Source organism: Mesocricetus auratus, unplaced genomic scaffold (genome assembly GCF_017639785.1).
Source record: "Mesocricetus auratus isolate SY011 unplaced genomic scaffold, BCM_Maur_2.0 Super-Scaffold_100014, whole genome shotgun sequence".
NCBI classification, from domain to species: Eukaryota; Metazoa; Chordata; class Mammalia; order Rodentia; family Cricetidae; genus Mesocricetus; species Mesocricetus auratus.
The window spans coordinates 51,469,538-51,533,303 of record NW_024429197.1 but is presented as its reverse complement, the minus strand read 5'-3'; the positions used below and the strand labels follow the sequence as shown (position 1 = coordinate 51,533,303).

General features: G+C 46.6%; 1 protein-coding gene across 3 annotated transcripts; it reads left to right on the top strand.

Annotated features, from left to right (window-relative positions):
- Positions 1-8,585: 8,585 nt before the first annotated feature.
- Acer2 (alkaline ceramidase 2) lies at positions 8,586-48,285 on the top strand. 3 transcript variants are annotated; one of them, XM_040757189.1, is made up of 7 exons: positions 8,588-8,872; positions 22,604-22,718; positions 23,436-23,577; positions 28,212-28,349; positions 38,737-38,874; positions 44,157-45,351; positions 46,829-48,285. In XM_040757189.1, exons 1-6 carry the CDS (start codon positions 8,765-8,767, stop codon positions 44,341-44,343), a joined length of 828 nt encoding a protein of 275 aa, XP_040613123.1. In that variant the 5' UTR covers positions 8,588-8,764; the 3' UTR covers positions 44,344-45,351; positions 46,829-48,285. The 3 variants fall into 3 exon arrangements, with proteins under 3 accessions (XP_040613124.1, XP_040613125.1, XP_040613123.1); XM_040757190.1 differs by lacking the exons at positions 44,157-45,351; positions 46,829-48,285 and adding an exon at positions 39,669-39,810 and having other exon boundaries at positions 8,586-8,872; XM_040757191.1 differs by lacking the exon at positions 22,604-22,718 and having other exon boundaries at positions 8,587-8,872.
- The last annotated feature ends 15,481 nt before the right edge of the window (positions 48,286-63,766 follow it).

Here is a 63,766-nt window from a genome sequence, read left to right as displayed (position 1 = left end):
ACGTATCTTTTTTGTAGCCTGTCATGGCTGCTAAAGCAGGGGGCTGAGTGAGGGTCTGGTCCCTTTATTTCTAAATTATTAGAAGTGAAGCCTTTAAGTTTAGTTTACCCCTTTCAGGAACTCACTCAAACTGGCCTTGAACTCACAGAGATCTGCCTGCCTCTGCCTCCTGAGTGCTGGGATTAAAGGCTTGTGCCACTACTGCTGGCTAAACCCTTTGTTTCTGAAAACAATGTAAATGTGTATCAAGTAAAGATACTAGTCCAAAGTACCTGCTACCTAGTTTCAGCAGCTAACCATTTGGGTCAGTGCTGCTCTGTACCTCCCAACAGACCAGACTCTCCCCCACTTTCGAAATACTGATATCACTTTATCATAAGCGCTTCAGTCTAAATCTCTAAGCAAGTTTCCTTTCTGTTTATTTTTTAATTTGATCAGATTTGCCCTTAAATACAGTCCTGAGGTTTATGACCTCATAAAGTTCTGTCACCTTCTGTACCCATCTGCAGTGAGTTCCCTCTTCCCCCCACCCCCAGGCAGCCACAGATACACTTTCTACTATAGCTTTATCTTTGCAGGAATGCCATAGAAATGAAGTCATGGTAGCCTTTTACAAGCCCTCCTTTTAAGACATAACTGGCCAGGCAGTGGTGGTGCACACCTTTAATCCCAGCACTCTGGAGGCAGAGGTAGGCTGATCTCTGTGAGTTTGAAGTCACCCTGGTCTATAGGAGCTAGTTCCAGGACGGCCAAGCCTACACAGAGAAACCCTGTTTCAAAAAACAAAGCAAGCAAGCAAGGAAACAAACAAAAGGCAAAACTGTGGGATCTGGGGAGATGGCTCAGCAGTTAAGAGCACTGGCTGCTCTGCCAGAGATTTTAGTTTCAGTGCCCAACACCCACATGGCACCTCACAACCATCTGTAATTCCAGTTACAGGAGATCCAATGTTCTCTCACAGTCATACATGCAGGAAAAACACCAATGCACATAAAAAGAAAAAATATTTAAAATACAGCTGTGGATCTGTGCACAATAGCATAAATTTGTACTATCAGCACATTAGAGGTTGAAACAGGAGAATTACCATTAGTTCAAGGCCACTCTGGGCTCTAGGAAACTCTGCCTCAGCACCCCCCACCCACACCCCCCCAAAAAAGAAAAAGAAATGCAGAATCGTGTACCTCAACCCTGGCTCACTAAATCACAGTCTGTGTTAGTATCCTGAGCAAGGCCCATGGGGACACTTCTGTTGCTGTAGATTGGGAGTAAGAAGTAGGCAAGGATCTTTTTCCTCCTACTGGGACTCACAATATAGCCTAGGCTGGCCTGGAACTTCAGGCAACCCACCTGCATCATCCTGCCTCACGCTGGGATATACTCATGAACCGCCATGTCTACTGATTGAGAAGTAGTCCTGAAGGTTTGGCTGTCACCATGACCGCCCCCCCTTCTCTTCCTGAGCTCGTTTCTTGTATCTGTTGCTTCTCAGCCCTGCCCACTGCTCTCTCCAAACCCCTCCAACTGCTCAGTAGCCAGGTCCTGTGGCCTCCCGCTAGGGTAGCTGAGATGTCAGCATGCCCAAGGAGATGCTGCCCTATCTCCCATCCTCCTCCCCTGCTCCAGCTTTCCAGTGTCTCATCCCCATGATCTACAAATCTCTCTAATCCTAGTATGTTCTTAATCTCCTAGCTTGCTGCGTTTTCTCAGATAGTCAACCTGTACCTTGACTCAAGATGAATCTAAGCTTTCCCTTTTATCTGGCTTTTGGCCTAGTAACCTCCTTTTTGACCACTCAGGTTGTTCGAAGTTGTCTCTGTTTCTTCCCACTCTTTTTTTCATGGCTTAATTTCTTCCCAGGGAGTTAGCTTTGTTGACTCTCCTGTGTTTGCTGTCTTTTGTCAAGTCATGCTGGGGTGAGGACAAAGCCTCCTTCATGTTCAATAGTTTGCAACATAGTACACTTGCCCAAGTTAGGTATTGGCCCTGTGTTCACCTGGAGCTCCAATTTACTTTATGAATTTTCTTCATTCTAAGATCCAGGCCAAGAAACAGCCTCAGTTTGAGAGTGTGTCAGCTAGCCTTGAACTCTGCCTGCCTCTGCCTCTCAAGGGCTGGGATTAAGGGCATTCACCACCATACCAAGCCTTCAATTTTTACTAATTAGTCCTGCTACATTTTTTTTTAAAATGAGAGTCTCACCCAGAGGCTCTGCCTTGTCTGGAACTCATTATGAAGCTAATCCGGCTTCAAACTTGCCACAAGTCTCTCTTGCCTCTGCCTTCTTCATGCTGGGGTTACAGGGTTGAGTTATTACATACAGCTATTGGATTGGGTTCTTTGAAGCCAAGAGCAGTAATTTTATTGGTCTTATGTTATCCATCACTTAATATGGAGATTCTTAAGAGCTACCTGGTAAGTCTTTGCAAACCAGAGTCAGTCAACAGCCATCTATCCAGAAGCAATAGAAAAAAACACACCATAATTATCCTATGCTCTTCAAGCAGGCAAAGCTTTCTACTTTTTTCCTTGTTTTGTTGTTGTTGCTGTCTGTTTTGTTTTATTTTTGAGGCAATGTCCGATGAAGCCCAAGCCACCCTCAAACTGTCCATGTAGCCAGGGATGATCTTGAATTTTTGGTTCCTTCTGCCATCATCTCCCAAATGCTGAGATTGCAGGGGTGCAGTGCCACACAGTTTTATATGCTGCTGAGGATGGAGCTCTGGACCTCATGTGCATGGCAATGAGGCTTGCGAGGCAAGCATCCTACCAAATGAAGTAGTCTGCAACCTCCAACCCATTTATATTAGTTATCCGGTCCTAAGGTTGTCTGTAGTTTTTCAGCACAGATTGGAGCCAGAGAGAACCACTTCTAGCAGCCATCAAGGGGTCGTCAGCAAACCAGGAGCAGACACCTGACCCAGCAACCTCCCCTCCTCCTTCTTCCCTTCTTCCTCACCCTTCTCCTTTTCTTTTTTGATGCAGGGGATAGAACCCAGGCCTTGTACATCACACATACACACACACACACACACACACACACACACACACACACACACACTATGACAGCCAACCTTTTTCCTCATCCCTGACCCTAGAATCTCAAATTAAAAGCAAGAATAAGGTAAGGTGGTACATGCTTTAATCCTACCACTCCTAAGAGAGACAAGAGGATCTTGAGCACGTAACGGGTTTCATTATGACATTTTAAACATGTGTTTTATGTCTCTTGTTGCTGCAACCAAATGTCTGACAAAAGGTTCTGTCAAGGAGAATGGGCCTATTTTGGCTCACAGTTTGTAGAAGTATTGTCCATTCCTGAAGAATGGGCCTATTTTGGCTCACAGTTTGTAGAAGTATTGTCCATTACTGAAGAATGGGCCTATTTTGGCTCTCAGTTTGTAGAAGTATTGTCCATTCCTGAAGGAGAACATGGTGATGCTTGCAAGCATAACACAAACGGGTCACAGTGTGTTGCTGTCAGGTGAAAGCTGGTTTCAGTTTTCTTTCTCCCATCTGGACCACCATGGGATGGAACTGCCCACCTTCAGGGTCCCTCATTCCTTCTTCCGTGTCTCCTGGGTGATTTCAAACCCCGGCAAGGGGACAAAGTACCCTTTAGTCACTGCACATCTAGCCCCTCATCCACTGTTAGTTTGTGGTTTTAAAGAATCTAAGTCCAAGGCCGGGCATTGGTGGCGCACACCTTTAATCCCAGCACTCGGAGGCAGAGGCAGGCTGATCTCTGTGAGTTCGAGGCCAGCCTGGTCTACAGAGCAAGTTCCAGGACAGCTTCCAAAACAACACAGACAAATCCTGTCTTGAAAAACAAAAACAAAAAAAGAAAACAAAAGAATCTAAGTCCAAGGGGCTGGAGAGATGATGGCCCAGGGGTTAAGAGCACTGGCTAGTCTTCCAGAGGTCATGAGTTCGATTCCCAACAACCACATGGTGGCTCACAACCATCTATAATGAGATCTGGTGTGTATGCCAGAACACTGTATGTATAATAAATAAATCTTAAAAAAGAAAAAGATTCTAAGTCCAGAGTGAAATTGTAAGCCCCCTTTTACTTCATACTTCTTGAACTTGCCTGTGAGTGGAGGGGGAGAATTTCACCCTGTTCCATCCCGTGTGTCTGTGGTGGGTGCCAGGCAGTTTGCACATCTGCCAAGTTCCCAGCAGCTACTGTTGCTGCGGGCCTGACCTTGGAAATCACCAGGCTAAGTCATCTAAGCTGAGCCAACTGGGAAAATGCAGAGAATTTCATCCTTGATCAGGTCCTTCTTGCTTCACTTACTCAGGGGTCTACAGTTTTGTTTTGTTTTTCCCAGTAAAGATGCTGTGATTTGATAAATTTCACTTGTGGAACCAGCTGAGCCGGATACTTGCCATCAGATATTTGCTTAGGTAAATATTGTTGCATACTAAGTAAAAACCGAAGATATCACGGGCATGTTGGCTCACTCGCAAGGTGACTCTCCAGAATCTGGTCTCATGGCTCTCTATCAGTGACTCATATTTAAACTAAAGGTACTATAAGCAACCTCACCACAGAACTAAGTGGACTTTGTTCCTGTTGCTACCCGACCCCCACACACCTGAAAACTGCAAGATATCAGAACTGAGTATGAAACCATTGGATGGTTGTTCAAGCACCACGGTACTAATGGAACTCAACCTCAAAATGGATTACCTGACAATAGCTACTAATATTAAGTTAGTACCCGATAGTATATTGAAAAGTGCAATTATCAGAAGCATTTTACGAGTGGTCAGTGGGCCAGCAGTAGACGTCACTGCGGGATTCCCTGACTTTAGTGCTCTCTGCCGCTCATCCACAGCTCACACTGTGTGTTTGTAAGGAGAGGGCGCTAAGGAGGTGTAAGCGCTAAGGCAGAAAATGCTGGACTGGCAAACTGATTCTTTCAAATTGAAATCCCTTAAGGAGCTGTGCCTTCACAAAGGGCCATTTGGACTTTCCCCTATAAGCAACGAATCATAGGGGGTCTTTGGGGGATAGCTTGAAATATAGGAGGGAGTATGCCTACCATGCTCGGGGCCCTGTGGTACATCCCCAGCACCACAGAAACAATGATGGAAAGAGTTTTGGTAAGGGAAGGATGTTCTATCATATCAAGACTAGAAAATAGGTTAGAGTCCGGCGATGTGGACTCAGATAAAGGAGCTCGTTGTGTAAGCTGATTCTCCTCCTAGTGCCAGTAGCTTCTGCCCCATATTCCTCTAAGCAGGGGCCCCCAGAGCAAGGGTTCTCAACCCTTTAGTACAGTTCCTCGTGTTGTGGTGACCTCCAACTACACGATTATTTTTATTGCTACTTCATATCTATAACTTTACTACTGTTGTGAATCCTAATGTAAATATCTGATAAGTAGGATATCTGATACGTGACTCCGCCCCCAAAGGGTCGAGACCCACAGGTTGAGAACCCGTGCTCTGGATCCACTCACTTTACAAATGTCTTGCTTTTAGGCTGAGCATGGTGGCTCTTGCCTTTCACTCCAGCACTGCAGGCACATCTCTGTAAGCTCAAGGTCAACCAGACCCTGTCTCAAAAAGAGTTACTGCTCTAGTTTAAGAAATACAAAAATATTCTTTGGGAATTTCTTCAAACTTAACTCTCGTGTGAAGACTCCCAGGTGTATGTGAAATTAACAAAACTTTTATGCTTTTCTCTTGTCAACAAACCAACTTTTGTATTGATTGGGATCCTAAGTCTAGCCAAAGACCCTACATAAGAACTGAGGGGGCAATAAAAGAGCTTCCTTTCTCTCACAGTAGACGACTTTGATTTTTAAACCCGAATTGCTTCTGACAATATGTGCTCCGTGTTTAAAAGCACAGGTTGCTCTTTCAGAGTACCTGGATTCAATTACTAGCACCTATATGGTGGCTCCTAACCATCTATAACTCCAGTTCCAGGAGGCCCAATGCCTCTTCTGGTCTCTATGGAAATGTACACGTGTAGTGAACAGATGAACATGTAGGCAGACAAAACACCCATAAACACAAAATAAATAAAAATAAAATGGAGGGCACTAGGGGCAATTATGAGGAGCAGAGTTCAGATGCCAGAACTCATGTAAGAAACTGGGCGTCTGATGCGTAACTGAACCCCAGCTCCAAGGAGAACAGAAGCAGAATAGTGCTGGGGTTTGCAGGCTACCAGTCTAGTCAAGAAAATGCAAACCCAATTTCAGGGAGTGACCCCCGTCTTAAAGGCAAAGGCAGAGAGTGCTGGAGGCGTGCACCTGAGGCCTTCCAGCCTCTACAGGCATGAACACGTTTGTACAGCACTCCCCTGTGGGCACAAACTCACACAGACACCCTGTCCACATTAATCATTCCTTAAAAAAAGTATTGAAGATCCTGTTTATGAGGGTCTATCATCTTTACCTACCTACCTATCAAACTGAGGTATTTAATGCCTATAAATACATAAACATTCTTTTAGGTGTCCATATATCACATTACAGACTCTGAAAAATTACAATACATATTAGTTCTTTTTTTTCTTTTTTTGGGGGGGGAGGTTTCTAGACAGGGTTTCTCTGTATTGTTTTGGAGGCTGTCGTGGAACTTGCTCTGTAGACCAGGCTAGCCTTGAACTCACAGAGATCTGCCTGCCTCTGCCTCCCGAGTGCTGGGATTAAAGGTGTGCACCATCAATGACCAGCACATATTAGTTCTTTAAAAAAAATGAGAAGGGAGTTGATGTGGTGGTACATGCCTGTAAATCCTAGCACTTTGGAGGCCAGCTGGAGCTACATGAGACCCTGTCTCAAAATATTAAAAACAGGGCTGGAGAGATGGCTCAGAGGTTAAGAGTACTGACTACTTTTCCAGGGGTCCTGGGTTCAATTCTCGGCAACCACATGGTGGCTCACAACCAACTATAATTCAATCTGGTGCGCTTTTTTGGCATGTAGGCAGAATACTGTAGATGTAAAAATAAATAAATCTTTAAAAATTAAAAACAAAAATATTGCAAATGGTAGATAATGTTACAGCATCTATAGGAAACATTTTGACTTTGAGAACTATAATTTGAGAAAACCTGGCACATATACTAACAGTGTTTTACGTTATTAGAATGGATGAATGTGGACTGTCGTTCTTTGGGGGATTACAAGCATGGGCTACCACACCCAGCTTATTTTCACCTAAGCTGTTGGGAGGAGTAAAATATGATTACACGAGAAAACAGCTCTGTTGCTGGACAGTTGGCGTCTGGTTTTGACAGGGAGACATCAACAGAGCCTTTCTGTTTTGTGGATCTGGCCTGCTCACGATTGCTAGCCCATAAGTGACCCTAGAAGAAGGCTGTAGTGCGTGTCCTCCTCCTCGGGTTCCAGATGACAGAGGGACTGGCTCTAGAAAAGAAAGAAGAGTCAGAAGGTGGGACAATGAAGACACAAGGGATGGTTTGGTCCCTAGGAAATAAAGCTGGGTTTCCTGGTGGAGACCAGCAGCTCCTGCCTGCCATGGAGATGGGAGTGGCTGTGTGGGTATCTGTGGAGGACAGACCCAAGGCACCGCTTACAGGTGCTCCAGTTGAGAGAAGGCAGTCTGGTCTGAGCAAGGAAATGACAAGCAGTGTAGTCTGCCGCCCGGGTGTTCTCTGCCACTGTCCTTACCTGGAACTTCCCACGAAGAAGGCCTTGAGTTGCCACCAAAAGAATAAAATGGACTTCTCCGAGATCTTAGGAACCAGTGGGCTTGTATTTAGAAACTACAGAGTAATCACAGACACATGAGCAGATGGAAAGTCATCCTGCCTGAACTTGATTAGCTCTAGTACACTGGCAGAAAAAGGGGTTATTAACAGAACCCAAGGCATATGGACACTCTCACAACAGTGGCTGGCAAATATTACTAAGTGTATATGGTTATGTATGTATTATGCCCTGTACTGTGTTGGGTTTTTTGTTTGTTTTGTTGGTTTTGTTTTGTTTTTCAACACAGGGTTTCTCTGTAGCTTTGCAGGCTGTCCCGGAACTCACTCTGTAGCGCAGGCTGGTTTCGAACTCCTAAATACTGGGATTAAAGGCATGCGCCACCAACGCATGCCTTTAATCCCACCTGCATCCTCTGTGGGTTGGGATGGCAGAAGGCTCTCCCTAAGCGTACGTTCCCCATAAACGACTAAAGAAGGGCAGGGACACACTCAGTACTGCAGAAACGCTTCCCTGGGGAGTGGGTGGCCCAGGCTTCTTGGAAGGCTCAAGAGAACCTGTTGCTACAGCCTGGAGGATCTTTCTGCCCCAGCCACAGCAGCGAGTCGCCACCTGGTAGAGCTGTTCCGCCTTCAAGAGGATCAAGAGCCTTCCTTAGGCGTGAGAACCGGCATCCCAAGCGTAGCGAAGCGAATTGCGGCGGACTCTCAAGGAGTCCAAACGGATCCTTGCGCTTCTCCATGTTTTACATTTTTACCGGGGAGAGGGGTTCTTGATACAACCTGGTCCCCCTTTTCCACGCCCCTCCCTTTCGTGGCTCTCTGCCCGTCAGGTCCCGCCCCTAGTGGGCGTGGCAGTCTGCTCCGGGACTCCCGGGGGCGGGGCCGGGGCGGGTCTGTAGCGGCGGCGGCGGCGGGAGGGAGCAGCTCGGCTGAAGAGGCCCGCGGGGAGGCGCCGCATCCGGAGGCTGCCCCGCACCGCATAAAGCGGCAGACGCACAGTGTGCCCCGCAGCCGCTCGGGCCGGTCGCCGCTGCCGAGAAGCTGCTCCGATGCTCCAGAGCGGCCATGGGCGACCCGCACTGGTGGGACCAGCTGCGGGCTGGCAGCTCGGAGGTGGATTGGTGCGAGGACAACTACACGATCGTGCCTGCCATCGCCGAGTTCTACAACACGGTGCGGGACGCGGGAGCGGGAGGGCAGGCGGGCGGAGGGAGAGCGCTGTCTCCGTGGCCGCGGCGCCTGGAAGCAGGCAGTGGGTGACCGTGGATGTCCGAGGCAGGAGTCGCTCCACGCCCCCTTCTCCGGGCGCTGCTTCCAGCTCTATTTCTGCACCCCTCTCTGGTCCCTATCCAGGACATCTGGATTCCTACAGCGCTTCCTGTCATTTTCTTCTGATGGCTCTATTGTCTGTTTGGCTCCCGTGGTCCGGGAACCAGGGGTCTGCGTCAACCCTTTCTTTCAGTTTAGGTCATTTGGGGAGGTGAACCCACAGGGACAGCTCCCTTCCGCCCTGCCTAGGATCTTTGTGGCGTAACGCACCTGAATCTCATTGTGCGTTTTATGCGCTGAGTACCTACCTGCTTTGGCGCATTGGGAGAGTGGAGCCCTGGGCACGTCCAGGGCTGGGCCCACTCCCACAAGTCGGCGTGCCCTTTCCACTAAACTATGACAATGTTGATCGAGTTATTTCTGCCCGGAATCAAGTTAATTACTTTGAGTTCTTTTTCTTGTTGCCTTCGGAGTCCAATTTTGAGCCAGTTCCTGGTGGCAGCAGTGAAGTTTGGGAGTGATACCGGCCGGGTTTTCTGGATTTGCCTAGGTCCCTGGATATGGACAAGCGGAAATTTACAGAATACTAGGGTTCTGGTCTTTGTGGGAGGGTAGGGTTGTCCCTAGGAGAGGAAATATCCCTGCTTTTTCCCTGTGCCAGTCGCTCGGGACTTTGGTACCCAATGCGACTTTGCACGGTCATTTTTCTGGCTTATCTTCTTTTGCTGTTCAGGCACAGAAAACAGGAACTCCTGGTTTGAGTCATTGTGAGTTTGAGATTGTTATTTAGGATTTTTTTTTCCCATTCTTGGATTTCTGGACAGAATGTCCTCATCAAGAGTCAGGCATTATTGCCTGGATAGATCTCTGGTCTCTTTTATTCTCTCCTTTACTTTTGATCCCCTCCCCCACGCCGTTTTTGTTTGTATTGCTCTTTTATTCCCATGGCGAAGAGACTAGACTATCGAGGAGGGAGCTGTCATGCCCACATGCCGGTACGTATGGGGCCACAACCCAGAATTTCCTACTGTGCCTCACGGTTGTCCTCCACATACCTTCATCTTTTTTATATGGTCAGGTTACTTGCTCAAGAAAACCAGATTTTTGGCGTTCAGAGACATCGGGAAAGATCTAGTTAGTGGAAATGGCCACACGTTTCCTATTATACAACCTGGTGGGCGCACACTGCTCTTAGGTACCACAGGCACCAACAGAAGGACTGGATCGGGCAAGGTACTCTGAACGAGGAGAAACACTAGCGGCAACAAGTGGAAAATTGCTGAGAAACGGTAAAGATTTGACCAGAGTTGAAGGAATGACAGATTGGTGTCAGGTTCTTACACACCCACCCTGGCAGTTTCCTGTGGAGTGTGAGGCCTGTGGAGAGAGTCAGCCCTGCCATTAGGGCCCCCAAAGCTCTTGCATAGCTGCTTTGTGCCTACCTTGAAAAAAACTCCCAGTGCTGGAGGAGGGGGCTACGACTTACCTTCCCTCTGCTTTACTTCCCTCCCCTCCTGCCCTCTCTTTTAGCCTTTCGCTTCCTGGCAAAGGTAGTCCTCTGTAGCGGGGAGGTTCTCCCATCTCAGCTTCTCAAGTAGCACCTGGCTGCTTTTCTTTTGAGTCTTACCTCCCGGAGCTGTGTACGGTGAATACCAAACTCTGTTTTAGAAAAGTGCTGTAGAGTTTGTGGATACTTAATCTAGCCCGTCTATCCATAAACTTCTCCTTTGAGATTAATAAATCGCCACATTGTCTCTGTAATGTGGAGGGTCTTAGGGAAATAGCTGGGTAGCTGGTTGTCATGTATAAGCTCCAAAGCCTTTTCTTCTAGTGACTCTGCTAGTGTGCTGATGCTACCACAGGACTTTCCCAAACTTTTCTCATGCAATGAGAGAATAGCAATGGATTGTTGATGACAAACATCTCCTAAGGTCCTCATAAGGCAGTGGGCTTCATTATTCATTTGCTCATTTGTGCTTTTTTACTTTTATTTTGTGTGCTTTTGCCTGCATGTATGTATGGGTGAGGGTTTCAGGTCTCCAGGAACTGGAGTTACAGACAGCTGTGAGCCACCATGTAGGTGCTGGAAATTGAACCCAGGTCCTCTGGAAGGTCAGTCTTAACCCCATGAGCCATCTGTCCATCCTGTTTGTTTTGAGACAGGGTCTCGCCATGTAGCTCTGGCTGGCCTGGATCTTACTGTGTAGACCAGACTGGCTTCAAATTCACAGAGATCTGTCTGCCTCTGCCTCCAGAGTGCTAAGCTGAAAGGCATGTACCACCTTGCTCATCTCATTTGTTTTAAGACTGGGTCTCCCTATGTAACCCGGGCTGGACTTAAACTCACTGTGTAGCCCCTACTATGTAGCCTATACTGTCCTCATATGCACCAAGATTCTCTTACTTCTGGCTGCAAAATGCTTGGATTTCAGGTATGTGCCACCGTGCCTAGCTTAATTATTTTGTACAAAATTGGTAATTAGTATTAATTTTGAGAAAAATTAAAAGAATTGGCAATTAAAGCAGAAGAAGAGTGGGAGAGGGTTCTAGAACCTTCTTTATGAGTCTTAGAAGGTAATGGGTAACTAATAGGACTTCAGTTACTTCTGGCTACACTTAACTGTTTGCTCCGTGTTGTGGTTCCATTGGGCATTCTGCCATCACCGCAGGCATCACGCCCAATGTATTCATTAGATAAAGGAGGAAAACCAGGACCCGTTTAGTTTATATCACTTGCTGAAGTCAAGGAAATGGTAGAGATGCAGTCAGAGTCTAGCCTCTTTGACTCTGCCAAGAGTTCTCTTGTAAATGTAAGTGCTTCTGTAAGTAGTTAGTTTATTATGTTTATTTATATTATGTGTATATGTGTGTATTGCTTTATCAGTGCTTAATTTTAAATACCTATGTTGTGCTGTGGAATGTTCCTTTATACTGTGTGAAGATGTGTCACTGTGATTGGCTTAATAAAGAGCTGGATGGCCAATAGCTAGACAGGAAGAGGCTTGCTGTGACTTCTGGGGACAGAGAAGTCTCAGGGAAGAAGAAAGGGGGAGTCACCAGCTGGACATAGAGGAAGGAGGAGACGGAAAAGCCATGAGCCATGTGGTAGCATGTAGATGAATAGAGATGGGTTAATTTAAGTCATAAGAGCTAGCTAGAAACAAGCTTAAGCTAAGGCCGAGCTTTCATAATTAATAAATCTCTGTGTCATCATTTGGGAACTGGCTGGTGGGACAGAGAAAGACTTGACACGGTGCAATTTGGAAAGAGTTTCCTGGTGTAACCCAATCCTGTGTGCACAAGGAGACGTAATTACATAAAAACTCTTTTCAAAGTACATGTCACTTCTTCCATGAGGTGAATTCTATAGATAGGCCGTATGTGTTATCTTAAGGGTCTAGGGGAGGATCTGGAGTGGCCTTGGTCATATAGATAGCACAGAGGTCACCTGGACTATTAGTCACCTCTGGTCTTGGTTGTGGGAGCTTTCAGGGAGTCCCTGGCTATACAGATAGAACAGAGATCACCCATGCTGTTAGCCACATCCATTCCTAGCCTTCTGGGTGGAAAACAGGTTTATACATCTCTTCCACAGAAGACACAATCCTGTGTGTTTACCATTCCTAGTGCTTATCTGCGAGTGCAAGGACCTTTCTGCTCCCAGCAGTCACACTAGCTGCACAAAACTGCCTCCCTCTCCCCATGGCCCCTGTAATAGATTGGCCAAGGCTCAATTAGCCGATTAACTCCTTGATGAACATTGAGGGGTGTTTCTGCATACTTCATTGTTTTCATTTTGGCTTTTGAAGAGGGAAACAGAGAAAGTCCACGTAAACACATTTGGATATACTTTTTTTTTCCTTTTTCCTTTCATCACTGGGAATCAAACCTATGGCCTTGTGCATGGTAGACGAGCATTCCAGCTCTGAGCTATATACCTGGCTCACACAGATATGCTGTACAAGTATTAATTCTCATCAGAGAATTGCTCTGCCGAGAGTGTTCATTAGCTTTTGCTTTTGTCTTTATTTCAAGGCATAGTTTTACCAGTCAGTAGTCCTGACTGGCCTGGAACATGCTAATGTAAAACACACTGACCTAAAACTTTCAGTGATCCTCTTCCTAAGCCTCTGTAATACTGGGATTGCAGGCATACTGACACCTGCCCAGATAAATGTGTTCACTTTATTATTTATTTACTTAATTTTGATTTGTTTTTTCCAGACAGGTTTTCCATGTGTAGCCCTGGCTGTCCTGGAACTAGTTCTATAGACCAGGCTGACCTCGAACTCACAGAGATCCTCCTGCCTCTGTCTCCCAAGTGCTGGGATTAAAGGCGTGTGCCACTGTCACCTGGCTTATTTTTTAAACAAGATTTTAAGTAGCTCAGGTTGAGTTAAAACTCCCTGTGTAGTCAAGGATGGCATTATATTCCTGGTTCCTCTGCCTCTACTCCCAAGTGCTGGAATTACAGGCATAATTAGTCATGCCTGACTTGAAAAGGTTCACTGTAATTGCTAACCATTATTGCCAAATGGCCCACCACAGAGCCCTCCCACTTTTAACCTGCTGTCTTCTTATCATCCATCCCGAGCTCCTGATACACACCAGTGTCTCTTCCAAGGATTCATCACCTAACCTAGTGTGGTGGCACACACCTTCAGTCCTAGCATTCAGAAAGCAGATCTCTTGAGAGATCCAGGCTAGCCTGGTCTAAATAGCAAGTTGCAGACTAGCCAGGGCTACACTGTTTCAGAAAACAAAAAGAACCCACTCCTTCCCTTCCATTGTTCACCTAGGATACCATTTTTTTCCCTCTACATACAACCCTTACTTGGCTGAATGATGTGGGTTTGTTTTGTCTGATTTTTTAAGACAGAGACTCATGTTATAGCCCAATGTAGCCTAGAACTCGCTCTCTAACCCAGACTGGCCTTGAACTCACAGAAATCCTGCTCCAGCATGCTGAGTGCTGGGCTTCCAGGTATGAACCTTTGGGGGCTTCTGCCACACAGGTTGCTTTGAGAAAAGTTGGGTTGACTTTGTGATCATTGGGTCTGGCCTTTGAAGGCTCTCTTGCTGACCAGTGACTTGGGAGACAGAAATAAACAGGTATTGAAAAAAGGTGAAATATATGCACAAAATCAGCACACTGCCTCTTACCTCCTCTGCACCCAACTATCACAACAAGGAAAGCTAAGCTCTCTGTATGTGTTCATGTCAGGGTCCCCTTCTCTGCTGAACAGAATCTGCCTGGCTGGTGGCCTGCCCAAGCGTGCGCCTGTCACAGAAATCGGCTCTGGAATAGTAACTGGGCATTGGGGTTCATAATAGTGGCACATACAAGCTGCTGTGGTGTTGTTAGTACACTGAATCAGGTTGTATATTGTGGGACTGGGAGGAAGGTTGCAAGCAGGCATCTGAGTAGGGTTACCAAACTTATCCTAAGTATTTTGCTTGAAAATTTCAATTAATTTAAAAACATTTCTGTTTACTTATTTTAATTTCTTTACATTTTATTTTATGTATATGCATATTTACTTCTATGTATGTATGTGTATTATGTATGTGCAGTAACCATGGAGGCCAGAAGAGGGCATCAGATGCCCCTGGAACTGGAGTTTCAATGGGTTGTGAGTGGCTATGTGGTACTGGGAGCCTACCCTGAGTTCTCTGCAAGAGCAGCCAGCACTCTTAACTGCTGGGCTGTATCTCCACCCCTACTGATTTGTGTGTGTGTGTGTGTGTGTGTGTGTGTGTGTGTGTGTGTGTGTGTGTGTGTGTGTGTTTGTGTACATATAGAAGTCACAGGACAACCTGTGGGGGGTCAGCTCTCTCCTACCACTTGGGTTTAGGGGTAGAACTTAGGCCCTTGGGCGTGGCAGCAAGCATCTCTCCTGCCCAATTTTCTTGATTTTTTATACCTGGAAGTCCTATGCTCTGGAAGATCCCCTTAGTTCTCGGCAAACCAGGACATTTGGCCACCCCACGCAGGAGTGGGACAGTGCAGTGGAGGACTAGGAATCTGGACACAGTTGAGAGACACAGACCATATGCTTAGTCCTAGGCTGCTGGAACCCATGCACAGCAAGCTTCCTGCCCATGCCTGTGGACTCCCCGCTCCTATGGGAAAACCGTATCCAAATGCATCAGAACGAGAGCACAACGTGTTCATGAGATGGTTTTGGAATCCACAGAATAAGGAACTCTTAAAGGAAACAATTAATACATCTTGAAGTTGTAGTTTTCCTTAGTTCAAAACAAAACAACAAAAAGCCTTCTGTAGACAGGGAACAAACCAATTCTTCAAGGGATAATTGAGCAATGAACTTGAAACACAATCTCCCTTTAGCTGACCTGTCATACAGCTTCAGAGACCCTCATCGTTTTGAATGAGAGCTTGTTTCTCAGCAGAGATGGAGCCACAGAGTCTGTCCGTAGCCATAACTCATTTGTCTTTCCGTATTTATTTTGGTGTTCCTTCCTCTTTTTGTTTTGAGAACGGTCGCCCTCTAATTTAGGCTTTTCCTTTCCATATATTGATGTCTTTAAAAGGAGCAGTGGTGGCCGGCAAGCCCAAGTGGATAGGCTGCTCAGAAGTTTTAAAAAAATGTGATTTAGTAGGGAGCATATATCAGAACAGTGCTCATATGTGAACTTAAAGATAATGTGGAGTGGTGGAAAATGCCTGTAGTCCCAGCATTTGGAAGGCTGACGCAGCGGATTGTGACGGTTTGAGATCGGCCTAGCCTACACTGTGAGATCCTTCTCAAGAGCTTAAAAAATGAAATAAATAGTAACAATGTTGAAGTATCATAATTTTGCTGCAGGTGCAGTAAATGAACTCATGCCTTCATGAATAGACATGAACACATTTATGCGTGATAAGACTGTCGCTCTCTTGTGATAATATAAAGCTATAGAACCATGTAATTAATGGACAGCTTGCCAGTCACAGTTGCACTTGGCTGAAGCATGAGAGGCATTGAAGACACGCTGGAGTAAATGTCAGGATGCATGATAGAGCGGGGCATGTTGTGCACACTGGTAATTGCAGTACTTTGTAGGTAGAGGCAGGAAATCAGGAGTCTAAGGTCATTCTTGACTATCTAGTGTGTTCAAGGCCAGCCTGAGCTCCCTGAGATCCTATCACAAACAAACAAACACATCCCCAAGTGCATTATAATTCCCAGCATTGTTAAGGAGACTCTAAATTGGTGCCCTTTCCCCTGAAAAAAAAAATGACTAAATAAACAAACAAAAACCCTCCTGCTCTCTGCAGCAGTGAACAGCAGTGAGCTAAACCCAAGTTTGTTAGGATGAAGAGGTTCACTGAATGATAGCGTTGCAGTATGGTACAGGTCTGCATTCCTTCACAAAATGCAAGGAAATGGACTGAGGGTTTGCATCCAGAACAGGGTTTACTTCTGGGGAGAAGGGGAGAAAGGAGTTTCTTAGAGGGAATGCTTGCCTGTGAGCACGAGGGAAAATGATGAACTGCACTTATTTTTTTATTCCTTCTCTCTCTCTCTGCTCCTCTTTAACCTTCTCCCATTTCATCTACTGTCCCCCCACCATATGAGACTCAAGTCTAAATCACATGATGGGGCATGTGAGCACAGTGTGGTGGCCTTCACACTTAGTGAAGGAAAAGGTGGAAGTTCTAGGTGAATGGCCCAGTTGGAGGTGAAACCTGGCAGGGGCAGTGGGAGGAGCCTTCTGGGTCTTCATATCCCCTTAAAGCAAGGGATGGCTTTGGAAGGGCCCCTGAGTCTTTTTAAAAAATGTAATATATATTTGCATGCGCACCTTTATGTCGGAAGAGGGCATCAGATCCCACTAGAGATGGTTGAGAGCCACTATGTAGTTGCTGCGAAGTGAACTCAAGATCTCTGTAAGAGCAGCCAGTGATCTTAACCACTGAGCCATCTTCCCAGCCTGTCCCAGCTCTTTAAATGTTTTCACTAGAAGTGAGAAGCTGTGCTCATAGCATGAACAGAAACCCATATGTATGCAGTAGGTAAGGTAAGCTAAGCCCCTTAGTCTTTTTTGCCTGGTATTGGGGATTGAACCCAGGGCCTCATGCATGCTAGGCTAGTGTTGTACCCCTGAACTATAGCCCTAGTCCTGGCTTCTTTTCCTTTTTAAACATCATTTTTTAAAAAAAAAGTTGTTCTTTATACAATTAAAAAATTACGTGTATGGGTATTTTGCCTGCACTTATATCTATGTGTCACATGCCGTGTGCTCCTGGAAGTCAGAGGAGTGTTAGAGTCCTTGGAGCTGGATTTCAGATTGCTGTGAGCAGTCAGTTGGGAATTGAACTCCGGGTCTTCTGGAAGAGTCCAGCAGTCCAGTGCTCTTAACCACTGAGCACTGAGCCATCCCTCCCTCCCTCCCTCCCTCCCTCCCTCCCTCCCTCCCTCCCTCCCTCCCTCCCTCCCTCCCTCCCTCCCTCCTTCCCTCCCTCCCTCCCTCCTTCCCTCCCTCCCTCCCTCCCTCCCTCCTTCCCTCCTTCCCTCCTTCCCTCCCTCCCTCCCTCTCTCCCTCTCTCTCTTCCTCTCTTCTTCTTTTTCTTCTCCTTCTCCTTCTCCTCCTCCTCCTCCTCGTCCTCCTCCTTCTCCTCCTTCTCCTCCTCCTTCTCCTTCTCCTCCTCCTCCTCCTTCTTTTGAGACAGGGTTTCTCTGTATCCCTGACTGCCCCCTGGAACTTCCTCTGCAGACCAGGCTTGGAACTCAACAAAGATCTGCCTTCTTTGCCTCCTGAGTGTTGGGATCAAAGGTGCGGGCCACCACCGCCGGGCTCACTTACTTCTTATAGATGAGAATTGATTCTGTCTCCAAGCCCGGAACATCTGAGAACATATGTATTCAGTTTCATTCAGTGTCATCAACCACACATAAAGATTCTGTTCTCTCTCTCTCTCTTTTAAATTCTCTTATTTCTTTCACATTCTTTCTTTCCAAAAACTGTATCACCTCTAAGATCTGGTCTTTGCTAAGACTTTTTTTTCTGTATGTGTGTGTGACATATATGTATGTACAAGTGGGAATACTTGTGTGGGGAGGCCAGAGTTTGAAGTTAGTTGCTGTCCTTAATCTCTTGCTACTTTATTGTTTGTGATGTGGTCTCTTGTGGAATCTGGAGCTCACGGATATGGCTGAAAAATCCCCGTGTCTTCCTCCCAGCACTTGCACAACAGCATCAAATCCAGCTTTTTCTATGGGTGCTGGAGTGCTGGGTATCCAGACTTCAGTCCTCATGCATGTATGTCAAGCACTTCATTGACTGAGTTGTCTCCCCAGCTCCTGCTGTGACACATTTTATTGGGACATTGCCAGTGTGGCTTCTGAGATCTAGGGAAAAGCCCTGCTATCCTTCCGTCTTCGTCCGACTTCAGGTGCCCACACGGTTCCTTTGAGTCATCCCTCGTCCAAGTCGTCTTTCTGGATTAGCCAGCAGGGCTGGTCACTCCTTTCTTTTGGAAACCCTCCTGCCCCTGTTTATGAGTTTTCATCTTTACTTACTGTGCTGTCTAGTTTTTTTTTTTTGTGAACTTGAAAAAACTCTAGAGTCATTTGGGAAGTGGGACTCACAATTGGGAAAATGTCTCCATGAGATCCGCTTGTAGTATAGGCAAATCTGTAGTGCATTGTCTTAATTAGTGATTGATGGAGAGGGCCCAGCCCATTGTGGGTGGGGCCGCCCCTCCGACTGGTGGTCCTGGGTGGTAAAAGAAAGCAAGTAATGGGTGAGTGAGGCAGTAAGCAGAATCTTCCATGGCCTCCGGATCAGCTCCTGCCCTGCTTGAGTTCCTTCCCTGACGTCCTTCAGTGAAGGACAGTTACCTGGAAGTCTGAGATGAAATAAACCCTTTCCTTCCCCAGTTGCTTTGTCATGGTCTTTATCAGAGCAAAAGAAGCTCTAGACCTTATCCCGTCCCGCAGGACTAAGGATTGAACCCAGGGCCCCACACATGCTGGGGAGTGTTTTATAATTGAGCTATATCCTCAGGCCTCTTTTCATTTATTTAATTTATTTAACAAGTGCGCCTGTGTGTGGATGTTTGCCTACTATAGCATGTATGCAGAGGTCAGAGGACAACTTAAAGGAGTTGGTTCTTCCCCTTGCATCTGGTGGGTCCCAGGAATTGAACTCTGATCATCAGGTTTAGTGGCAAGTGCCTTTACTCATTGAGTCATCTTGCCAGCTTTGCTCTTTGGATTTTTAAATTTTGAGGCAGGGTCTCAGTCTCACTAAGTTGCCCAGGCTGGCTGTTAATTCAAGCTGTAGGCTAGGAAGGCCTTGAACTTGGGATCCTCCTGCCTCACTTCCAGAGTAGCTGGGATTCCAGGCATGAGCAACCAGGTCTGGTTCTTCTTTTTAAAGACTTATTTTTGACAGGCAGTGGTGGCTGTCTTAGTTAAGGTTTTTACTGCTGTGAAGAGACACCATGGCCATGGCAACTCTTATAAGGAAAACATTGAATTGGGCAGTTTGCTTACAGTTTCCAAGGTTCAGTCCGTTATCATCATGATGGGGGGCATGTCAGCATGTCGGCAGATGTGGTGTTGGAGTATCTGAGAGTCCTATATCTTGCAGGCAACGGGAAGTCAACTGTCTCACTGGGCAGTATCCTGAGCATAGGAAACCTCAAAGCTACTCACCTCCTAAACCCAGCGATATACTTCCTCCAACAAGGGCAAACTCCCTCCAGCAAAGCCACACTTCCTAATAGTGCCATCTCCTATGAGATTATGGGGGCCAATTACATTCAAACTACCCCAGTGGCCCATGCCTTTAATCCCAGTACTTGGGAGGCAGAGGCAGGTGAATCTTTTGTGAGTTCAAGGCCAGCCTTGTCTACAAAGAAAGTTCTAGGAAACCCTGTCTCAAAAAAACAAGGAAACAAAGAAGATATTTATTCTTCTTATTGTTTTTGAAGATATATTTGTTCTATATCATATGTGTGACTGTTTTGTTTCCGTGGTGTATTTGTGCACCATATACTTGTCTAGTGCTTGAGGAGGCCAGAAGAGAGTATTAGGTCCCCTGGAACTGGAGCAATGGATGGTTGTGAACTGTCACATGGCTGCTGGGAACTGAACCTGGATCCTCTGTAGAAGCAGCAAGTATTCTTGACCACTGAGCTGTCGTCCATCTCTCTAGCCTTCTTTATATTATTTTTAAGTGTGTGTGTGTGTGTGTGTTTGTGTGTGTGTGTTTGTGTGTGTGTGTCTCGTCAGTGCGGTACCTTTGGAGATTGGAGACGTGGTATTCCCCGGAGCTGGAGTTACAGGCAGCTGTAAGAACCATCTGGTGTGGGTGCTGTGAACCCTGGTCTCCGAAGGAGCAATGTGTGCTCTTAACGTCTGCGTCACCTGTTTTGTTTTTCCAAGTTTCTTTTGCCGAGTGTGCGTTCCTCCTGCCTCACCTCCAGTGCAAAAGCCCGTTTAGATTTAGATGTTATCTTTACGTTCTGCGTGCACAGGCCTGGACCAAGAGCTCCTCAGGAAGCTGAGTGTCATGCTGGAGAGAAGGCTCAGTGATTGAGAGCACTGGCTGCTCTTCCAGAGGACCTGGTTCAATTCCTGGCACCCACGTGACAGCTGACAACTGTAACTCCAGTTCCAGGGAATCCAACATCCTCGCACAGACGTGTGCAGGCAAAACAAACAAACAAAAATAATAATAAATAAATAGATAGATAAATAAATAAATAAAGAAGAAAGCTGAGTGTCCCTACCAGGGCATACCTGCTAGAATGGCTTTACTTTAAAAACAAACAATAGAGTATAATGTGTTTCAACGAGGATAAGAACCCTTGTATACTGTTGGTAGGAGTGTAGAACAAAAAATGGAAAAGCCTCAAAAGCTTGCTGTAGAATGTAGGATTACCAAGTCACCAACACCAAACCTAGTACTGCCCCCATAAGAAACACTCTAAACCCCATTGTTTTTAGTATCAGCAGGTTCTCACAGTTCTGCAGGCTAGAGGCACAAGACAGCGATTGTTTTTTGTGAGGGCATTGTCTCTCAGCTGCTGCCTCCTGCCCTTTTCCTCGTCTTCCCCTCCTCCAACTCCCCCTCTTCCTCCTTTTTTGTTTTTTTGGAGGGGGAGCAGGAGTGGGGGATGGTGACGATGGTGGTTCTGTTGACTGAAGCCAGGACCTCATAAATGCCAGACAAGCATCTTACTAACTGAGATATATTCCCAGCTCTTAAAACTTAGAGTGAGGTTGTAGAACTGTGTTTTACACTATGTCTTCTGAACACAGGAGATATGACTGTCCCAAACTGAGACTTGCTGTATGTGTGAAATTTACACTGGGTTTAAAAGCCTGGGTATGAACCAAAGAATGTACAATATTTCACCATTGTTTTTTATTGTTTTTTTTGGCGATTTATTAATTTTTTTTTTGAGACAGGGTTTCTCTATATTGTTTTGGAGGCTGTCCTGGAACTCACAGAGATCCGCCTGCCTCTGCCTCCTGAGTGCTGGGATTGAAGGCGTGCACCACCAACACCGGCTTTAATTTTTATTTAATATGTATGGGTATTTTCGCCTGCATGTCTGTGCACCCCATGCATGCGTTGCTTGTGGAGGCCAGCAGAGGGCATCAGACCCCCTAGAACTGGAGTGAGGGCTGTGAACTGACACATGGGTTCTGGGAATCAAACCCAGGTCTGGAAAAGCATCCTCTGCTCTTAATTGCTAAGGCATCTCTCCATCCCCTGTCTGTCTCCATCTGTCTGTCTGTCTGTCTATTGTTTGCACAAATTCAACTAATCAAATTCACAGTCCTCCAGCCTCAGCTTCCCTACCTTGCAAGGCTAATGATATTTTAAGTGATTACTATATTACATTAGCTAAAATATTAATTTTTTTAAACAGTCGAGTGCTTCCTGGAGACATAATAGGTTAAAGTACAACCAGAATTTGCAAGTTAAAATACAATTTTCTTTCTTTTTTGGGGGGAGGCACAAGTAGGGAGCAGAGTAGAAGGTGGTGTGGTGGGGTGCAGAGTTTCATGTCACCCAGACTCATTATGTGGCTGAATCTATCCTTGAACTCCTGATCCTCCTGCCTCAGACTGAGCGCTGGTATCACTATGCCCAGCCAAACAATCTTATTTTAAAGCAGGGAGAAGCATACAAACTTGATTTTTCTTCTAAAAGTAGGTTTTGATTAGGAGGAGAAAACGACAGTTTAACTGAGAGGCACCGTAGGAAGAGCTGTCCTCGTGCGGAAAGCAAGAGTTACTGGCTCTTTGAATTAGGCGAGAAGTTTTGGAACTTTTCCTTGAGCAAAGCATTCCAAGTTCTTCTCCCACCAGATACTGTGAATTGACCCCTGATGCCAGGTCAGGGCTCTACAACTGAGCTACACCTCGAGCCTAGATGCTGCTGTTTACATTTGCTCCTGTGATCAAAAGAGACAGCAGGAGCCCCCCTACAGGGAGGGACCTTAAGATGGTCTGTGTTTTACCCCCACTGTGATAATTTAAAAAGTGAAGAGCTTGCCCAAGGTGCATGGCCACACTCACCCGGTTTGCAAAGGACACACTTAGAACATGCATTCTTTTTTAATGCTTTTACTTAATACTCATCTTTTCATGTTGCTCTCCGTTCCAGATCAGCAACGTCTTGTTTTTCATTTTACCGCCCATCTGCATGTGCTTGTTCCGCCAGTATGCGACGTGTTTCAACAGCGGCATCTACTTAATATGGACTCTCCTAGTTGTAGTGGGTAAGTGAAGTCACGTGGGAACGGGGGCCGAAAGGGAGGAAGTAGGACCCCGAATGTTTCTTGTCCCCTTTGAACACAATGTTTTATAAACCAAAGTCGCTCTGACGTCTTAGCCATTGCTCCCCTGATGCCAAAAGGACTCTTGAGTGCCGGCTTGATAACAAGGCTGCCTGTGACTATCCCAGACCAGCACTCAGGGTCTGTGGGCAGCCTCTGGTGGTGTGCCAGCGTGGTTTTCTGAGAACTTCTGAAGAACCTCTGAAACAATTGAAGTCTGATGAGATTTGGTTCCAAAGGACTTAAAGAAAGAAAAATATTTAGATGTTTGGTGCCTCATTGTTCTGCGAAATACTGTGTGATTTCCATTTCCTCTCTGGCAGTTTGGGAACTCTTAACAGGGAGATAGTGTTGACTCTTATTTACTGACTGTTATCGTGAATGTTCAGAGGATGGAGACAGAGTGTGCTTGGCCATGGAATTCTTTGACGTTTGAGCCTGACATCTGAGCCCAACTTGAAACCTCTCTCTCTCTCTCTCTCTCTCTCTCTCTCTCTCTCTCTCTCTCTCTCTCTCTCTCTCTCTCTCTCTCTCTCTCTCTCTCGTGATCTGGTACATCTGATAGTATCCAGAGAAGGGCTACCCAGGGTTAGCTGAAGCAGTGGGCCTATGTGAGTCTGTTCTGCATTAACTTTTTTTGTTTGTTGTGATTGTTTCTAGGAATTGGATCTGTCTACTTCCATGCAACTCTCAGTTTCCTGGGTCAGATGCTTGATGAACTTGCCATCCTTTGGGTTCTCATGTGTGCTTTGGCCATGTGGTTTCCCAGGAGGTATTTACCAAAGATCTTTCGGAATGACAGGTAAGCTTGTGCTAAAGACTTTTGCTAGATGTGGTTGCCAATGTTATACAGTCATCAAGTTGGTGACATAACACATTCATCAAGTTAACAATGTAATGCACTCATTAAGTTAGCAATGTAACACACTCATTGAGTTAGCAATGTAACACCCTCACCAAGCAAATTACTGCATGAGTGAGCTCAGCTAGCAAAGAGCTCATTGTACACTTGATTATTGTTCACCGAGTTTCATGATCTGACAACATAGCTGAGCTGTCTGTACTTCCCAAATAACCCCTTACTTGTGCACTTTCTTCTTAAATTGCATTGGTGTGAAGGTGTTAGACCCCCTGGAACTGGAGTTACAGACAGTTGTGAGCTGCCATGTGGGTTGTGGGAACTGAGCTCAGTAACCACTGAGCCCCCTCTCGAGCCGTACCTGTGAGCTTATGAGTCCCTTCTACCTGTGAGCTTATGAGTCCCTTCTACCTGTGAGCTTTTGAGTCCCTTCTACCTGTGAGCTTATGAGTCCCTTCTACCTGTGAGCTTATGAGTCCCTTCTACCTGTGAGCTTATGAGTCCCTTCTACAAATCCTGCAGCCAGCCTTCATTTCGCAGTCCACTTCATTTTCAGAATCTTGAATGGCTAGGGAACAGTCTGAGTCCTGCCTGTTTTTTTTTTTTAAAGATTTATTTATTATGTTAACAGTGTTCTCCCTGCATGTATGTCTACATGCTTGGAGAGGCCACCAAATCTCACCATAGATGGCTGTGAGGCACCATGTGGTTGCTGGGAATTGAACTCAGGGCCTCTGGAAGAGCAGCCAGTGCCCTTAAGCTCTGAGCTATCTCTCCAGCCCCAGCCCTGCCTGTCTTAGCAAACATAAGGCTTAGAAGGGTTAAGTGATGGGAGAGCTCTCTTAAGGCCTTCCTGGAGCCATGACATGACAAGGGCGCTGTTTTAAGTAGGTGATGTTTCTTCTGTGACCGCTGAAACTGCTGAGTCCTAACGTCTTAGGGGACATCTCAGAAGTTTGTGGGCATAGTTTTGTCCTCCATAACGTCCGTCCCACTTTGTAGGAGTAAAGGTGACATTACAAAGTACTAAATATAAAACACCAGGATCAGCTAAGGTGGAAATCCTCCTTTTTAGAAGGTAGTTAATGATAACAGTAATAACTTTATTGTGAGATAATGGTCAGGAAGTTGGATTGCTAGATTTGGGTTTGGGGAATACAGAAGAAGGGGGTGCTGAGAGTCTCTTCACTGTGGGGTCTAGCATGAGACTGTATGTGCTGACAGCTAAACACAGGACTGATGTAGGGCTACCTGCCATCACAGTCTAGGACACACACTGTCAGGCCCCTCGCTCCTGGAAATTTCTAGCTCTCTAACACCTGGGGCCTCTGGTGACTATTGCTTGGGTATGCCGGGCTGGCTGGCTTTCTCCTGGCCATGTGACCTCTGTTTACTTAGTCTAGTTGCTAAATTGTGTGTTCGGACAGGATGTCCTCATTGTCCAGTACATTCCTCCACTCCCTCTGGACCCAGTGTGGGGAGGTGTCTGCGAGTGTCTCCTAAAGCATGTGCCTTTAAACTATTTGGCAGTATTATTCAGAACCTTTGGGAATTACAATGGCTGCCCATCCTGCTCTCCTTCAGAAGATATTATCAGCAATAATATTTTTTTCTGTTTTGTTTGCTTTGTTCTGTTTCATTTTGAGACATGATCATGCTCTTAGCCTAGCTGACCTCAACTCATAGCAATCCTCCTGCCTTAGCTTCCCAAGTGCTGGGATTACAGCTATGAACTCCAATGGCCAGCTCAACAATAGTGACATTACTAAATAGTATTTCTTCTAAGATGGTGATAATGAGTCTTATTGGCGCATCACCTATCCTGGACCCTGTATTAAGTGCTGCAGTGCTTGCTCACAAGAATGCCATGGATGTTAGTGGTTCAGTTTCAAGTCCGGAAGGCTCGAGGAGTTAAGCTTCTTGTAGAGGTCCCATAGTCATTGAACAGTGTAACTGGGTTTGTGAGTACATCTGTCCCATGGGAAACATCAGTGCTTTTAATCATTGTTTTCCTCTTTCCAACTTGTGCCTGAATCCTAAACCTCTGGGTATGGGGGAGGGGCGTCGATACACCTTGCAAATTTATTTTCTTTTCTCACATCTTCTCTCCTCGCCCCTCTCCTTCTCTTTCTTTGATTTTTTTTTCAAACAATGTCTCGTGTGTCCCACACTCCTCCAGGCTTGCAAGCTGAGGATGACTTTGACCTCCTAGTCATCTTACTTCCTCCTTTTATGTACGAGGATCACAAATATGCATGACCACACTTAGTTTTTGAGATGCAAGAGTGGACCCCAGGGCTTCATGCGTACTAGGGAAGAACTATGCTCGCCTAGCTTTATCTCTAGCTTCTTAACCTCTGGCTGTATATTTCCAATAGCAGGGGAGAGGGTGTGAAATCATTCATAGTAAAGAAAAACTGACAATGAAGACTAAAGGGTAAAACAATGTACAGATGTGGGGTACAATGACAAGTAAGGAAGCACAGGGCCTTGTCCTGTGACAAAGAAAGGAGAGAGAAAGAACAGAGAGAGACCAGCAGGAGGCCTTGGTGTGTCAGAAGCAGGGAGGGTAGCCCAGTGCCCCAGAGGCCATCCGTGTGCTCGGTGCTGGTGGGGCTGTCCTCAAGCTGGACAGGCAGCCTTGCTTCCGGTAGCTGGGGCGTTGTGGACTGTCAGGAAGAAAACACGAGTCTCCTGAGTGAGCGTTTGCTGCCTGCTTCCTGTCACATATGTCTGCTCCCCTCTGGCTCAGGGTTACAAAGCCCGTTCATTCCACTCAGAAGGTTGGCAGCTTGATCAATGATTTCCTGTGCCTTGATGATAAATGCCTTTCCTCTTTAGAAGATAAATCTGTGTTTTGAGGGGTCGATGCTCTTTGATTTCTTTATAATAGAACTCCATTCCAATCAGTTTCCTAACTGTGACCTGCTCCGGGGCTCTTGGCCAAGACAAATTCTGCTAATGACAAATAACAAAAACTGCAGGAAAATCATGTGCTCCTTAGTTGAAGTCATGGATAAGGCCTCTGAGAGTGGCTAGGCCAGGGCCTTTTTGCTCTATAGATCAGGAAACAGGGTCCCCAGAGAGAGGAAGAAGTGTGTCTAGGATCACGTCGCCACTTTTGGCTGCCTCCACTTCTCGGCAGGCTGTGAGAGTCGGTGATCTGTCATGTTAAAGACTTGTCAAGACAGACTTCCAGTTCACGCTAGACCTATAGGCTGCCAGGAAATATTCACTTGGTTTTTTCCCCCAAAACTTAGTTTTGTAGGCTGAGCACACAGGGATTTTTTTCTTTTAAAGTAGTAATGCTTATGCTTTATTAATGGTCTTTGATTGTCTTATAAAAGTCATGCATGGCCGGACAGTGATGGTGTATGCCTTTGATCTCAGTGCTCAGGAGACAGACAGGAGGATCTCTGTGTGTTCAAGGACAGCCTTGTCTACAGAATGGGTTGCAGGACAGACTCCAAAGCTACAGAGAAACCCTGTCTTGAAAAACAAAAACAAACAAGTAAAAAACAAAACAAGAAACAAAAGTCATTCATGAGGACCTGGGTGGAATAGAAACTGGCAAACTTTCGGGGCTAAATGGGTTCTGTGAAGTTTTATCAGCACACAATGCATGCTCCTGAACTTACCTTTATAAAGTCAGAGTTGAGTAGCTCCAGCTTGGGATTTGCAAAACCTAAAATGCTCTGTCCCTTTACAGATTTTTGGTTTAAATTTGAGACAGGGTCATTTTTAAAATTTATTTTATGTGCATTGGTGTGAAGGTGTCAGATCCCTTGGAACTAGAGTTATGGACAATTGTGAGCTGCCATATGGGAATAACAGATAGTGCTCTTAACCCCTGAACCCTCTCTCCAGCCCTAAGACAGGGTCTTAAAACATATTATGTAGCTGAGGCTGGTCTTGAACTCCTGATCCTCCTGCTTCTACCTTCCAAATGCTGGGATTACAGTCCTGTGCCCTTGTGTCTGGTTTATAGAAGAGAGGTTTGTCAAGTCCTGTAGAGGAATATCTGAAGAAACACAAATAAGATCAGGGAATCCATTGTCAGGGGCTCTCCCCAGAGCCTTGGGTTGATTGTGGTTTAACTGTGTTCACAGCACAGTTTTCAAAGTCTTTGATGTCCCACCAATCAGCTCCTGGAAGTAGAGTGGGCAGCTTTTAGATCTGGTCCACTTGTGACCTAATGATACTTTAGGGTCTCAACCCATGGCCAAGACCCCTTGGGGTCACAGCTCAGATATTTACATTGTGATTCATAACAGCAGCAAAATTACAGTTATGAAGTAGCAATGAAATAATTTTATGGTTTGGGGGTCACCGCAACATGAGGAACTATGTTAAAGGGTCACAGGGTTAGGAAGGTTGAGAACCACTGGTGTAGAAGTTCTCAACTTGTGCAAACAGTGCTGGCTGCACCTTGCCAATAGTAACAAGTAATGAGAGAACACTTGCCCAGCATACACAAGGCCCTGGGTTCAATGCTCAGATTGGGGTTGGGATAGCATGTTATTAAACAAGCAGGATCTCCTTCGCTAATGGATTTGGTTTTGATTCCACTGATTCAGGGGCAGGTTCAAGGCGGTGGTGTGTGTCCTGTCTGCAGTTACAACATGCCTGGCGTTTGTCAAGCCGGCCATCAACAATATCTCTCTGATGACTCTAGGGGTCCCATGCACTGCCTTACTCATTGCAGAACTGAAGAGGTGGGTGCCATTTTCCCTGGTTTTCGTTGTTGTTGCTGCCTAGGTAACAATTTTCTTCTGGGATGTTGTAGATGAAGATTTCAGGTTCATATACTGAAACATTTTTAAAAATATTTGTTTTTTATATTATTTTTATTTTTTGTTTTTTGAGACAGGGTTTCTCTGTGCTAACAGCCATGGCTGTCCTGGAACTAGCTCTATAAACCAGGCTGGCCTCGAACTCACAGATGTCTGCCTGCCTCTGCCTCCTGAGTGTGGGGATTAAAGGAGTGTGTTACCACCGCCCAGCTTTGTTTTTTTTTATTTTAAAAATATTTTTAGCCGGGCGTTGGTGGCGCACGCCTTTAATCCCAGCACTTGGGAGGCAGAGGCAGGCGGATCTCTGTGAGTTCGAGGCCAGCCTGGTCTACAAAGTGAGTTCCAGGACAGCCTCCAAAGCCACAGAGAAATCCTATCTCGAAAAAAACCAAAAAAAATTTTTTAAAGTGCTCAGGAGACAGGAGGATCTCTGTGTGTTTGAGGACAGCCTGATCTACAGAATGGGTTGCAGGACAGACTCCAAAGCTACAGAGAAACCCTGTCTTGAAAAACAAAAACAAACAAGTAAAAAACAAAACAAAATAAGAAACAAAAGTCATTCATGAGGACCTGGGTGGAATAGAACCTGACAAACTTTCGGGGCTAAATGGGTTCTGTGAAGTTTTATCAGCACACAATGTATGCTCCTGAACTTACCTTTATAAAGTCAGAGTTGAGTGTGTGTGTGTGTGTGTGTGTGTGTGTGTGTGTGTGTGTGTGTGTGTGTGTGTATGTATGTATGTATGTCTGCATGTGCATGCACCAAGGGCCCTCAGAGGACAGAAGAGTTGTCCAGGCCCCAGAACTTGGGTCACATATGTTATGAGCTGCCTGACCCATGTGCTGAGACCAGATCTGGGTCCTCTAGAAGAACAGGGTGCTCTTAACCTCTAGGCCATCTCTCTGGCCCTTCCAGGAACATTTTATGTGGGCTGGAGAGATGGCTCAGCGGTTAAGAGTACTTGCTGCTCTTCCAGGGGTCCTTGGTTTCATTCCAGCATCTACCAAGCATCCAACACATTTTTCTCACCTGTAGACGCTAGGCATGCATATGGGGCACATGCATCCAGGTGAGACATTCGTACGCACAAAATAAAAAGAATAAAAAATAAATACTTTATTTTAGGTCTTGTGTGTGGGTCTTGTAGCCACAAAATACATATGGCCACTGATCTAATTTTAAGTTTAATGAAAACATTGTTTTCGTTGTAGTTACTTTAAAATATATTTTAGTCCATATTTTATCTTATCATGAACACCGAATGTCTTGGCTTTTTGAAACCAGCTCTTTGCTATGTAGCCACGGCTGGCCAGGCTGGGCACTAACTCATACTGATTTCCCATCCATAACTTCCTTAGTGCTGGGATTATAAGTGTGATACACCATGCCCATGAGTGAGGTTTGAAAAATAACAAAAAAAATTATGTGTGTGGATGCTTTGTCTGTATGTATGTCTAGGTACCACTCACGTGCCTCGTACTTGGGGAAGCCAGAAGAAGGTACCAGATTCCCTGGAACTGAAGTTAAAGATGGTTGTGAGCCATCACGTGGGTGATGGGAGATGAACCTGGGTCCTCTGGAAGAGCAGCCAGTGCTCTTAACCCTTGAACCATCTCTCCAGCCCCCAAATATTTAAAAAAAATTTTTAAATTAAATTTGGTCTTTGATAATTTCATACATGTACATAATATATTCTGGTTTCTCTCATCCCTGCTCTTTCTTATTTCCATCCCATCCTTGTCAATACCTCTCATCCTTCCCTACACATTCATTTCTTGTATTTTGTCTCGCTTTTTTTTTTTTTTTTTGGTAACCCACTGAGTTTAACCAGGGCTGTCTGTATGAATATGGGGTTTGGAACTGTCTATGGGAGCCCGAAGGGCTCACTTATGAGTACACAACCGGAGCCAATGACTGCTCTCCCCCCAGAACCCACCAGTTGCCAGTAGTTCATCAGGCAGGGGTAGGGTTCCATGAAGCCCTCTCTGACCAGACTGACAACTGACAGGCCCAGTGTGTGCGGACCCAGCGGAGGCAGCAACCACCGTTGCTGTGTGATCAGATTTGTAATGGTCGTGCCTGCTCAGAAGAGGGCATTTGCAGCCCGTGTTCGTTCTTAGCTTGCAGTTCTTCGAGTCGTTCCAACTCCTCTTCTCCATGTTCCCCGGTGGTATAGATATCCTGTTTCGCGCCGAGCGCTTAGTCATCTTACTCTCGGCACTTGAGCAACCACAGGTCTCTGCATTCGCTGCTCTTCGTTGCAATGAGGCTCTTCTTTGAGGAAGGCTGAGATCAGCATTTGTCTATGAATAGAAATACAAATTCTTAGAAGGCTATTTGGGTCCACGTCAGTTTAGTTTCCCCCTTCGGGGCTAAGACTCCCTCAGACATGGGTTTGACTAGGTTCACAGTACCACAGGTCTGAGTGTCTTAATTGAAGTTTGGTCTTTCTCCCTCAGATAACAGTACTGTGTTGTGTGTTGGCTCAGCTTGGGAGATGATTATTTCTTTCTGGTTGCTTTGCTTCCCAGAGCTGCCCTGATCACCAGCAATAGAATCTAGGGGCAGAATTGGTGGAAGAGGCATTTGAACATGTTGCCTGGCAGCAAAAGGATACTGTCAGGTTTCCTTTGATTGACTACTCTGTGAGGCCTGCAAGGATAGCTTTGTAAGAGACCCATTTTAGAAATCAATTGACTTGGTCCTAGAAGAACAACTATAGAAGTGTAAAAACATATAATTGAATAAACCAGAGAGGTCCCTACTCTCCAATAAGCTTAATGAAAGACCCCCATTTATTTATTTGTTGTGTGTACATGTGTATGGGCATGCCTGCGTTAAATCACAGGTATGATTTTTTATTTTTTTTGAGACAGGTTCTCACGTGACCCATGGTAGCCTTGAACTCACTATATAGCTGGGCTGCCCTTAAACTGACCCTCCTCTATCCATCTCCTGGGTATTAGAATTCCAAGTGTGTCCACTGCACCTGGCTGCAATAAGCTTAATTATGGGCATCTGGGAGTTTAAATAGCTAAAGCCCCATTGTTCGGGGGTTGAGAATAGAGTCAGGGGGCAACGGCAGGGGAGGGGTGGACAAGAAAGGGACGACAGCGAATGAGGAAGGGATTCTTGGTCCATTACAGGAAAAATTGTAAAATTAGATGCAGGTGATGGCTGAACACCTCTCAATGTCCTACAGTCCATTGTGTGCTCTACATGGGTGGATTTTTACAGTGCATGAATTATATCCCAGTAAAGCTATTAACAAAACGGCAAGCTCCAGGGACACAGCAGGTGTTTTCGTCTCTGGAACCATGCATCTGTCCAGACTGCACGTTTCCCACGTGTGATGGTCAGCTTTTGTCTTCGTCTCTGTAGCAGTTTGTTCTCAGTGATGGCGAGGAGATGCAGAGAGGGAGAACATGTCGCCTATGAGACATTCCTAGTGATCTTGTCACCGGTGATACTGTGTAAGCCTGGAGCCGTGTTCTGCCACGGACCCACGCTGCTGCTCAGGGACAGAGCTTTGAATAAAGCTCGCGTTGATGCGTCGCCCTCCCTGGCAATGTTCACTCTTTCACTGTGCATGGAAGACTCAGCCATCACTGAAGTGTGCCTTTGGGTTTCTTTTTGCCACAGTGACCACAGGCTGCTCAGAGATAGTGCATGCTTGTCCGGTGACCAGGGTGACTGGCTAACGTCTGTGTCTGCAGCTGCGGGGCACAGCGACTTGCTTTTCTGTCCTATGTGGCCAGGCTTCTGAGTGTTGTCTCTATCTGTTGGCCTTCCTTCCGGGCCACACCTCCGTTTCCTGGAAGTGTGACTTCCCTCCACATCTTTAGTGTGGAGTTACTGATGATCATGCTCAAAAGATGGTTCCTATCAAGAAACTACTTTGCTGGAGAAAAATTGGAAAATATAGACAAGCACAAATATTTATTAAAATATTTGGTGGTGCGGGGGCTGGAGAGATGGCTCAGAGGTTAAGAGCACTGGCTGCTCTTCCAGAGGTCCTGAGTTCAATTCCCAGCAACCACATGGTGGCTCACAACCATCTGTAATGAGATCTGCTGCCCTCTTCTGATATACAGGCAGAACACTGAATATGTAATAAATAAAATAAATATTAAAAAAAATATTTGGTGGTTCTTAGAGCGAAACTTTGCTCATATCACTGAACAAAAAATAATTAAACCTGCCTCATGGTCTTGAAATGGTAACTAGTAATTTTTCTAGTTTTTTTTTTGTTTGTTTGTTTTGTTTTAGACTGTGTGTGTGTGATTGTGTGTGTGTGTAACAATCCTGGCTGTCCCAGAGTGCCGGGATTAAAGGCGTGTGCTACCAACGCCCGGTTCTCGTCTTTATTCTTTACCATCTTACATATTTGCTTAAAATATTAGCTCACTAGTATGTATGCAACTTTATAAAAAGGGGTTACTTCTTTTCAAGTTACTCTGAAATTTGGTTTTCTCACTTGGGGAAGTGTCATAGACATCTTTCTCGGGTAAATAAGTGTAACTTTCCAGGTCATCTTTAACACCTTCATAAAATTTGAACTTAGGGTGTGGTGTACACCTGTAATTCCAGCACTTGGGGTACAGGCAGCAGCCAGCCTTAACATTTTTAGTTCAAGGCCAGTGTCAAAACAAACAAACCCTGTCTCAAAGACAAACGAACAAACAAACAGGGAGGGTGGTTGGGGAAGAGGGAGAACCATGAGAATCTGAATTATGGCTATATTAAATTTAATTAATTTTTGAACATTTAGAGTCTAGTTTTTCCACTGTTATAAATACCTAGGTAATGAACATCTTTGTGCATTTCGATCTGTAATAACAACTTTTTAACTTCCTAATTGGAACAAAGAACCTTTGTTTAGTTGAGTAAAGTTTCTTTTCAGGAATGAGGACTCGGAAAGCCACCCTCCTCACTTTCTTCCCTTGGCATCTGTGACCTCAACAATCCAGGCTGTTCCACTTGGCTGTTCTTACTGTCCTCCTTGACTTTCTGAGGGCAACCAGTCTCCAGGTTCGAGCCTTTTGGTTTATTTCTTGAAGGTCTCATTCACCCGAGTCCAGTATCATGTCCCTCTATGACTCTGCCGCTGGTTCTTATCCCCCTCCTTTTTTATTTGTTTTTTTGTTTGTTTGTTTGTTTATTTTGTTTTTCAGAGACAGGGTTTCTCATGTGGCCCTGGCTGTCCTGGAACTCGCTCTGCAGACCAGGCTGGCCTTGAACTCAGAGATTTGACTGCCTCTGTCTCCCAAGAGCTGGGATTAAAGATGTGCACCACCACCTGGCTCAGTCTCATATTTTCAATTTTTGCCAGATCTCCTCCACTAGACCGTCTCCCAGGACTCAAGGCTGCTGGTTTGTCTCCATCTCTTCCCTGTGTTTCTTTACTGTTTCTCTCACCATTCCCCACAAATCCCATTTTAAAATTCCCAAATGAAAACAAATAAAACAAGCTGGGCGGTGGTGGCGCATGCCTTTAATCCCAGCACTCGGGAGGCAGAGGCAGGCAGATCTCTGTGAGTTCAAGGACAGCCAGGACCACGCAGAGAAACCCTGTCTCGAAAAACCAACCAAACAACAAAATTTTCCAAATACTTTTAAAGGCACCACTGTTTCTAATGCCATTCGATGAGGTCTCGTGGCCATCATTGCCTTCTCCCCAGAATCTCCTGCCTCTTCCCAGGGCCTCTGACTTCCACCACAGGACCTCTGCCTACAGTGCTTCCCCTGTCGCCTCCTCCCCTTCCCACGGCCCACCCTCACTCTGCTCCAGTAGGCCACTGCGTTCTGCCTCCTCTCTTCTTCCCCTAGCCTCCTTCCTTAAAGGACATTTTTCATATGACTCCTTTGTCCTTGTACACCGCCTTTCAGGGGCTCCTGACTGTTCAGCCTTCTCCGTCCTTGCTTTCTTCCTTGTGCCTGGTGACCTGGACAGGCTCCTTCCTTTTTTTCTTTTCAGCTCATGCTTCCTCAAACTTTGTCCTCCTAGTCGGTGGCCCTCCCCCATCACTGCTTTGCCAAGACCGCTCCCCCCTCCCCGACAGCTTCTTGGATGTCAGCTCCTTCTTGAGGGCTTTCCTCACCCCTCCTCTTCCTCAGCTAAGGCATGTGTCTTTCTTCCTAGACTCTGTGCCTTTTTATTGGGCTTGTGTGTGCTCTTGTGACTATGGACAATGTCCTTCTTTCTTTCTGGAGAATTATTCAAAGACAGAAATTATACATATCTGCAAATTTTCCAAGGCATCCATTACCTCTGAAAATTCTCTCTGTATCCCCAGCTGGCTGCTAGGTTGCTCTATTTTCGTTCTAGATTCACATGATTACTTGAGAATGCATGCAGTCAGTGGAAAATGCTAGAAGAATGGGTTCAGGGGCTAGACACCGTTAAGTTTGGGGCTTGGTTTTGTCTTCCAGTAGTTAGAAATTTAGGGCATTTTCTTCACTTCCTTGAATCTTCCATAGTAAGGTTTAGGTCTATTTAAACAATAAATAGGGGGCTAGAGAGATGGCTCAGCTGTTGAGAGCATTGACTGCTCTTCTAGAAAACCTGGGTTCAATTCCCAGCACCCACTTGGCAACTCACACTGTCTGTAACTCCAGTTCCAGAGGGTTTGGCACCCTCATACAGACATACATGCAGGCAGAATATTAGTGAACATAAAAATAAATAAATCTTTAAAGAAATGAGTAAATAGAGCTGGGGCACTGCCAACACTTAGGAAACTGAGGCAGGAGAATTGCAACTTCAGAGAGAACTCGTCTCACAAACAAAGCTTATTTCTTTTGATCTTCTAGGGAGTATAAATAAATGGTATAGAATCTGCCAGATGGATAGCCAAGAAATACTAGTTGTGGCTTGTATATAGTAATGCTTGCCTTTAATCCTAGTACTTGGAGGTGGCCTCAGGGTAGAGGCAAGTAGATCTATCTGAGTTCTGGGCCAGTCAGGGTTACATAGGGAGACTGTCTCAAAACAAAAATAAACACAAATGAAATACTAGTTGTGTTATTTAGTTTTCTGTTGCTTTGATAAAACACCATTACCACAGAAACGTCTAGAAGAACGAGCTTATTTGGGCTTACAGTTCATGATGCTTAGCAAGTGTGAGGCATGTCAGCAGGGGCCAGGAAGCAGGGAGGCCACCACACCTTGTTTTGTCTTGTTTTGTTTTGATTTTTGGTTTTTCAAGACAGGGTCTCTCTGTTGTTTTGGAGGCTGTCCTGGAACTTGCTCGGTAGACCAGGCGGGTCTCAAACTCAGAGATCTGCCTGACTCTGCTTCCTGGGATAAAGGCATGTGCCACCATTTTGGGTTTATGCTGTCTTTCTTTTTTTTCCTCTTTCTTTCTTTCTTCCTTTCTTTCTTCCTTCCTTCCTTCCTTCCTTTCTTTCTTTCTTTCTTCCTCCCTTCCTCTCTTTCTCTCTCTCTCTTTCTTTCTTTCTTCCTTTTTTTTTTTTTATAAAGGAAGACATTTAATGGGGTGGTTTACAGTTCAGAGGTTTAGTCCATTATCATCATGGTGGATCATGTCACATGCAGGCAGACATGGTGCTGAAGAGGTAGCTGAGAGTTTTACATCTTGTGCCGGCCGACAGGAAATGGTCTGTCTTGCTGACATGACTTGAGCATATATGAGACCTCAAAGTCCACCTCCACAATCATACACTTCCTCCAATAAGACCACACCTACCCCACCAAGGCCACATCTCCTAACAGTGTCATTCCCTATGGAGGACATTTCCTTTCAAACCACCACATTCCACTCCCCAGTCCCCCAAAGACTTGTAGCCATATCATAATGCAAAAATGCATTCAGTCCAACTTCAAAAGTCCCCATAGCCTATAACAGTCTCAAACTTATTTAAAAGTCTGAAGTTCAATGTCTCTTCTGAGAGTCTTGTAATCTCTTAAATGTAATCCCCTGTAGAATCAAAATTAAAAAACAGATCACATACTTACAACATATAATGGGACAGGATATGCATTACCATTCCAAAACACAGGGAAGGGACATAGTGAGGAAATACTGGACTAAAGCAAGACCAAAACCCATCTGGGCAAACTCCAAACTCTGCATCTCCATGTCTGATGTCAAAATGCTCTTCAGATCACCGAGTCCTTTCAGCTTTGTAGACTGCAACTCGCTTCACTCCCTGTTAGCAGCTCTCCTTGGCTGGTATCCCACAGCTCTGGCTTCTTCAACATCTTGGCGTCTCCAAGGCTATCCAGGCTTTACCTTCACAGCTTCATGCAATGACCTCTCTAGTCTTCCATTCAGGGATACTCCTGACACATGCCTCAGGAGGCAAAGGTTCCATAATGCCCTTTTTTTAAATCCTTGACTCTAAAGTCAGAATCACGTGGCTGAAGCTGTCATGTTCTGCTGCTTTCTGGGGCTGGAACATAGCCTCCTCATTCAACTACATCTTCAACAGCTTTGTGTTTCCTATAGTTCTCTTCACTGTCTAAGCTTGGCTGTCTTGGGACTTGTTCTGTGGCCTCAAACTCAGAGGTCGCTAGCTTCTGCCTCTGGAGTGCTGACATTAAAAACTATGCTGTCGTTCTTATTTTTAAGTTTTGTTTGTTTGTTTTGTTTTTTTATACCTGACTCTTGTAATTGCATGGAAATTGTATGGAAAGTTCAAGTTGACAAAGCTGGTCTGTACCTGTCTTTCCCATCCCTAGTCTTCTCTGAAGTGTCTCCAGTTGTGCTAAATAGGAGTACTATATGTCCAGATGTCCAAGTCAGAAGATGTCTTCCCCTGAACATCTCCTCTGGTCCAGGTCATTGTTCTACTCTTTGGCATGGCAATACTGACAAAATTCAAAGTCTTTCACACACATCTCTGCTGCCCCCATAAGTTGAGCAATCCCTAACACACACACACACACACACACACACACACACACACACACACACCACACGAGGAAGCTTCCCCTTCTCTCCATTCTCTACCATTCTGACTTCTTTCTATGTCTTCATTTGAGCCCAGGTCCCTCTAGCTCCAGGCCCTTGGTCACACTTCCCTTTCTGACCCTCAGTGACCCTCAGTGTGGCTAACTGCTGCTGGCCCTATAGTTTAGGGCTCAGCCGTTAATGTGTCCTTGTATGGTCCTCTTTTATGGCATTCGCTGTAACCATGATTAGAAGGTAGCTTGAGTTACTGTTTTGTTCAACTTCTGCTTGATAGAGAGGGACAAAGGGATACTGCATGGGCAGGGCTCAGGTGTCTTTGTTCCCTGCGGTGACTCAGTTGCCACTCGGAGCCCCAGTTAGGAAAAGTAAAGTTTCCCTGCTTTGATAAGATTCCCGGAAAAAAAAGTGCTCTTGGCGCTCTTTGAGTTTCTTTCCTCCCAGCATCTTCCCTGTTTGTTCTCACATGACATGTCATGTCTGCCCCAGTTTGTCCATGGCCATCATGGCGGGAAACATGGTGGCAAGCGGAGAGTTCACATCTTAAGCTGCAAACAGGAAGCAGTGAGAGCAAACTCAAAATGGCATGAGTCTTTAAACTCTCAAAGCCCGCTTCCAGTGACATACTTCCTCTGATAAGGCCACACTCCCCAATGGCACTGCCAACTGGGGACCGAGTATTCATTCAGTGAGGCGGTCTCAAACCACACAGGCTGCCTGAGTGATGTCATGCAGACACGTGAAGACGCATGAACCCCTTGGCTCTGTGAGGGAAGAGCACCCCTGGCAGAGGCAAAGCAAGTAGGGAGGTTGTAGCTCTCTCTCTCTCTCTCTCTCTCTCTCTCTCTCTCTCTCTCTCTCTCTCTCTCTCTCTCTCGTCTCCCTCTCCTCTCCTCTCTCTCCTCTCCTCTTCTCTCTCTCTCTCTGTCTCCCTCTCCTCTCCTCTCCTCTCCTCCCCTCCCCTCCCCTCCCCTCCTCTCCTCTCTCTGTCTCTCTCTCAAGGACAAAGGTTAGAGAGGAGGAGATGCACTAGCCTGCACCCACGTGGACAGAGGGCAGGTTTGGGGTGGGTTCTGAAGGAAGAACTAGGAAACCAGATGTGGACTCTGTGGGCAGGAGGAAAGACTCGTTGAGCTTGCATCTGTTTTCTGTCTGTATTAGACATCAGGGTATCCTTACTAGGTGGTACTAGCTCTGTGTATCTGGCATCAGGGGCCGGGACTGTGTGAGGCCCTGTGAGTCTCGTGTGTACACGGGGTATTTACAGCTATAGGGCACCAGTGCTGGGGCAGAGAAGAAGTTTTGGAAATACAGGAGAGGTAGCCAGCGAGCCCTAAGGGAGCCAGAACCGACACTCTGTCCCTCTGCCTTGTAGGTGTGACAATGTCCGCGTGTTTAAGCTGGGCCTCTTCTCCGGCCTCTGGTGGACCCTGGCCCTTTTCTGCTGGATCAGCGACCGCGCCTTCTGCGAGCTGCTCTCCTCCGTTCACTTTCCGTACCTGCACTGCGTGTGGTAAGCGCCTGCCCTGGGCTGCTGGCATCGAACCGGTGTCCCCACTTGCTGCCGCTGGCCTGGGTGCTCCCTGCCCTGACAGGTGCACAGGTGGGTTCAGGGGAGGAGCACAGAGCCAAGCATTCTTTTTTCCTCTCTCCCGTCAGACATTTTAGAAACAATGGAAAGTAAGGTAGAGTGTTAAAACGGCTCCGGGGAGCAGGCTTAGCCAGACAACCCCACCCCCACCCCCCACTCCCCGCCCGAAGATCTAATTGTTACAGCGCACAGTGGGCTGGCAGCCTCTCTTGCAGCTCCTTAATTAGCACTCGGGAACCTGAAAAGTGAGTCTGTAACTTGAGCTCCGAGGGCTGGGTGGATGGTGGGGGAGGGGGCTGGGGACCTGTGTGATGTGAGGACAGGAAGGTTCTCAATAGGAACCACGCCTTCGGGGGCCCATGTGGCCAATGAAAGCGTGGACCTCGCAGGCCATCTAGGGACAGTCTCACCCATTCGTCTCACAGCTACAGACAAAGCCCAGGGGATTAAAGCCCATTGTTGAACATCACTCTTTGATGATAAGGAAATAGAGCATCTATATTTTGGGAAGCCAGGGAATGACTCTGAGGTTCAAAGAAAAGAAAATGGAGGTTACAAAAATCACATCAGATCCACACTCAGGAAGAGGGGGTGCAGTGGAGGAGTGGGGAGGTGTAGCTCAGTGGTAGAGTGCCTGCCTGGCTCGCACAAGGCCCTGGGTTCAAACTCCAGCAAAACAAGGAGCAAGTGGGGACAGGGAGTGGCTTTCTTCCTAGGAAATGCTTCAGCTCCAAACCGGGGACACGGCAGTGTTTCTGTCTCTGTCCTCATGGCTGCTCGATACAAAAGGTGGCAGGAGCAATGTCCTCCTGGCAGATTAGAAGCATCCAGGGAAGTTCTATCATGCTTTAACTCCATATCCAGAGCCATCTTCGGAGGGACGAACAGATCCAGTGTGGCCTGGGAATGGAGGCTCACACCTGTCTCCCAGTACCTGCAAGGCTGGGACAGGAAGTTTGCCACAAGATCCAGGTTAGTATGTTAGTATGAACTACATAGTGAGGTTCACACACACACACACACACACACACACACACACACTTCCTCAAAAAAAATTCTTTTTCCTCCTACATGCTAATGAAACACGAGGAAGAAAAGAAATCAACAGCCAGGTATGGAGGTGCACACCTTTAATACCAGCATTCAGGAGGTAAAGGAAGGCAGGCATCTGTGAATTCAAAACCAACCGGGTCTGCACAGTGAGTTTTAGGCCAGACAGTGCTACATAGTTAGACCAGGTCTCAAAACAAAACAAAAACCCAACAACAATAAAAAAAACTTTCCCTCTTCTATCTAGCTACAATTCTGTACCCATGAGCCATTCTGTCTCTAGAAAACTACAGTGGCACCTTTCTATATGTGATGTAAACTGGTTCTCTTTTAAGCCAAACTCCTGCTAGGCATGTCTAGCTAGTGAGTGGCCCCGGGCCCACATACCACCTAGGATAACTAGGAATGTGACCCAAAGCATTTGTAGATGACAATGTCCTATTGCAGTGTTAAAATGTTAGGTAAGCCTGTATATAGATCGTGCACACCCATCCCCTTTAAGACAGCAGTGTCTCATGGAGCACAGGCTAGCTCTGAACTTATTACACACATGAGGTTGACCTTGAACTTCTGACCCACCTTCCTCCATCTCTTAGGTACTGAGATTCTAGGTATGTACTACTACTCTGGGTTTATGCCCCCTGGGGGGATCGAACCTAGGACTTTGTGCACGCTAGGCAAGTATTCTACCAGCTCAGCTCCATTCCCCACTCTCTCACCCCCATGGGCATCACTTTTTATACACACACACACACACACACACACACACACACACACACACACACACACGCGCGCGCGCGCGCGCTTTGTTGCTTTCTATTTAGTACTTCATGACATGATGCTTAATAATTTACTTAGCCAACCTATTAACAGCTATCAGATTTTTTGTGTGTACAAATAGTGTGTATGTGTGTTACATACATGTGAATGCGTTTGCACAAGCATGTTCATGCATGTGAAAGCCACAGAAGGCAGGGAGTCAGTTACTTTTGAAAGACCCCTACCCAGGGCCCCCCCCCAGGAAAAAGAAAAACAAAGCCAAGCCATTGCCTAGTGGAAAAACCCAGACAGGTGTCTCACCCTCAAAACAGGATGTCTCTAATCACTATAGCAATCATAGGACCCGGATAATAATTGCTGAAGTGTGCTGGGAACTTTCATATGACAATACTAGAAAACCTAGTCCTTGGCAACTACCCTGGCCCCCAATTGTGTCTGATCACTGTAGCAATCATGAGACCCGGATACTAATTGCTGAAGCGTGCCGGGGTCTTTCATGTAGGAAACCTAGTCCTTGGCAACTACCCCTGCCCCCCCCAGATGATCTCAGCTCATGCTTAAGTAGCCAATGAAATACCTGTTGCTATGCTGATACTTATGTAACCATTAAAACTCCATAAATAGTGTACTCCCTACAAGCCCGGTATGCTCTGCACCCGAGTTGCAGTAGCATCCGCAGGCGCCTGTGTACCCAATAAATCGCCTCTTGCATTTGCATCCAGTGGTCTGGCCCCGTCCTTGGGCAGAGGACTCGGTCCGGTGCCCGGCGCTTTGATGCCGAGGTCTTACACTTTGCTCCATTGCTTTCTGCTTTCTTGCCTTGAGACAGGGTCTCTCACTGAACCAGAGACTTGCCTTTCCAGCTAGGCTAACTATCCAGCAAGCTCTTAGGATATATCTGTCTTGTTGTCCTTCAATGCTGGGATTACAGGCACACACACAGCCACACTCAACTTTCTATGTGGATGCTAGGGATTTGAACTCAGGTCCTCCTCATGTTTGCAGAACAAGAGCTCCTCCCCACGCTGCTAAATCATCTCCTGAGCTCCATATTATGTCATTTCTATTTTTTCACTTCTGTAAATAATCTGTAAAAAACATCTCTATCGATTCTAATCTGTATTGGTAAATCATAATATAATGCAGTCCCAAGTGCTGGAATTGAGACCACCATATCAGACTTTGTTTTGTTTCTGTTGGCAGTGCTGGAGAATCATTGACACTGGGCAAGTCTTCTGCCACTTCTGTTCTGAGCAGTTACACCCCAGTCACTTAACTGCCGTCTCTTAGGGCGCCTCAACCCAAATGCTCACACATGCAGGAGGTTATTAACTCTTTTAAATCGTTGTTAACCTGATAGGAAAAAAAAATTGAGCTGGGTGGTGGTGGCACACGCCCTTGATCCCAGCACTCAGGAGGCAGAGGCTGGTGGATCTCTGTGAGTTCAAGGCCACCCTGGTCTACGGAGTGAGTTCCAGAATAGCCAGGACTGTTTCAACAGATAAACTGTGTTTTGAAAAACCAAAAGAAGAAACAATTTGTTTTAATTTTATTTTTATGTCTTTAAAGATAGTGTCACTAGATTCTCTTAAATCGTAATGTGAATGGTAGCTTTAGATTGTAATCTAATTGCAGTCTTCCCTTCTAATGTTTTTTTCTCTTCAGCCATTACTGCCTATAATGGCTATCTATTTGCTGATTTTAATTAATTACTCGTTAGTTAATAATTGTTGTTTGGAGAGAGGGTACTGACTTGTAGACAAGGTTGGCTTCGAACTCACAGAGACCTGCCTGCCTCTGCCTCCCGAGTGCTGGGAATAAGGCGTGCAGCACTGTACCCAGCAAGAAGAGGTTTTTAAAGAATAAGGACAATACTCAGCCAACTCCAGCTTCTGTATCACTGGGCGCTGCATCTTGTTTCTGCTACCGTCCCCACTCTTCATCCAAACCCACTTCAAGGCACAGCTCACATAACATTTACGGTCTGTAACATTTTTGGTATGAGTTTTAGCTCTTTATCACACTGGGCAAATGTTTCCCCCAGTTTCCTATTTTTTTTCTTAAAGCACGTTAATAGTTTTGTGCCGTATTCATTTTGAATTCTGTTCTCACACATGTCTGATTTTTTCTTTATGGTCTCTGGACTTTGTGTCATTCTAAGGAAAGCCTCTTTCATCAAAGTTATGAAAATGTAGGTCTTTTGGAATATATATTAAAAGCATTAGGGGCTGGAGAGAAGGTTCAGCAGTTAGGGGCACTTGCTGCTCTTACAGAGGACCTAGTTCTGTTCCTGCACCCAGACTGAACAACCACCTGTAACTCCAGTTCCAGGGGATCCTATACCCCTTTGTGGCCTCTGCAGGTACCCGTACAGGTGTGTCCATACACTGACACAGGACCCACAAATGCATACAAATTAAAACAAACCATTTTAGAATTATATTTTAAATCTTTTCTTAAGTAATTTAAAATTTTTACATTTGTTAATTTGTGCTTGTATGTGTACGTGTGTAGACATGGGTAGATGTCAGAGGACAACTTTTGGGAGTCAGTCAGATCTTTCCTTATGCCATGTGGGTTCTGGGGTTTGAACTCAGGCCATCAGATCTGGTGGCAGTCACTTCACCTACTGGGATATCTCACGGGTCCATATTTGAAACATTTAATTCCTTTGGAATTGGGTTTCAGTACAGGGTATAAGGAAAAATCTGTCTGCCTTTAAAATATTTATTTCTTGATAAAGATCAAAATTGAAGCGTTTGACAGGTAAAGATAATTTTTTAAAAAGGATTTTCACCCTAAAGCTGCAAGCACACTTTAATATAGGATGGTTTCCGATGAAAAAAGCACAGGTTGTACTCATTGATGACGTGAGCAGGTGGGAATTGTATCCCAGGTTCAGGCACTTCTTTCTCTTTTTTTTTTTTTTTTTTTTTTTTGGCTTTTTGAGACAGGGTTTCTCTGTATTGTTTTGGAGGCTGTCCTGGAATCGGCTCTGTAGACCAGGCTGGCCTCGAACTCACAGAGATCCGCCTGCCTCTGCCTCCCGAGTGCTGGGATTAAAGGCATGTGCCAACACTGTGCAGCCTTGAACTTGTGACAGTCTTCTTGAGGTGGCTTCCTAGAGCCCCGGGGTTACGGGTCTGAGCCGCTGTGCGGTTTCAAATGGAAATGTTTTGAGTTCTAGTATGGTCTCACATGTTCAGGATTGATCATTGCCCTTCTGGCTTTGTGGGCTAGCTCATCCGTTCCCGTTACACAGATCCTCCGGGTGAAAGTGGCAGCAGGCGAGGCAGGTGGCTCCCGAAAGAAGGAGGTGTTTGCAGACGCACGGTCTGAACCCCCGTGAGGCTCACCTCTCCCGTTTTTTGCAGGCACATCCTCATCTGCCTTGCTGCATACCTGGGCTGTGTGTGCTTTGCCTACTTTGATGCTGCCTCAGAGATACCCGAGCAAGGTCCAGTCATCAGATTCTGGCCCAGCGAGAAATGGGCTTTTATCGGTGTCCCCTACGTGTCCCTCCTGTGTGCCCACAAGAAGTCACCAGTCAAGATCACATGACGGCAAGGCAGTGGCTGGCTTCTCTACTTATTTCTCTTCATTCACTGGGCTTCATTTGCTAGCAAAGATGGCGATGGGGGTTGAAGAATCGGTGTGGGTGTGTCTGTTTAAAATTCTGTTCCTTTGGGTTCTACCGGGGCCACTGTGCCAGGATGGGGGATGGAGGGCTCAGGGACGGTAGGTGTGTCACTCAGCGTCCCTTACAGGCACAGGGGCTTGCTGGGTTATGTCCGTTGTGGCAGTGGCAGAGTAGTTCTTTGGGAGACCCAGGACAGCATCTTGCTGGAGAAGGTGGCTTGCTGTAGACCCCGCCCATTCCCACGCTCTCTTGATTACACAGGAGTCAGCCCCTGGGATACATCGCAAGACCTGATATTGTGATGGAAAGTACCGGAGCTTTTCATTTGCAGGGGAGAAATTGTCCTTCAACAAAACCAAGTGGACAAAACCCACAGGGGGCTGTGGCTAAGGGGCTGCTTTGTCACGTCACCTGCACCTTTCAGCCTTCCCAGGTTTTCCAAGAGCTTGTGGATCCTCCAACCACTACCTCTACTGAGACACGGAGACTTGGCGTCAGAGGACAAAGCTGGTAACACCCTCTATGCCAAAACCTGCGCTCGGCTTTAAGCACACGTTAAATAGTGACATTGCTTCTGTTCTTCATGAAGCTCCGTAGCCTCAAACTCAACCACTCTGGTGTGAAGACTCCACACACAGTCCCTCAGCTTGCCACTCTGTGAGAGCACCAACGGCTCATTTCAGTCACCGAGGCAGCTCCGGTTTTACCTGCAGAGTGTGTGCGGAGCCTTGGGAAAGCCTTTCTCATTGGAAGCCTCCGGGATGTCGTTACCTCCAAGACTCTGACGCCATCATCCCTCTGCTGTTTCCAGGGGATGTGGGCCTCCTGCCTTTGCTCTCACAACACCTGGTGCTAACTGGTTTCTCAGGGCACCTGACTCTTTATTGTAGTCTGTCACTGCGCTCTGGTTTGCTGGTTGGGGGTCACAGGTGGGTATGAGGTGGGGTGGGTATCTCAGGGATGTTTGTGACTCAGGCACCTTTGCTCTCTGACATCCCATGGTGGGGAGTGGGGGGCTCAGGGGGTGGGAGTCACGCCACTGTTCGGAGTGTGCAGTGTTGTCCTGAATCAGGAGGAGCTCTTACCCTGGTTAGAATTTCCACAGGGTCCACAATAGAAACTGAACTTAAATTTTTTACAGGAATAGACTTCATTCTGCTTTTGTGGCCTTGAAGTTTCATAAGTCACTTGCTAGGCTATTTCTTGTCTATAGTAACAAATCTTTATGGGATATGGCTGTGTGAAGTAAGTTGTCTTTTATTAAACTTACAGCATTTACTAAATCTCCCAGGTAGCAAACACACACGTTAGTTGATTGGAATTTCCAAGGCAGAAATACTTGGTTTTGAATGAGTGTATATGTTATCTTACTATAGCTTAAATATATATTTAAAATGCTTTGAGTTAAATGTTTGTGGCAGCCTAGGAGCTCATGGGCTAGAATTGCTGCCGAGCCCTTTGGGTTTTGAGTCTACAGTTTTTCAGAGGGCAAAATCAAACCATCCTTGTTTCTGGTTTGTATTCCCAGGCATGTAGCCTGTTCTTATCTATTTTACATTACATAAATGTCCTAAAGACAATACCCAGCTGCCTGTGTCGGGAAGGGTTGGCCGGGGCTGGAGAGTTGGGTCAGCAGTTAAAGAGTACGTGTCGTTTTCCCAGAGGACTAGATTCCTACCATACACATGAAACTCACAACCTGAAACTCCAGTGCCCGCTTCTGATATCCAAGGGCACCAGGCTTACATGCCATGCACATACACACAGTCGGGCAAAACCATTCATACACGTAAAGTGATAAGCTGGGTACATTAAAAACTTGGCTGTAGGAGAGGATTTTTAGATGCGAGTTTTAATTTGTCCCAGTGCTGTTGCTGTCAAAGTCAGGGAAGAACCGTTTCTTTTTGTCAGGAAAAGGACTTACTGCCGACACCCCTAGGAACAGGGATAAAAAATTATCAGTGGATGTGCTTGAACATGATTGGGTGAAAGGAATGACACCCGACTCAGCAAGCAACTTCTCCACATATGTGCCTCCATACCTGGCTTGGGATGGAGCGTGTTTGGAGGCAAACACTTTTTTTCTTCTGTCTGTGACAGAGCTTTACTCCTCTGGCATCAATACTCACTATGTAGCCCAGGCTGGCCTAAGACTGATGGTGAGCCCCCGGATTCAGTCTCTCAAAGGCTATGTGTGATTACAGGAGTGAGCTACTACACCCATCTGAAACAGAAATCTGTAGCTTGCCAGCAAGGAACTCGACATATATGAATCTAATTTTGAGCTGGGCTTTGGGCATTGTTCACATTTACACTGCAGCTCCTAGTGTTCAGGAGGAGTTGGGATGCTAAAGAAAAGCAGCAGCAGAAAAAAAAAAAATCGCTCCTGTCCTTGTTGCCTTACAGGATCCCTTGCCAATATTTTGGTTTTCCGGGTGTGTTTCCTTCCTACCCTTTCTGCCCTACTTCAGCTATGATTAGATGTCATTTAGACCATTTGTCCTTGAATGGAGTCGGAAGGCCAGCGTTTTCGTGGAGAGCTGGTGTGGGGTACACTCAAGTTGGCTGTTTCTTGAATGCTGAGTGCTGGACTCTGAGCTCGATACTGGAGCTGCCTTGTCCGCGAAGCCTGACTCGAGCGGCCCCTAGGACAGGAACTGATTTCAGCTTTGCCATGCAACACTTCACGTTCGGATCTCCGAGTCCCGGTAAATGGCTGTTAAAGACTCGACCTCGTGGTTTTAATGTGTTGAGAGTGATAACAAAAACAAACAAACAAACAAACAAACAAAAAAACCCAAACAAGACAAGCCGAAGCCGAGTTCACTACTGGGTGTGCGGTCCAGAGTCTCCTCCCTCCCGGCAGAGTATGCGGTCCAGAGTCTCCTCCCTCCCGGCAGAGTATGCGGTCCAGAGTCTCCTCCCTCCCGGCAGAGTAGCCGTTGAAGAGTGAGGTCATGGCCACCATTACTAGCATGGGTGTCAGACTGTTCCGTTCCCAATCTGCCTGAGATCTCAGGACACAAGAGTGTTTACCAAGCGATCATCTCTGTCCACGGTTTTACAGTTTTGATCCATTGTTGATTCTTGGGGGAAGAGTTCCTCTCTCTAGTGCCGGGTGATGCCAAAGCTTTCTGTCTGCATCCATTTGTAACGGGATCCGTGTGGGGGAAGCATGGTCCTCCTGGTGACAAGTGCCTAAGATGTCATAGTGGGGCAGCAGAGCTGTGTTGAGAGGGGCCGGATGGTTGTCAAGCACGGGCTTCGTGAAAATACTGCCACCCATTCTGCCGGCTGGGCTTCTCAGGTGACTAAAACTTCCCCCACAAGTCGTTTCCTCCCGACCCCCATCCCGAGCTAGCGCTGGGGTCTGAACCTTCCCTGACCCTACTTTCCTCAGGTCTAATGACTTACTGACCATCTCCTGAATACCTGCAAGAACTCTTGCCCAGGTCTTTCTCTAGCTGAACTTGGATTCCTCCTAACCAGGGCTTGACCCTGGGTGCTGCTGGTCCCAACGGCCAATGACGCATGTCTGTCCGCATTGGATTCTCACTGGATTTTATAGACATTCTCCCTCAGACTTTAAAATGTGGCCCTTGCTCCAAAGGGCTTGTGTCCTTTTCTACATGTCAAGTCAGATTGAAAACTATTTTATAGCCATAATATGTAATCCAAGTAAACAGAATATTTTCGGATGTATACTGGGTTTTATAATGTTGTGTAGGGTGTGCTGTGTGTGTATGTAGCCTGCTGAGGTAGCATCAATCCTTGCTCTGGGGGAATTTATACATCTTTTGCACTTTATGCTTGTTTTTGGTGATAACCACGGTTAATATTAAAGCCAACTGGCATTTTCTGTATATGTATCTATTTCTGAAATTATTTCTTGTTTCTTTAAACATTTTATTATCCGTGTGTGTGTGTGTGTGTGTGTGTGTGTGTGAGAGAGAGAGAGAGAGAGAGAGAGAGAAGTGTGTATGAGTGGCGGCCCCCACTGTGGAGATGATGTCTCCTTCCACCTTCACGTGGGTCCCAGGAGTCGAACTCAGGTAGCCAGACTTACGTGGCACACGCCTTTACCCACTGAGCCATCCTGATAACCCCTTCGATTGCTTGCCCTCCCATGTCTTTTTTCTTTCTTTTTCCCAAGACAGGGTTTCTCTGTATTGCTTTGGAGGCTGTCCTGGAACTCTCTCTGTAGATCCAGCTGGCCTCGAACTCACAGAGATCCGCCTGCCTCTGCCTCCCGAGTGCTGGGATTAAAGGTGTGCGCCACCACCCGGTGTCTTTAGACTTGTCTATGGTTAATTGGAAGAGACACTGGTGGCCCAGAGCCTTGGGGTGCCTGATGAAGCTAAGTCTTCTCTCTAGGGCATATGTGATTTCCTGGGGGAAGATGTCCCTAAGAGTCACTCCCCTTGATAACCACCTCTGTGGCAAGACTAAGCAAGGATCTGACTCCTTTCTGGTTCTGAGATTGGTCTCTTGATCCTGAAAATAGGACCTCCAGTCTCTTTTGAGTCTAGGTAGTGGGGACAGAGGCTGGGGGGGGTGTAGAAACTGGGGGGAGCATTTTGTGTTCAGAAAACAGTTCAGAGTGTATGTACCCCAGGATATCCTTGCAGTCTGCTTGTATGAGTCTGATGGAGACAGAAATCCTACAGGTTTCTCTGCCCTCTGTTTCAAAAGACCAGAGTTGGGGTCCAACTCCTCTCCTTAAGACACACATGTTAAGTGGTGCTAGGGGTGTAACTCAGGGCCTTGTATGTGCTAGGTGTGTAACCCAGGGTCTTTGTATGTGCTAGGTGTGTAACCCAGGGCCTTTGTATGTGCTAAGGGTGTAACCCAGGGCCTTGTATGTGCTAGGGGTGTAACCCAGGGCCTTGTATGTGCTAGGTGTGTAACCCAGGGTCTTGTATGTGCTAAGGGTGTAACCCAGGGTCTTTGTATGTACTAGGTGTGTAACCCAGGGTCTTGTATGTGCTAGGTGTGTAACCCAGGGCCTTGTATGTGCTAGGTGTGTAACCCAGGGCCTTGTATGTGCTAGGTGTGTAACCCAGGGTCTTGTATGTGCTAAGGGTGTAACCCAGGGTCTTTGTATGTACTAGGTGTGTAACCCAGGGCCTTGTATGTGCTAGGGGTGTAACCCAGGGCCTTGTATGTGCTAGGGGTGTAACCCAGGGTCTTTGTATGTGCTAGGTGTGTAACCCAGGGCCTTGTATGTGCTAGGTGTGTAACCCAGGGCCTTGTATGTGCTAGGTGTGTAACCCAGGGCCTTGTATGTGCTAAGGGTGTAACCCAGGGTCTTGTATGTGCTAGGGGTGTAACCCAGGGCCTTGTATGTGCTAGGTGTGTAACCCAGGGCCTTGTATGTGCTAAGGGTGTAACCCAGGGCCTTGTATGTGCTAGGTGTGTAACCCAGGGTCTTTGTATGTGCTAGGTGTGTAACCCAGGGTCTTGTATGTGCTAGGCAAGCATTCTGCCACAGAGCTACACCCCAGCCCCTGACTCTTCTTTTTTAGGGACATTTCATGACTTTCCATCGCAGTGGGGGATGGTGTTGCATGCCTGTGATCCTACTACCTGGGAGGCATAGGCAGAAGGATTACTGCAAGTTCTAGGCTAGCCAGGGCTACATGGTGAGATCTTTTTCTAGAAGGGGGAAAAATCAAGAGAAGAAGAAAAGGAAAAGAATTAAAACCTAAATATATGCATTACATTAAGGTGCCAATATGGGGGCCTGGTAAGAGGGCTCGATGGGTGAAGTGGCTGCTGCCAAGTCTGCAGACAGGTTCAGTCCCCAGGTTCCATGTGGTAAAGAAGACTCCCACCTGTTGTCCTCTGAGCTCATGCTCACACACCACACCACCACCACCACCACCACCACCACCACCACCACCCCTAAACAAATAACATGCAATTTAAAAGAGACTAGTAGGAGACCAAGCATTCTCAACAAAATGAGATCAATATGCCAGAAAGGCCCCTTGTTCCCAACTCCATTGCCGCACTGTGCACAATTGCCAAGACATAGAATTGACCGTTGTGTCCTCTGATGGGCGAATGAATGAAGACTGTGTGGTACATAAGTGTAGGGGAATGTTATTCAGCCATATACATGAACGATATCAACTTGTGTCAGTCGATGGAACTGGAGGATGTCATGTTAAGTGAAAAAAGCCAGATACATAAAGAAAGACAAATACTGCATGTTACTATATATAGAAGAAAACAAATAAACAAACAAACAAAACTGGCCGGGCAGTGGTGCTCACCTTTAATCCCAGAACTCTGGAGGCAGAAGCAGGCGGATCTCTATGAGTTCGAGGCCAGCCTGGTCTACAAGGCGAGTTCCAGGACAGCTGGGATTGTTACACACAGAAACCTGTCTCGAGAAAACAAAACAACAACGGCAATGGCAAAGGACATAGTACATTCAAAGACTTTCGAGGACTGGGGAGGGGCAGGCCGGGTTGTCCTGAACAAAGTGGAAACTTACTTTTCCCCAAGGCCTCTTTCCATGTTTACAGTTTGGATAGCATTTAATATAGGATGCAGTTTTAGATTTGTCACATATTCCACTGAGTTTCACTCACTCTCTCTCTCTCTCTCTCTCTCTCTCTCTCTCTCTCTCTCTCTCTCTCTCTCTCTCTCTGTCTCTGTCTCTCTGTCTCTCTGTCTCTGTCTCTGTCTCTCTGTCTCTCTTTCAGCACAGAGACAAGGAGGACAAGTATTTCCCAGGCTGCGCTACACAGCTAGAATGCCCTCAAGTGATCCTCCTGCCTCAGCCTCTACAGTAGCTGGAGCTGCTGCATCAGGCCTCTGCCACTCTTCAGGGTCCTGGCAGCTCCCTCCTGCTTTGCCTCAGGTGACGTTTTTGTCTCTGACTACCTCTGGTCAATGACACCCAGTGCACGTGTGAAAGTGACGGAAGATAGGACCAGGAGCACAAAATAAAGAAGAGAGGAAGAAAGGGAAAGAAAGAAAAGGAAGGAAAAAAAAAAGCAAGATGATATTGACGATATTTCCTAGCTATTCTGTGAACAAAGCAAATGAGCATAATCACTGGGCCAGTGGGTGGAGAGAAACTAATGGAGTTGTGGCGCCACCCTGTGACAATACGTGGTATTGCAACCACTGGTGCCAGCTTGTCTCTAAGTCTCAAAAGTCCGACAAAATTTGCAAGCTTTTTCAGGACACGTGTGTGTTGCCTCAGATGTTTTCAGCTGTTTCTCTGCCTTCATTCCCTCTTCTTCCCCTCAGAAACTCATTTTTCATGGTCTAAGGTGATGGATCTTGCTAGACTTTTAAAAATAAAGCAAATACATTCCTGCATGTACAACCAAGTTAATATAGATGTGGTCTGTTTTTATGATTTGTTTTTGTCTGTCTGTCTGTCTGTCTGTCTGTCTGTCTGTCTGTCTGTCATCCATGGATCTATCTACCTATCTGACATGGTCTCAGGTAGGTCAACCTGGCCTTAAACTCAATACTACTTCATGTAAATTCCAGGATGACCTGGAATTCCTGATCCTCCTGCCCCCACCTTCCAAGGCGGGGGATTATGTGTGTGCATCCTCTGGTTTAATGAGAGGGTTATTTGTTGTTGCTTATTTGTTTATAAAACTTATTTATTTTATGTGTGTGAGAATTTTGCCTCAATGTGTGCCCAGGGCCTTTGGGGGCCTGAAGAGGATGTCAGGACCCCAGAAACTGGAGTTACGGAGGGCTGTGAGCTCCCATGTGTATGTGTAGGGAGGGTCTCACATCAGAGAGAGTCACTGGTCAATATAAGAAAACAAAAAACTGGCCAGGCGTTGGTGGCGCACGCCTTTAATCCCAGCACTCGGGAGGCAGAGGCAGGTGGATCTCTGTGAGTTCAAGGCCAGCCTGGTCTACAAAGTGAGTTCCAGGACAGCCTCCAAAGCTACAGAGAAACCCTGTATCGAAAAACCAAAAAAAAAAAAAAAAAAAAAAAAAAAAAAGAAAACAAAACTGACAGAAACATGTAAAAAGGAGCGTGTACACACACACACACACACACACACACACACACACACACACACACACACACACTAAAACAACCAGGGGTGGCCTCTACACATTCATAGGCCTGAATGGGCAGAGGGATCCAGTGATGTCTCACAGGGATCTGGGCACCAGATGAGTAGCCATGTCTGACCTCTCCTCTGTGTCCAAACAGAAGGCGCCTCTGGAGGTGACAGACCAGGAGCCTTTCCAGTTTGTTTCCTTTTGGGGTGGAGGACTCAGATTTCTCCATAAGGCATCAACTGTCTTGGGGACCTGGAGCTCAGGTTGTGCCCTCTGAAGCTCCTTGAGCACGGCACCTTCCCTGATCTTAGGGGTTCTGAGACTCCTGGTGTCTGGAGGTCTTGCTCTGGGGGTCTCTGTGGATCTCCAGGAGTGTTGTGGGGTATTCACCAGGGAAGACTGCTTGGGTACGGGCCAATAGAAAGTCTGTATTAGGCTGATGTTGACTCACTGGGCGCTAGGGATCCCAGGTAGCACTGAGCTTTCCTTGGAGTGAGATTTTTAAGCACAAAAAATCATGTTATGGGTTGACATACTTCAGTCAACAAGAACAGTTAGCCAGAAGTGGAGCTACAGAAACCTAGTTGCAAGTTGAGTACATTTAGAGATTTTTCCAAGAACTATTGACTTTAACGGATTAAGTCTTTGTTTTCGTTTTTGGCAGGTGGTGCTGTCTGTGTGCTGAGTTTTACAGTCTGAATAGCACTTCCATCATGGAAGTCAGTTATCCTAAGGTCTGGGGCCCGTTACAATATGACTGACCATGGCCTGACAGACTTGGGTTTCCATGACTGTGCTCTGGAATACAGGCTCAGGTTACTATGACTGACCATGGCCTGGAACACAGCGTACCACCAGCCAGCGCATCCTCACTGTGCCTGGGCCCCCAGACAACGCTTCTTTAAGGCAGGAAGCGAGTGAGCATGTGAAAAGGGGGGATCTTAGGGTGAGGTGGTGCCCCAACGGCTATGGACAAGCTTTCCAATAAGCTGAACCACCGTGCGCTCTGAGACCCACCTAACTTGGAAGAACAGGGGGAAGTGAAGTTCTCAACAGCGGTTTGGCACATCCAGGCAGCCCAAGCCGAGTCAAGACAGCACTCCTGCTGCTCCCAAGGTCACTCCCCAGAAACTCTCTCTCGAGCGCGAGTTTCCCCAGGATTACCAGCCTGCCAATCCTAGACACGCTTCCGTGTCCGTCCTGAGTTTCCATAGCAGTTTCTCTTTTCCTACCATGGATGCCCCTTGTTGTTTCTGTATTTACCACTGGAGGTAAGGAGACATGCTGCTCCTTCTCAAGCCTAGAATCGCGGGACGATGAGCAGCACGTGCCGGTCTCCAGCATTTAGAAGTAGCGACAGCAGGTTTCAGATGCTGGCCCATCTCATATCGATGCTCTAAGGGAGGCTCACTCAGAGTGTTGTATCTACTTCTCGAGTGCACACGCAAAGAAGGTGGGCGTGCTAGTTTGAATGTAATTGGCCCGCATAATCTCAAAGGGGGTGGCGCTATCAGGAGCCTTGACTTTATTGGAGTGGGTGTGGCCTTGTTGGAGGAAGCACGTCACTGTAGGGGTGGGCTTTGAGGTTTCCTATGCTTAGGATATTACTCAGTGTCTCAGCTGACTTCCTGTTACCTGCAAGATGTAGGACTCTCAGCTCCAACACCACATCTGCCTGCACGCCATGCTCCCAGTGGTGATGATAATGGACTGAACCTCTGAAACTTTTGTTTTTTTGTTTTTTTTGAGACAGGGTTTCTCTGTATTGTTTTGGAGGCTGCTCTGTAGACCAGGCTAGCCTCGAACTCCAGAGTGCTGGGATTAAAGGTATGTGCCACCAGCACCCGGCTTGAACCTCTGAAACTTTAAGCGAGCTGCCCCAATTAAATATTTTCTTTTTGAGTTGTCATGGTTATGGTGTCTCTTCACAGCAGCAGACACCCAAACCAAGGCAGTGAGACAGTAAGACCTGAGGTCTGATGAGTTGCTGTAGGGACCATGGGGAACCAGTAGGGAAGTACTATGCCCTTCAAGATAGAGTAGACTGGGTCAAGACAGGGCTGGCCTGCAGTCAGTCACTGGTGTGCACTCTTGGGGTCTCACTGGTAGGGGAGGGGAGAGTCCCACTGTGCCCACAGCTGGTCCTTGGCACTGGGAACGGGGCTCAGCACCTAACAGGCGTGTGGTGCCTCCATGGGATAATCAGTTTTGGTGCTCAATCCAGAGGCTTTAAAAACAGTCTAGCCTGTCTCCCAAAGGTTCCTCCCATCAGCCCAGATCAGAGCCGTCATCCTCACCAAGCGTTTCTTCTTTGTCTGAAGTTTGAAGAGGATGCCTTGTCTTACCTCCAAGGCTGAGCTTAGCACATGGCCGCGTGGCTGTGTCCAGCCAGAGAGGCCCCATGAGCGGCATCTGGAGAAGTTTAGCCAAACTTCTGTCACTCTCTCCTTTGTTCCTTTGTGCTCCCTGCTGGTGAAGTGTGACAAGGTGACAGGTTCACCCAACTTCCTACCCTTTCTCCCAGCTGAAGAAAACCAACTGGATAAAAGGGCTTACGCTACCCTGGCAACCATTTCCCTAGCTCTACAACTGTACCGTCTTTTTGGACTCTGTAACTTTGGAAGGTTCTGTCATCTGTCTGAGCCCTTGAAACGGGGCTGGTGCCGCTGAAGACATGGCTAATTTCGTGTCAACGGTCTCACTGTGTGTCCCAGGCTGGTCTGGGACTCACTATGCATTCCAGACTGGCCGCAGATTGCCGATCTTCCTGCCTCTGCTCGCTGGTGCCGAGATTACAGGCGTGTGCCTCCATTCCCAGCTAGAAGCTAACTAGAATGAAGTTTATAGTCATGTCTGACACTGGAGGGCACTGGACAATGGAAGAGAAGCCTACTGTGGGGCTCAGAGGAGGGCAACTTCAGGGAGCCCAAGTCAGGTCCTTCCCTGGAAGTCTTCTCTTGGCCCTTTTCCAGGGGCTCGGGTCAAGAAAAGACTGAAAATCAGGGTGCCCCGGGCAACTTAGAGTGCTAACGACATTCCTTTCACAGTCACAAATTGGGCTAAAGGCATCATGGACCTTAAGACCTTAATCCACTTTTTTTTTTTAAATTTTGTTCCGGGGATCTCCCTCCAGAGAGACCTTATGGACTCCTTGTGGACTTTCTAGGCCTTCCAGGACAGAAGCAGAGGTCCAGCTTTCGGCTGCCTAGGCTGGCCACTAGGTGTCACTAGTGGCTCCGCAGTCCCCAGGGAAGGTGGAGGAGGTGCCAGGTGGGAGCTGGGAACCCTGGGGAAGAGTTGCTCCTGAGTGGTGGAACCCGAATTCTGGACGGTGTTAGGGACACCCAGCGACCACTGTGCGTGGAATAGTCGAGGGAAACCATGACGAGGCTCTGAGACATTAGACTTGCAGCTTTCTGCCTTGTTGGGCTATCCTAAGAGCACTTTGCCTCCCTCCTGTAGCAAAAAGGGCTTCGAAACACCCATTCCTGCCCCAGGGGACCTCAGGAGTGATCCCCCTGGGCAAGGAGATTGATTTCAGTGCTCAATCCGAAATCTGAGTGCTTAGCTTTCTCTGAGATCGTCCTGGTCGCCTGTGAGTGAAGTCTCAACTGATAAGTGAGAGGGAGCCTGGGCCAGGTGTGGGCAGAGCCACCTGCTTGTGGTGTGGCTGGGAGCGGGGGCGCTGGCAGAGCCTGGCCCCAGTTCCTGTGACACAGAAAAGACCTGTCACGTACTTTACAACTGTTACCCTTGCCTTCTAAATGATATTTTAATTTCCTGCTTATTGAATAGACAGTAGGGCCTCATACAACCGCTAGTTGATTGAACACATGTTTGAGAGCAATCAGTGTGGGGATGGAGACCCGGGCTTTCTCTCAAGGTGATGGTCAACCAATCTTGCCATGTTTCCAATTTTCTGGAGTCAGGGAGGGAGGGAGGGAGAGGGAGAGAGAGAGAGGGAGGGAGGGAGGGAGGGAGGGAGGGAGAGAGAGAGAGAGAGAGAGAGAGAGAGAGAGAGAGAGAGAGAGAGAGAGAGAGCCAGAGCGCTGAATTGCAATCAGCTCCAATCAGCTCCTTTGAGCCTGGGTCTCCCCCATGTGAAATCAGGCTGCACCAGGTGTGTCCTGACAGTCAGGCATCATTGTGGGTGTTTTCCTGAGGTCGGTATATGTCTGAGTAAAGACATCCCTTGGACCCTGTGGATGGACCTGACCAATCTACTGAGGCTCAGATAGAAAGAAGCTTGGCTTCCTCTGAGCAAGAGAGATTTCCCCCATGTACGCTGCTCACAGGCGTCAGCCACACTGTGGCTCCTTCCTCACTGGGGAATATCAATTGTTCTGCTCTCCAGCCCATCAGCTGTTAGGTGGAACCACACAGCCTTCAATCTTTTGTGTCCCCAGCCTACCATGCCCCCCGTAGGTGCTAGACTTACCAGTCTACATAATTGTGTGAGACAGTTCCTTATAATAAATCCCCTTACACCTTATAAAACATGCGGTGAGTTCTGTTTCTCTGGAGACCCCTTGCTATTGAGGAGTCTTAATGGAAATTATGAACCCAAAGTACCAAACCAACAGTATCCAGTGGTGCTCTATAATGGCTTCTTTGCAACCAGTGTCCAGTTGGTACTCTACAAAGGCTTCTTTGTGATTCTCAGCTCTCTTGCTCAAGCATTAAAAAAAATACCTAAGTTCATACATTAAATACACTAGAGATTACCTCGGAGGCATCAAAATTCAACAGCATCACATTAAGGAAAGAAATCAAACTACTTCCTCCTGGAGAAATTTGATCAAGAGCTAGCTCAAGTTTGAATTCTCCACTTTTCACCCTGTGTCTTCTGTCTGTCTCAAACTTGTGGTTTCTGGCTTGTCTGTAACCTATCTGTTGTGTGTCTGTTATGCCTATATGGAGTATGACTGTCTGTCCCTCTCTGTCCCCAATAGAAGGGTTTTGCTCTGCACTCATTGAACAGCACAGAAACACTACATGGAGGGGGGTGGTGGCATGAGGAATGTGTCACAGAGGTCTCAGCAGAGATTTATAAGGGATTACGTCACTGATTCCAATGGAGCCCAACGGAGTAAGACAATAAACAGTAGTGTAGCGCTGTTTGTCAAGCTACATACATACCCTCTTTCCAGGATTTGTGGTGGGCATTTATTGTACAAGGTTTCCTTTGACTTGCTTGCAATACTCAGAACTTTATCACCATGATACACATACATGTACACTCACGCATCCCTCTGGGTCAGGGTGTGAAAGTGGACATAACTTATGATTAAAGTTATACATCAGCTTAGGTTGTAAAAGCTGATTACCTGGGAAATCCAAGGTATGTAAAGTTGGGTTTTACACTGTTTTCCACCCCCCCCCCTTGAGTTTTCAAGACAGGATTTCTTTCTGTAGCCCTAGCTGTCCTCGAACTCACTCTGTAGACCAGGCTGGCCTGGAACTCACTCTGTAGACCAGGCTGGCCTGGAACTTGGTGAGATCCATCTGCCTCTGCCACCACTGCCCGGCTTACACTGTTCTCTTAAGGCAGGTTAAACAAATAGACTGAGTACAGCCTAAAATCTTAAATGACTCCCAGATGTGTGTTATTAACCCTGGCTCCATGGACCAGCAAAAGTTCCAGTGTCTTGGAACGTAATCGATATTTTCCCAGGACTATGTTACCCCATCGATAAGGAGAGGCAACGTTCTTCCTTGGAACTTGGAAATCCATTGGCCGATCTTCCAACATTTCCTACTTTGAATGGACCGATTGCCTGGCTTCTGTCACATTATCCCTTCAAGCACCCCTCCCCCCACTCGGTTCCTCTCTCCACCCTCCTGGCTCTGTTCATGAGCTTTGGAATGTGAGGTAGATGGCTGTCGCTGTTCCTTGTCACAAGTTTCTTGGGGTGGGTAAGAGTGGGAGGCAGCAGTTCCTGTCTCCCCCACCTCATCCAAGGTCTCTATGCAGCCTCACGGGTATAAGTGCCTGGAGGGTGATGGGGTGGGTGTGTTATACTTTTTCAGATATAGACCTCTTTCCAACCCAGCGCTTCTTAGCACTTGGTAACGATTAGTAGAATCATTTTTAGCAGATTCGAAAACTTTCGTGCCCCTAGTGCACTTTGGAAATCTAGAATACTTTGCTACTTTAAACTCCACCCATTTTTAATTAGCACTATAACAAAGCCGCACAGGATCATATTTGGGTCACTTTATGATACTTACTGAGTTGAACCACGTGAAGCCTAGCCTATGTGTTGATTGTCAGGGGTCATGTCACATGTGACCACATGTAAATCAGCTCCTGTTTGTTCTTCAGTTCTGTTGCTCAGAAGTCTGCACGCATTCCTGCTGCTCAGGCCTTGTGAGTCAGATGGCTTTGTTTTCAAAAACTGTTCAGTAAGTAACACATATAAAAGTTTATGTGGTATACATGCATGTTCCAAAGGCTCAGACAACAACACTAACAACAAAATACAGGGACTGGAGAGATGGCTCAGTGATTTAGTGCACTCACTGCCCTTGCAGAGGACCCAGGTTCAATTCCCAGCACCCTCGTGGCTACTCACAATTGTCTTTAACTCCATTTCCAAGGGATCTTGTGCCCTCTTTTGACCTTTGCAGGCATCAGACACACATGTGATGCACAGGCATACATGCTGGCCAAACATTCACTTACACATACAAAACCAACAACCAACAAAACACAAACAAAAAAAAAATCCTTGTCCTCACATCCCAATGGCAAGGGATGAAAACATGGCTGCTCTTTCAAATCCATGTGTCTGGAGATTGCCTCCTCCTGTTCACCCACAACTGTCTGAGGTTTAGCATCAGGACTTCTCTGTCTCAGCAAAGCCCGTGCTCTCCCTCCATCTCTTCTCCCCTTCCCCACAAGTTATCCTTGAGCAGGTGGAGGTTTCCCCTGCCTTTGAGCTTGTGTAAACGGTATCACACACTATTCCACTTATGACTTACACCCTCCCATCCCCCCCCCCCGTTGGGCTTCGTCTTATTGATGTGTGTAATCACAGTTCACCCAGCCTCACCAGTGACAAATTATCCCACAGTAAATACAGCAGTGTCTCTGCTTCTCAGTGTCACCAGATAGTGCAGCTTTTGTTACCATGAGCAGTGCCACTCAGAGCAGTCTTAGATGTCTCCTGGCAGGCACAAAGGGACAAGATATTTTCTAGGTTGTTTGTGAGAAGCTGTCTTTTTCATCAACAATGGCTGGCCTACCAAGGGTCAGAACTCCATAAACCTCCCAGTTTTGTGAAATCCTTGTGCATGCGTCTCCAACCCTGGATGCCAGAAGTTCCAGAGACTTGACTCTGTCACATCCCCCCTGTTCCCACCGATTATGGATTAGCAGTTGTGTCAGATTGGGAGGTCAAGCTCCCACCATGGGGGAGACACAGCAACCATCTGCATTAGGATAAAAATCGAGCAACCATGAACACCCCATTCTTTGTGATTGTGAATACCCTGCTCTGTGTGACTGTGAACACCCTGCTCTGTGTGACCCTGAACACCCTGCTCTGTGTGACTGTGAATACCCCACTCTGTGACTGTGAACACCCCACTCTGTGACTGTGAACACCCTACTCTGTGTGACTGTGAACACCCTACTCTGTGTGACTGTGAACACCCTACTCTGTGTGACTGTGAACACCCCACTCTGTGTCCTTGCTTATCCAGTTTGGATCCTTGTGTTTCCTGATGAGAAACTAAACTGCCTTGCTGAGTTACTTTTCACTTTATTGTTTGTTTGACACTGGAAACAGTTCCCTTTTCCAACATTATTTACTTGAGACATATAGTTAGAAGATAAGACCTACAAATACTAATTTTTTATGAAAAAGCGATGTTATTGAACCCCCCCCACCAAAATTTTTTTTTTGCTGTGCTGTGGTGGTGCACACCTTTAATCTCAGCCCTCAGAGGCAGAAGTAGGTGGATCTCTGAGTTCGAAGTCAGCCTGGTCTACAGAGTGAGTTCCAGGTCAGCCAGGGCTACATAGAGAAATCCTGTTTCAAAAAACAACAAAAAAGTGATGTTGTAATTGGGTTAACAGTTCTGTTACTCACTCCTCTACAGAGACAGGAATTGGTGAAAGAAAATAGATTGATTCATTTACAGTTTGAGCCAGAGAGAAAAATTCTTGGTTTCCTCACAGTTCTGCCTGTAGCAATGCTAGTTTATGGAAAAGGTGAGACGGAAGCCAAGGAATGCCACGTTGTAGAGATAGCTGTGAGCTAAGTTATGCTAAGTGCTCAGTCTATGAGGTTAACCCAGGGAGACAATCCCACCTTTGCAGCCAAGGCTTTGGGCTATAGCTCCACACAGGGCCCTGTGCTAATTTCCGTGGTCAGCAATTCTTCATAGGACCTGTTTCCCAGGCCTTGCAAAGCAGGTCTCACGGTGACCGAGGCCTCTGCAGCTGACAGGCAGTATCGTTTCTTTGTGGACTTTGTCTACATTTTCCTGACTGCTGTTGAGGCTGGATTCTTCAGAAGCCAACTGGATCTTCTAGTCACTGAGTGAAAGGCTTACCCATATCCTTGTGTGTTTGTTTTTCTAAGGGGCCTTGTGGTGGTTTGAATGAGAAGGTGCCCCATAGGCTCTGGCGTTTGAATGCTGGGTCCCTAGTTAGTGGTGTTATTTGTGGAGGCTTAGGTGTAGAGAGAAGCCTTTTCCTTGCCAGCAGCTTTGGTTTTTCCCCACCAGTCGCCTGGGCTCTGCCATGTTGTAGTCCCCAAATAATACACAAGACGCTGTATTAATTATGAAACTGTTGGCCTTCTTGTTTCTTACTGGCTAGCTCTGACTTAAGTATTTACCCATAATTGCTAATCTGAGTATTTCCATGTGGTCTTTGCTTACTGGAGGAAGGGTCCGGGCATGTTGCCTCTCCCCTGTCCTACATTGTGCCCGACCGTGCTTCTCTTTCCCAGAATCCTCAACTCCTAGTCCCACCTATCTTGCTTCCCTATTGGCCAACAGTGCTTTATTCAACAATGTCCAGTAAGACAAGATATACACAGAATGACATCCTGCATCATGCATCCATGAAAAATGTTTTTGCTTTTTTCTATCAAGGTAGCCGGACAAAAGCCCACATATTCTGAACCTCCCTTTCCCCTTTGTGCAGATTATCCAGTCGTGCCTGATTGAGAAGTTGAGCTCCCGCTGATGGGTTGAAATGAAGTCACCGCCTACATCAGGAATAATGCCATCGTAGTCACATGTGCACGCTAGCCTGGGTTCTGCTGCCCACACCATTTTGCAGAAGGAGATAGCCTTACTGAATTACTTTATTTTTGTGTGCTCCTTTGTGCAGCATCACAATTATTCTTTTTCAACCGATCTATGACTTGGGCAATGAAAAGCCAGGGTGGAGAGATGTTAGGTCCACCCCTTAGTCTTGTTAACCTGCAAACTGCTAATGGCATGCATTTAAACAAGAGAGCTGCTACCTTCATCTTTAGTGGGTCTCAGAAGTGGAATCCCAGACCTGGGGCACCAACTCTAGCTGGAAACTCATTCAAAAGCAAATGGACAAACCCCACAGAGCTCTGGCTCTGCAGATGACACCTGCAATTCTGGAGCTGCCAAGTCCTAGTCCTAGAACACTGACTGTCTCATGCAGGAGGAGCACCGGTTGACCTGTCATTCTGCAGGTAGCCGTCTCCTCTTCCCCTGCAGATATACAGCAGAGATAATGGTTTAAAAGACGATACTTGCATCCCTGGATACCGAATTTTTGTTGATCCAGCTGAGTTTGCTGAGTTCCTCAGCTTATGGAGCATTCTAAGAACAGCTTGGACGTGACCAGAAGGAGCCATCAACAAAGGGCTAAAGTGGTGTTTTAAGTTTAAACTACGGTGCTAAAGATATCTATCTATCTATCTATCTATCTATCTATCTATCTATCTATCTATCTATCAAAAATGCCTCTAACCTGTGAGCTCCACTTGCTCAGGGACAGATAGACCTGTAAGCCCCACCTGTGCATGGACACACAACTTCCAGGAATTCTGGGAAGCTGTTGTTCGTTTAAGATAGCAAGCCATGGGTTCTCACATTTGTAAACAAGTTTGGTTGCTCCAACTGTACAGGATGCACTTGATCACAGGTAGGCGGGGAAGCACATAGGTAGGAAGTATCTGGATGTATGCTTGCCCCCATTGGAGGAAGGTAGGAAGCTTTCCTTTACAAGCGCCTGACTAACGTAATTTGCGGCCATTCTCTGGGAATCCTTGGTATGGACCTGGCTAGTGTTCATCATCTTTACCAGTATTTAATAAAGCTTGCTTCAGATTTGACTAAGAAATTGTGGCAGCGGTCTTGAGCTCACCCGGGGGGGGGGTGTTTACAAGACCTCCTGAATATCTGTGGAGGTGTTTTCAAGGATGGTGTCCAAGTGTTGTCCCGAAGCCCATGTTTTAAGAGTTTCTCTGTTTGTAGTTCATGAGAGGAAAACCTGTTTTCTCCCTCCCTAGCAAGGATGGGGGAAACCAACCTCTTCTAGTATTTCCCATCAGGTGCCCATGCCAGCAAGGACCAGCATCCTGCCACCTGCTCCAGGGCATGTTTCACTAACACCTAGGTTCCCTTCTCTGGATTCTTTCTCTTTGGAACCTCATAGGAAGAGGCTAGAGCATCTCCAGTGTCCCAGGGCTCTGCCTGCGTCCGCCAGTTCTTGTGTGGCTGCAGAAGTCTGCTCGGACTGCCAGACTGGGCACCGCTCACGGCTTACCCTGGACTTGCAGGCAGGACAGAAAGACACAGAAAACGGAGAGGAGGACATGGGAAAGGAAAGGAGTGCCTTGCCCCAGAGTGGTTAAAGTCTCTGACAGTGAACTGTCCAGAATTCCAGAATAGTTAACAGAAATTTTTGTGAAGGCTGTCTACATAGAGACACTACTCCTTTTCTATAGAGATATTTCAAATAAGAATGTTAAAATGGTGAAGAGCTGTTCTTAAGGCCTAAGTATATATAACCTTCAAGTCTAGCCTTTCTCTTTTTTCCCAACTGCAAACCTGCAGTTTTCTAGGAATCTTACAAAACCCCACATTTACAATAAAAGACGTGCCTTGTATTCCTTGCGCAACCCCTATGACCCATGCTTTTATCCAATCAGACTTCAATTTGTTCCAAGGAACCTCTGGAGCTATGCTATAATCTTTATCACAAAATGGGAGGCTGGAGAGACGGCCCTTGCAGAGGACATGAGTTCATTTCTCAAGCGTCTCACAACTGCCTGTAACTCCAGTTCC

Bases quoted from the DNA above. Each gene is read 5' to 3' on its own strand.
- Acer2 (XM_040757189.1), top strand. From the start codon at position 8,765: ATGGGCGACCCGCACTGGTGGGACCAGCTGCGGGCTGGCAGCTCGGAG. The intron at 22,719-23,435 runs GTAAGTGAAGTC...GATTGTTTCTAG, and splicing joins GACTCTCCTAGTTGTAGTGG to GAATTGGATCTGTCTACTTC. The intron at 23,578-28,211 runs GTAAGCTTGTGC...CCACTGATTCAG, and splicing joins AAGATCTTTCGGAATGACAG to GGGCAGGTTCAAGGCGGTGG.